General features: G+C 37.7%; 2 protein-coding genes, 1 long non-coding RNA gene and 1 pseudogene across 6 annotated transcripts in view; 3 read left to right on the forward strand and 1 right to left on the reverse strand.

Annotated features, from left to right (window-relative positions):
* The window catches only part of LOC114276432 (wax ester synthase/diacylglycerol acyltransferase 8), a 4,562-nt gene extending 960 nt beyond the window's left edge, over window positions 1-3,602 (forward strand). Inside the window, exons 2-5 of one of the 2 annotated variants that reach the window (XM_082883713.1) lie at window positions 1,161-1,742; window positions 2,143-2,514; window positions 3,004-3,141; window positions 3,227-3,602. In XM_082883713.1, coding sequence (XP_082739839.1) covers window positions 1,161-1,742; window positions 2,143-2,514; window positions 3,004-3,141; window positions 3,227-3,376 — 1,242 coding nt within the window. In that variant the 3' untranslated portion in view covers window positions 3,377-3,602. Of the gene's footprint in view, window positions 1-1,160; window positions 1,743-2,142; window positions 2,515-3,003 lie in introns of both variants that reach the window. The other variant, XM_082883712.1, reaches the window with a different exon arrangement.
* A 27,399-nt stretch (window positions 3,603-31,001) lies between these two features.
* LOC114276427 (dihydroorotase, mitochondrial-like) lies at window positions 31,002-36,599 on the forward strand. 3 transcript variants are annotated; one of them, XM_082883716.1, is made up of 6 exons: window positions 31,002-31,139; window positions 31,648-31,752; window positions 32,620-32,694; window positions 34,162-34,307; window positions 35,494-35,675; window positions 36,559-36,599. In XM_082883716.1, the coding sequence occupies exons 3-5, from the start codon at window positions 32,665-32,667 to the stop codon at window positions 35,573-35,575; spliced, it is 258 nt and encodes an 85-aa protein (XP_082739842.1). In that variant the 5' UTR covers window positions 31,002-31,139; window positions 31,648-31,752; window positions 32,620-32,664; the 3' UTR covers window positions 35,576-35,675; window positions 36,559-36,599. The 3 variants fall into 3 exon arrangements, with proteins under 3 accessions (XP_082739842.1, XP_082739840.1, XP_082739841.1); XM_082883714.1 differs by lacking the exon at window positions 32,620-32,694 and having other exon boundaries at window positions 34,191-34,307; XM_082883715.1 differs by lacking the exons at window positions 32,620-32,694; window positions 36,559-36,599 and adding an exon at window positions 36,348-36,426 and having other exon boundaries at window positions 34,191-34,307.
* Window positions 36,600-45,415: 8,816 nt separating this feature from the next.
* LOC114276438 (G-type lectin S-receptor-like serine/threonine-protein kinase At2g19130) lies at window positions 45,416-58,124 on the forward strand (annotated as a pseudogene).
* Window positions 58,125-69,080: 10,956 nt separating this feature from the next.
* On the reverse strand, window positions 69,081-70,143 carry LOC145797183 (uncharacterized). Its single transcript, XR_014338393.1, has 2 exons — window positions 70,010-70,143; window positions 69,081-69,438 (listed from the first exon to the last, which is right to left on the reverse strand). It is a non-coding gene; the product is annotated as an uncharacterized LOC145797183 (long non-coding RNA).
* Between the last annotated feature and the right edge of the window lie 1,946 nt (window positions 70,144-72,089).

The following is a 72,089-nucleotide window of genomic DNA, read 5'->3' on the forward strand; positions in this document are numbered from 1 at the left end:
ATCTCTCTAACACATCACATCAAACCCAATCCAAACCCAACTCATATAAGCCAATAAGTCAAAAAGTACACTTTTTTAGAACATCCCAAACCAACCCTAAATTTTTACTATTCAACTAATCCTTAAATTATATATATTATATTATCTAAATATACGTCCTTTTTATTACATAATTTTAATTCCTAAAAAATCACAACATCATTTTTATGATTTTCTCGGTGTATATCCAAAAATTTCTGCACACACTTTATTTATTTAGATTATTGGATTGTTTATAGGGAGATTAGATTCTATTTATCGGGCTTATTTATTTATAAACTCAAATCTTCTTCTTCTTCTTTTTTTTTCTTTAACTTATCATCCTAAAAGGTACTGGTACAAAATAAGTATTTTAAGACTTATAAAAAAGAAGAAGGATTCCTTTCAGTCTAAAGTCTGAATTGAAGGGGATGTTGGGCCCGTGGGATTCATCACGGGTTCTTTTCGATAATTCAAACTGTTCATTTTATAAGATATTTTGTGTATTTCATCCACACAAAAAATTAGGTCTCTCCGATAACTGTAACTTATTCAATTTATTATTTTTGTCATAAAAAATATATATGGTTCATTTTTTAAAAACACAATTGTCGTCAATTTTTGTAGTGAAAAACATGGTAAATTGAATAAGCTATAGTTATCGAATCGACCTTATTTTTTTTTGTAAATGAAATACACGAAGTATCCAATAGAATAAACAGTTCGAATCATTGAAATGGGATCCAGATTTTGGACTTCTCCTATTAAAAAATCATACATGACTTATAAATAATTAAGTTCATCACATAGGACTAATCGGTTATTTTATCCATGTTTGTGTATGAAAATTTTAATTTTTACACTAACCTTGTTTGATGTTTGCAAAAAATGTGCCAAACTTTATAGATTACCATAAGATTTTAATTAAGAGAACACTTAATTTCCTTCTAATTGGTATTTTATTAGTTATATGAATGAAAAAAAAATAATGTTTTCATATTTGTTTTACACTAAAATATATATTTACATTGATTCTGGTCTCTACAACCTTACTAAAAGAGACATCAGTGCAATTTACTCCCTTTACTTTTTTTAGTTGGATCTTTCAATTAAAATTGAGGCACTAACTATATGAAGAACAGGTAGAAGACAAGAAAGGAGCAAGAAAATGGAAGAGGGTTGAAGTGAACCTTAAAGACCATGTCAAAGTCCCAGTGTTCCCTAAAGGACTCTCACCTGCCCTATACCAAGACCACTCCAATGACTATTTCTCCAAAATAGCCAAGGACCAACTTCCTCAAAACAGACCCTTATGGGAGATTCACATTATCAAGTACCCTACAACAAATGCATCTGGCCACATCATTTTTAAGCTTCACCATGCACTTGGTGATGGCTATTCTCTAATGGGTGCTCTTCTTTCTTCCACACAAAGAGCTGACAATCCTTCTATTCCCTTAACTTTTCCTTCTCGCCAATCACAGTCCCAACAGAAGGAAAATGGTGAAAAAGTTGGCAATATTTTCCGGCATGTGAGGAGGATTTTCTCTGGAGTTTTTAACACTTTACTGGGTTTTGGAGAGAGCATTGTGAAGAGCGGTTTGGATGATGATAGGACGGCGATCCATTCGGGGACTGAGGGTTTGGAGTTTCAACCAAAGGTCACAACTAAGATGACATTTTCTCTTGATCAACTCAAACAAATTAAGGACAATCTTAATGTGGTAAGTAGTAAGTGGTGTAGTTTCCTCAGGTCTACTACTTACATAATGGAGTCCCAACATGATAAATAACACGTAGTTATTTTGTCGCATTCTTTCAAGTTCATGAGTAGAGTTGTCGGAATACACATTAGACAAAGTAATTAGAAAAAATACAAAATATACCAAAAAAAAAAAAAGAAGATATTTTGTTAATCAAAATGCCTATTAGTGTTAGATTAAAACTCAAAATGCCTTTTAATTAGCTCCATCAACATATTTCTTTTTGTTTGAACATTTTCAATTCCAAGATCAATTTTAATGAAAATTTATACCTTCTATTACAATTGCAATCTAAAGCCTTCTAAATTCATATTGAATATCTTTTTTGTTTTGTTTTTTGGGAATCTTTCGATTGTAACAGACGATAAATGATGTAATTGTGGGTATTATTTACTTGGGAACTCGGATGTACATGAAAGTGGCTGCAGAAAACAATAATGATGAGTTGGGGAATAATAATACAAAGACTACTGGGCTGGTGCTACTCAATACCAGAGCTATAGGCGGTTACAAGTCAGTGAGTGAAATGCTAAAAAAAAATGCTGAGATGCCATGGGGTAACCGTTTTGCATTCTTACATGTCCCAGTGCCACAATTATCAGATGATGAATCCTCAAACCCGCTCAATTATATTCTCAAAACACATAAGATGATCAAGAGAAAACGAAAGTCATCCGCTGTTTATTTCACTGGTTTGCTGTTAGACACTATGAGAAAATTCAGAGGCTTCGAGGTACATTACAACATCAATTTATGATTGTTATGTCATTTTGATTTTAATTCTCATTGTTTTTAAACTTAGAATAAAAAAAGATATGTTGACATGAATCTTTCACAACTGTTAGTGATGTAGAGCATCCAATCCAAATTGTAGCAACTCATCATTTGAGATTAAACTCAATCAGGCTTACTCGTTAAACTCATTAGAAATCTACCATTGATTAATTTGCTATCATATTAGTTAAATTTTGCACAAATATAAAATATGCCTCTTCAATCCAGTCACTTTGTCTGTTCGCTTTTCTATCCATTTAAAGTTAATTTAAAGTGAATTAATGGAGTGTAGCCTTGCAGGCAACGATGGATCTAGGGGGGCGACCACACCTCAAAAAATTTGAAATATATATATATTATACTAAAAAATTTAAAATTATAAAGGTTTGCACCCCCAAACATCTTTTGCACCGTATACTGATAATCGTATATCCGACCCTACTTGCAGGCAACATCCAGGTACATCAAAGGCACATTGGAGAAGTCAAGCATCGCGATCACAAATATGACTGGACCCATTGAAAAATTTTCTATGGCTAATCATCCTGTCAGTGACTTCTACTACATAGTCGGTGGCTGTCCACTGGTATTTTTAATCCTACACTTTCTTTTTTCATTTAGTATTTTTTTGGAACAATACTATGAGATTTTGCATCTGAATGGAATTGCAGAGTCTAGTGGTGACAATGGTGAGCTATATGGGAAAGTTGAATGTTGTCTTTGCAACAGAGAAAGGCCTCATAGATACAGAAAAGTACAAGTCATGCATTGAAAGTGCCTTTCAGATGACATTGAAAGCCACTGACCACTCTGTTTCATAAGCAAATTCTTAGGATCAGTTCTCTGAAAAAAATACCATATCTCATTTGCACTTTTGTTCTTGATTGTAGTATGATTCAACAACACATATATATGTTAAACTATATGTGTGTATGTTATTTCTGTCAATTTATTTTTGAACAGTGAGATATATCTGTACGTGTGTGTAGACAGAATATGAATATGATGAAAATAATGGATGGTGACGTGATGATCATTTTTGTATCATCATTGGCCTTGTTTGGGAAAGGCTATTAATTGGCTTTTTAGGTTAAAATTTACAAAAAGACAAAATAGGTTAAAATAGTTAATAAAACAAAATGTCACATCAAATCCATAATTATTTCATTTTTTTTTTTTACAAACATCGTATCCAACTACAAAAAAATCTAACCATCTTCCTAAACACAAAATTTGTAGCCTACTAAAATAGTCATAAACTAAAATAGTCTACTAAAATAGCCAACTTTCCAAACAAGGTCAATATCTACTCTCGCTACAGTCTTTCTAATCCTCTCCCTCCCTCTCTTGCTGTACACATATATGTATATTTCTGTTACTTTTTGTTTTTGTAATAAATTTTTTATTTGGTTCAATTAGAAAGTTTCATTACATTAATCTTTATGAGGAAAATTAGAAAGGGAAAATTAGTAATACCTTCCATAAAAGATGTTCATATTAGATATAATCCATGTAAAAAAGTCTTTAAAATTGAAGTCCGTCAATTTTGCAGAGTGAGATGCATGTTCTATCATTATATAAATTTTTTTGTCTAACTCCTCCATCCTAGCTCTTTCTCATTCCACCCAACAACCTAGTTGATGCAAACCCTAGCTATTGGAACCACCCAGAACCTTCTAACCCCTGCTCGTGGAGATCCCACCCCACCTTTTCCACTACTGCAAATTTTTGTTAGGTGCAAGTATTACTTGTGTTGGACGGAAGTATATTAGTGACATAGGTGGAAGATGATAGGAAAGGAGTGGGAAAGTGGGCAAGAGAGGGGTTTGAAATGGAAGAGGAGGACGAGAGAGGACGGAGAAGACTTAGCCCTCGTTTGGCATGGGCTATCAAATTAAAATAGTTATAAAAAGACAAAATAAGTTAAAATGTCAATAAGATAAAATATTACATTCAAATTATAATTATTTTATTTTTTCTCTCACAAAAGTCAAAAAATCAAAAAATTCAACTGAAACGAGGCTTTTAGCCATATACTAAAATAGCCAAAAAGTCAAAAAGTAAAAAATCCAACTCACTTCTCAAACGAAGCCTTAGGTAAAGTGGAGGAGTAATTGTCAGCGGTAGTACAAGAATTACAGAAAAAAAGAAGAAGAAAAAGAAGATAATGATGAGGTTATTTTCGTAAATTAAAAGGTAATTTCCATCTTTTTGTATATAATTATGGATGATTCTACTTACATCACTACTTTACCTTTTTACACCCTCCATATGAGTTTTTTTTTCCTTTCTAATTTTATCTATGTGTGAAATTCTCTTTAAGAACAAAACTCTAAAATTAAATATATTTTGTTATCTTCTTACACCCTTTGGTCTTCAATCCCTACTCCTCTTTTTTCTTTCTTAATTTTTCTTTTCTCTTACACATCTCTTTTCAAAAAGTGAGAATCATAGTATTTTGATCATTAAAAAAAACAATGGATGAAGAAACGTTGGTGAAGAACCATCAAAAAAGTGAAAATGGCGAGTTTTTGTATTTATTTGGTAGGTTTTTGTTTTGTTTTTCTAGACTGGTGTTCGACTTTCGTTCGGTGGTTCGAAATCGAACAAAATAAAATAGTCCAGCATCATATTGCTGAACAAAAAATATAAGTCTGGTAACCAACTACTGAATAAAAGATACATTTTCGGTAACCCCAAAACGATTTTTTTTTATATTTTTAATATTTTGTCCTAGAAGGATTATACTTATACTCATTGTAACAACGCAAGTACTGTAGTATTAGTGGACTTTAGTTATGAATTCATTATAGACGAGGTTTGTTAAGTTTTTTTTATGAATACGATTTTTTATTATTTTTAATTTGTATTGAGTTTTATTAATAATTTGACGTATAAATGTATTAATTATCTTTAGATTTTTTTTGAAGTCGTGAAGCATTAATTAAATAGGCTTCTGACATTAGGAAGAAAACTAGATTTGTCGTTGTTATAAAGACATCAAATGCGGGAGGCAATGACAGAAAACCAAAACTTACACTTACTTGTAAAAGAAGTGGTTACTATAGAGACAACAGGAAGATCAAAGGAGAACGATTGAGGTTGACAGGTTCTAAAAAGTCTATTTCTATTAAGGGTGGAAAAATTACCTATAAATTACCAAGACAAATTGTGATAACATGTTTGATTGATAGATGCAAACAATGACAGGTTTTATGGATAATCTATGAATATTCGTACACTTGATATTTTTATGGATAATTTTATGGATACTTTTTAGGTATGATTTTATGGATGCGTGTTTGTTTTATGAATTTTTTTATGGATGCTTCAAGGAAAAAGTAAGGCTCTGTTTGGAATGATTTTCAAACTATGATTCCACCTCTTTATTTGCGTTCGATGTTTGTTTATGGTTTTCAAAGTTAATACCATACTCAGTTTTGAAAACTCTGCCAAAGGCGAGAAAATTTGGGCTAACCGGTCGTCCCACTGGTTGACCGGAAAAGTGCAATTTTTTTTTTCTTTTTTGCAATTGACATGTGTTAATTATTATGTATTCGAATTTTTTTTTTCTGAATTTTTAAATTTTTTTATGTATTTTAATAGAATTTTGAGTTGTATGTTTGGTTATGAGTTGTAAGTTTTTGTATCAAATATCATGTCACATCAAAAAATTCCCATTCAATTCAAAACTATTTTCAAAACTCTTTCACCAAACAAATTTTCCATACTCAAATCATAATTCTACATACTCAAATCATAATTCTAAAACTCACAAACTCAAAATACAACTCTTACTTTCAAATTATAGTTAAAAAGCTCTACCAAATGCAACCTAAATCTTTTAATGTACAGCGACAAGGGTCTAGACAACTCTATTGTAATTTGGCAACATGATACTAGAGTAACCCAATTTGTATAACAATGTATCACTAAACATGCACTTTATAAGTGACCCAAATTAATTTCTTGTTATCATCTAATTGGATGACAACATGATGTTGGGAAAAAAATATTGTCCGATAACAAGGCACTGGAGTAATTCAAATTAATTAGCGTTGTATTACCGAAAAGGCCGACTATAAATTAAAAAATCATTGTTTGGAAGAAAGTGTCTTTGTAAATGTATAGCAACAAAATGCTAGAAAGATCTATTTTTTCTAGCAGCATAACACCGGAATAATGTAAATTATTTAGTACCGTGTTACCAAAATTAGCGGTATAAACAGATAAAATAGTTAATTTATGGTTAGTTTTGGTAATATATTGGGGGTGTAATGATAATTACATTTTTTTTAGTGGTGTAATGAGATGGAGGGTGTAAAGAGGTTAAATAGTGATGTAAATAGAATCACCCTATAATTATTGAGTTAATTACCTGAAAATCCTTTTCACAAATGTTAGGGTAGCTCAGGTCCTATCTAAGATTTTTTGAACCAATAAGTCATATTTAATAAAAATGAGAATATTATCAGTTTTTCCTAAATTTTAAAATTAAGAATATTATCAATTTTACATAATAATGTTTTAGATAATTGTTTCACTAATTGAGGAAAAAAATAAAAAAGAAAAAAAGAAAAAGAAAGAAAGCATGAGATTAAACGTTTTTACCCTCCTACTTATTAGTTTGATTCAATTATCCACTAAAATCGAGAACATCACCAGTTTTTTCATTTTTAAAGTTTTATTTTATTTTTTATTTATTTTTTAATGTTCTATCATCATACTCTTTTATAGATACAAAATTTTCAGTTTTGCACAAAAAAATAATTCAGTTTTTTCATTTTTTCAAAAAAAGAAAAAAAAAAACTAATTTGAAAATTAAAGTTTTAAAAATCAAAATAAATGTCAAATCATCATATTTTTTTTTTATAGATAATCATAAATGATAAACAATTATTATTTAAAGGACAATTCTGATTATTAAAATTTTAATGAGACTTAAATATCTAAAAAATCTTAGTTAAGACTTAGATTATAAGTACATAAATTAAAACTTGTGTGTATATGCCCCAATATTATTTGAGGCGTAATTCCAACCAAAAAAAAAAATTAATTTGTAAATATGAGCTCCAAATACCAATGTTACGTTATTTTCTCACAAAATAAAAAAAAAAATTATGATAAATTACACTGGCAACCTTGGTGTATAACAATAAAATCATACCTCCGTCCTTCTTACTTTCTAAAATGGGCTTAGCTTTTCTTTAGTCTCAGATTTGTAACGCCCTCAAAATAATACATAACTCAATCATACATAAGATCCATATATAATCATAAAGAAATAATACATTTTCACCCATCAGAGTCTTCTTACAAAAGATGTTACATGTTAACAACAAAAGTAGATGCCCTACGGGCTTACAACTTTCCAAGTTAACACTTGGTTACAACAAAAGAGGGTCAGAAGCCCTTTACAATTAAAGCCCTTGGCTTGGAAATAAAAACATATAAACATAAAAGCACAACAACAAAATAGAAACTTCAGCCCGGAGACCTTCCAAGCTAAGACCTTGGAGGTGGCATGTCCCCTGTACCTGAAAATGCCGTCCCAAGTAGGGTGAGCCAAAGCCCAGTAGAGATATGCTAAACCAAATATGAGAAATAACTAAAACATTAGCATTTGATAAATGTTCAACACATGTACATCGATTAATATCATTTCTATAACCCATCAACATTGATATTCATCTTTCAACCTAGTTTCATTTATATTTCCAATTCACTTTATTAACATAACTCATTTATCCGAGTAATTCAAATGAGACTACAACTCATAAAGACAACACTTCAATTCATCGATTGTTCAAAGTGAGACTACAACTCATAAAAATAACAACACTTCAATTCATTGACAATTCAAAATGAGACTACAACTCATATTATCAACACTTCAATCATCAACGTTATTCAAACGTATATAAGATTTCGGGACTTTCACCCTGGACACTCCGGCCAACTTAATCATCAATAGAGTCCATCCTCTATCTCCTCCCAAACAGTAGAGTACATCCTCTATCTCCTCCCACACACTGGAGTACATCCCTTATCTCCTCCAACACAATGGAGTACATCCCCTTTCTCCTCCCAAACAAATATACATGTGCAATGTATTTAAACACGTCATCATATACAATGATAAATTAATGCACATATTCAATGTGTTATTCCAACTTTCGTATTCAATGACATAATTCAATTGATTGGTTTTAATTTACCTAATCATCATGCAGTGTCTACAACAATTAAGACTATCATTCACCGATAGCCCAAAACAGTTATCTCTATACAGATAAATAGTTCTATCAATAGATAATTTATTATATTTTCCATCAGTGAGTGATTCATCAATCAAACTACACCAACTGGTCCCCATTCCATCCAATTTCATGTTTTTCAAAACAATTTCATATTCCTCACAATTACCAAATTAATTATACAAATTAATTATTTAAATTCAATTAGGGCATTTTCCCAAACATTGATCCTAAGACCAAATTTCACCAATTAAATCCACAAATCCCCATTTTCAAGACCTCATATGCACATGGAGCTTAAAAACACAAAACCCCTCTTTTAAATTGCAGCAACCCTCACTTTACTCTAGTCATACTTGCATGTATTTACATGATCTTGTCTTGTTATGTTGCATTGCAAACCTTGATTTGTTTTGCATAAGTGTTGCTTACATGTTTTGTTCCTTGCTTGGTGTGAGTTTAGCCGAGGTCATCTTAAGCCTAGGTTACACCTTTGAACTTCTTACACCTAGGACCATCTTGGAACCACCTTGGTTGACCTCCACCCTCACCCTGACATGTTGGTCGAGATGTCATTATTAAGGCCGAGGTGTTTATCACCAAGGTCGAGATGTGTATTATCTAGGTCGAGATGTTGTACCAAAGTGATCTTGTCCCTGGACTGTTACGACCTAGACCGAGGTGTGGCACATCTAGGCTAAGGTGTGGCACAGCTAGACCAAGTGTTGTCCTCCCTGGCCAAGATCATTGAGACCTTACTTGCCGAAACTTTGTCCTAGCCGAGATCATTACCCGCCGGAGTGCCTTTGTTACCTTGCTTGTCTTACACACTTTGTCATAGCCTTGTCTTTTCACTCAGTCACCTTTTTGAAGAGATCCAACCAGTTGTTGCCACGTGTCCCAGTAGAGGGTTTAGTCAGCCGGCAGAGTTAGAATTATATCATTTGGTGTCATATCTCTTGCATGGTAGAGAGAGAAGCTCTAGGAAGATGAGAGGAAGTTGGAGTGAGAGAGCTAGATCCCAAGCTTGATCTTTAGAGTTCGAGCCGTTCAATCCGTGTTTTGAGGTTAGAAACTTGATTTACTCTTGTTATTCTTGATGTTGATCCGATTGCATTGCATGATCTAGCATGATTCATAAGCCATGCATTGATTTAAAGCTTGCTTTAGAAAGAGAAAATGATGTTCTTATGTTCTTGAGATAAAATCATGTTTTGATCCGAAAGTTTGTAACAAGTTCCATGTTTTTGTGTTTGCTTCCATGAAATCCTCAAGTATGGGTACCTAGGTCCATGTTTTCAAACTCGCCTCATGAAAACTCAGATTTCAAATGAAGAAGTTATGATTTTAGCATTTCATGTTCTTGTTCTTTATGTCCTTCTAGAGGGAAACCCAGATTTTCCCAGACTTCATTTCTTTGAATGTAGTCGTCGGGAACACACCTCGGCCAAGAGGTGTGGGACCTCGGCCTAGACCTGGTTAGTACCCAGCATGTTTTCCGAGATGAAAAGGCAGTGTTGTAACTCCCAGCATGTTTTGCTTTGTTTTGACTTGATTTTGAAAGAAATGCTGAGATCATTTCCTGTCATGTAAAGTTTGTTTTAGGGATGCATTTCATATCCATCTTTGAGCATCTCTTCTTGTCTTCTTGAAGCGCATTCAATCGGATTTATTATGTGCTTGTAGGCCTTGGATCCTTGCTTGTAATTCCTACACCCGAAGAACTATGTGAGTGGTATTTTTAATAAAGTTATGTTATAAAGTTTTGATAAAGCTTTGCTTTGCTTTGCTTTGTTTTGGAAAAAGTATTTGTTGAGCATGAATGAATACCCCTATTCTGTGTGTCAAGCATTAGCCTTGTTTTGGACGACATTCTTGACAAGTCCGTCCGTGCTAGAGGACTTTAACCCTTTGTAGCACAAGTCCGTACGTGCTAGGGGGCTTTAAACCTTTGTAGCACAAGTCCGTACGTGCTAGGGGAGTTTAAACCTTGTAGCACAAGTCCTTACGTGCTAGAGGACTCTAAGTTTTTGTAGCACCTTTGCTTAATGTCATCCCTTGTATTATATTGATGCTAGTAAGCACCCCTCGAAGATTTGAAAGATTTGATAGATGGACTTGGTTCATCCCTTGATTTTGTATAAGTTATGCTGTGTATTGTTTAGAAATAGATCTTGAATATCATTCATGCAAAACCTTTATTACTGGTATCATTCACTGAGTATCCAAGCTCACCCTCTCTTATATATATGTAGGTGATGAGCAAGAAGGCAGCGACACCTAGATGATTGTTTGCAACTTGTTTTGGATTCGCATTTCTTGTAGCATCTTGAAGATCATGCTTCTTGGCTTGTAGTTACTTCTTTTTATGTCGGTTCGAGAAGCCTTTTGATCAAGATGTATTTTGTACCTTACTTTATTATATCCAAGTTGTAAGCTATATTACGATGTATGTCATTTCATTTGATCTATGCACAACTCTTATGGACTATTTAGTTTAAATTTATTGCTTCCGCACATGTAAGCCCCATATGTATACTCGGATTGTGTGTGAATCTTGGCAAGTTGGCCTTGGTAATCTTGGATTACTGGCCATCACGACATCATTCTACTAGGGGCGGAATGGGGTCGTGGCAGATTGGTATCAGAGCACGAGTTCCTTATAGTACGTTATTCACACACTTAAGTCCTAAAGAGCTTAGGATTTCCCTTAGAATGATATTAGGATTTGCATCATATTGCTTGCTACTTGATAAGGTGTGCATAATCTCGGCATAACTATTTGTTACTTGCATACATGTTATTCGTTCATTTGTTTAAAGTCATATTTTGCATACTCCTAGCATCGTGAGAAGGGGTAGACCTCCAGTTGGCCGAGATCATTCTGAAGACAGATTAGACAGACTAGAAAGGTTGGTCGAAGGTTTGGTCCGCAAGTTGAGACAACCTAGGCCACAGGATGCTAGTACTACCTCTACCCAGGCCGAGCAGACAAACGGCCGATATGCAATTTCGCCTCCACCTCCTCTAGTGCCTCAAGTGCCTCCACAGCAAGCCTTATATGGGGACGGCACCATAGCCTTGATCAGGGAATTCAAAAAGATGAAACCGCCAAGGTTCCAAGGGGGTATAGAGCCGATGAAGGCCGAGGCATGGGTTTTGGAAGTGGAGAAGTTATTCGAGATTTTTCCCAACACCGACGCCCAGAAGGTGTCAATAGCAGCATTCACGTTGGATGACGATGCACGAAGATGGTGGATGATGGTCCAAGAAGGCAACCCAGGTTTGACTTGGGCTAGATTTTTGGAGTTATTCTATAACAAGCATTTCCCCCTTAGTGTCCAAGACTGCAAGACCACAGAATTCCAGATTTTGACACAAGGCAACAAGACCGTGGTGGAATACGACCGTGCTTTTACCGAGTTGGCAAGATATGCGCCCCATATGGTCGATAACGAATATAGAAAAGTTAGGAAGTTTGAAAGTGAGCTACGTGGACCGATACAGGATTAAGTTAATATGCTCAACATGCTGACTTACGCCGGAGTGTTAGACAAAGCCATCCTAGCAGAAGCTAACTTGAACCGATATCAAAGTTCAGGAGAGAACCAGAGAAAGAGACAGAACTATGAGAACCGCCGAGCACCGTATAACGCCAAGAAGAAGGCGAACTTGGGCAGTTCTAGCAACTCGAATCAGGAAGGTGATGCTAAGCCGACGTATGCGGATTGTGGGAAGCCACATTTCGGAGTCTGTCGTTGGGCGTCAAGGGCTTGCTTTCAGTGTGGTGAGATGGGTCATCGTGTCAGAGACTGTCCGAAGACAAAGGCTGACGATGGTAAGAAGAATGAGAGTACTTCAGGCTCTACACAGCGAAATAATGTCGGAAGGACACAGGCGAGGCAGGGCAGAGTTTTTGCATTAGTGCCAGGAGACACCCAGAGTGCCGAGACAGTAGTGTCAGGTACCCTTCCCATTTGCTCTCAAGATGCATACATATTAATTGATTCGGGTTCTACGCATTCATTTGTATCTGCTAAATTTTTCGAGAAGTTGAATAAGGAACTAGAACCCCTTGGTTATGTTTTATCTGTGTCTACTCCATCTGGGAGAACTATGACTGTTTCATCCGTTTATAAGGCATGTGTTGTTGTGATTGAGGATGTAGAATTATTTGTTGATTTAATGCCATTGAACATAACCCACTTTGATGTCATATTGGGAATGGATTGGCTAGTAGGGAATCATGCATCCATTAACTGCATCTCCAAAAGTGTCACATTAAAACCCCCAAACCTAGCCGAGGTTACGTTCCAGGGTAAGGGAGTAGTATCCCCACCTTACTTGATCTCATCCATGAAGGCCTATAAATTGATTCAAAAAGGGTGTCAAGGTTATCTGTGTAGTATACTAAGTGAATCGAATGGAAGCGTTGAGTTAGCCGACATCCCAGTTGTTAAGGAATTCCCCGACGTCTTTCCAAGTGACTTGCCTGGCTGTTTAGTCGATAGAGAAATAGAGTTTACTGTTGACGTCGTGTCGGGAACCCAGCCTATCTCCAAAACACCCTATAGAATGGCCCCAGCCGAATTTAGGAAGTTGAAGGTGCAATTACAAGAGTTGTTAGACAAGGGTTTTATTAGGCTGAGCACTTCACCCTGGGGAGCCCCAGTTCTATTTGTTAAGAAAAAGGATGGTACACTTCGCCTTTGTATTGACTACCGAGAACTGAACAAGGTAACCATTAAGAACAAGTACTCATTGCCGAGGATCGATGATTTACTTGATCAACTACAAGGAGCACGAGTCTTTTCAAAAATTGATCTCAGGTCGGGCTACCATCAGCTCAAGGTTAAAGCCGAGGATGTTAAGAAGACTGCTTTTCGGACGAGGTATAGCCACTATGAATTTTTGGTAATGCCCTTCGGAGTAACTAATGCTCCTGCAGCATTCATGGATCTGATGAATAGGGTTTTGAAGCCGTACCTAGACGAGTTTGTGGTTGTTTTCATCGATGATATATTGATATATTCCAGGAGTGAAGTTGAGCATGAGAAGCATCTGAGACTTGCTCTGCAGATTTTGAGGGATAGGAAGTTGTATGCCAAGCTTAGCAAGTGTGAGTTTTGGCTTTCCAGCATTTCATTTTTAGGGCATGTGATTAATGAAGAAGGTATTTCAGTTGATCCTAGCAAGGTTGAAGTCATTGTAAATTGGCCGAGGCCGACTAATGTATCCGAGGTTCGTAGTTTTCTGGGTTTGGCCAGTTATTACAGAAAGTTTGTGAATGACTTTTCGAAGATTGCAATACATTTGACGCAACTAACTCAGAAAGGAGTGGCGTATGAATGGACTGAAGATAGGGAATCAGCCTTCCAGGAGCTAAAGATGAGGTTAGTCACAGCACCAGTTCTTGTATTACCGACAGGTAATGTGGAGTTTCAGATTTATAGTGATGCATCACATAAGGGTTTGGGTTGTGTATTAATGCAAGGGGGTAAAGTCATAGCATATGCATCTCGTCAATTGAAACCCCATGAGAAGAACTATCTCACCCATGATCTAGAGTTAGCAGCCGTAGTATTTGCTTTGAAGATTTGGCGTCATTACTTATATGGAGCTTCTTGCCAAGTTTTCACAGATCACAAGAGTTTGAAGTATTTGTTCACTCAGACAGAACTGAATATGAGGCAGAGAAGATGGCTTGAGTTATTGAAGGATTACGACATGCAGATTCAGTATCACCCAGGTAAGGCAAACTTAGTGGCCAACGCGTTAAGCAGGAAGTTAGTTGGGAATTCAGCTTATTTGTCAATGATTTCAGTGGAGCCGACTATCATTAAGGAAGTGAAGACCAGGCAGATGGAAGACAGATTCTTCAGAAAGGTGATTGATGATATTGTCACCAAGCCGAGGTTAAGGTATACCGTTGAAAATCAGGAACTCAAGTTTGAAAGAAGATTGTGCGTAGCCGACGTCCCAGAGCTAAAAAGGAAGATTTTGCAGGAAGCCCATGGTTCCAGATTTGCAGTACATCCAGGGAACACCAAGATGCATCAAGATGTGAAGCAGACTTTTTGGTGGCCAAACATGAAGAGAGAAATAGCCGAGTTTGTGTCTCAATGCCTATATTGTCAACAAGTGGAAGCAGAGCACCAGAGGCCAGCAGGACTCCTTCAACCTTTGTCGATTCCCGAGTGGAAATGGGAGCACGTCTCCATGGATTTTGTGGTTGCTTTGCCGAGGACACAGAAGGGTATGGATTCAGTTTAGGTTGTAGTCGATAGATTAACTAAGTCAGCACACTTCTTGCCTGTTAAGACTACCTTTAATGCCGATCAACTAGCTTTGTTGTATATGAATGAGATCGTTAGACTTCATGGAGTGTCGATGTTCATTGTGTCAGACCGAAATCCGAAGTTTGTTTCTAGATTTTGGCAGAGTCTACAAGGAGCTTTGGGAACAGAGTTGAGATTTAGTACAGCTTTTCATCCCCAGACCGATGGGCAAACAGAGAGAACAATTCAGATGCTTGAGGATATGCTCAGACTATGTGTATTGGACTTCAAGGGAAGTTGGGAAGTGCATTTGCCGTTGGTGGAATTTGCCTACAACAGTTTTCAAGCTAGTATTGGCATGGCACCGTATGAAGCTCTGTGTGGAAGAAAGTGCAGATCGCCGATATGTTGGACCGAAGTAGGAGACAAAGCTTTAATCGGTCCCGAATTGGTTCAAGTGACAACTGAGAATATTAAACTTATCTGACAAAGAATTAGGACTGCTCAGAGTCGATAGAAGAGTTACGTCGACCAGAGGAGAAGAGAGTTAGAATTTGGAGTTGGGGATCATGTATTCTTGAAGATTTCGCCGACGAAAGAAATTTCAAGATTTGGGAAGAAAGGTAAGTTGGCACCTCGTTACATTGGGCCATTTGAAATACTTGAAAGAGTCAACTCAGTTGCCTACAGACTTGCTTTGCCACCAGAACTAAGCCAAGTCCACAATATGTTTCATGTTTCCATGTTAAGGAAGTATATTCGGGATCCATTGCATGTGATTGATCATTCTGGAATCGTGGTTAATGAAGATTTAGGCTACGAGGAGAAGCCGATGAGAATTATCAATAGACAAGTGAAACAGTTGAGAAACAAGTCGATACCGATGGTGAAGGTTGAATGGAAAGAGCATTATGGAAAGGATGCTACATGGGAAATGGAAGGAGAAATGAAAATCCGACATCCGGAGTTATTTTTGGAGCAAGGTAACTTAAGTTTGGGGGCCAAACTTCTTTAAGGAGGGTAGGATGTAGCAACCCTCAATTTACTCTAGTCATACTTGCATGTATTTACATGATCTTGTCTTGTTATGTTGCATTGCAAACCTTGATTTGTTTCGCATAAGTGTTGCTTACATGTTTTGTTCCTTACTTGGTGTGAGTTTAGCCGAGGTCATCTTAAGCCTAGGTTACACCTTTGAACTCCTTACACCTAGGATCATCTTGGAACCACCTTGGTTGACCTCCACCCTTACCCATGTTGGCCGAGATGTCATTATTAAGGCCGAGGTGTTCATCACCAAGGCCGAGATGTGTATTATCTAGGCCGAGATGTTGTACCAAAGTGATCTTGTCCCTGGACTGGTATGACCTAGACCAAGGTATGGCACATCTAGGCCAAGGTGTGGCACAGCTAGGCTAAGTGTTGTCCTTCCTGGCTGAGATCATTGAGACCTTACTTGCCGAAGCTTTGTCCTAGCCAAGATCATTACCAGCCGGAGTGCCTTTGTTACCTTGCTTGTCTTACACACTTTGTCATAGCCTTGTCTTTTCACTCAGTCACCTTTTTGGGGAGATCCAACTAGCCGTTGCCACGTGTCCCAGCAGAGGGTTTAGTCAGTCGACAGAGTTAGAATTATATCATTTGGTGTCATATCTCTTGCATAGTAGAGAGAGAAGCTCTAGGAAGATGAGAGGAAGTTGGAGTGAGAGAGCTAGATCCCAAGCTTGATATTTAGAGTTCGAGCCATTTAATCCGTGTTTTAAGGTTAGAAACTTGATTTACTCTTGTTATTCTTGATGTTGATCCGATTACATTGCATGATCTAGCATGATTCATATGTCATGCATTGATTTAAAGCTTGCTTTAGAAAGAGAAAATGATGTTCTTATGTTCTTGAGATAAAACCATGTTTTGATCCGAAAGTTTGTAATAAGTTCCATGTTTTTGTGTTTGCTTCCATGAAATCCTCAAGTATGGGTACCTAGGTCCATGTTTTCAAACTCATCTCATGAAAACTCAGATTTCAAATGAGGAAGTTATGATTTTAGCATTTCATGTTCTTGTTCTTCATGTCCTTATAGAGGGAAACCCAGATTTTCCCAAACTTCATTTCTTTGAATGTGGTTGTTGGGAACACACCTCGGCCAAGAGGTGTGGGACCTCGGTCTAGACCTGGTTAGTACCCAGCATGTTTTCCGAGATGAAAAGGCAGTGTTGTAACTCTTAGCATGTTTTGCTTTGTTTTGACTTGATTTTGAAAGAAATGCCGAGATCCTTTCCTGTTATGTAAAGTTTGTTTTAGGGATGCATTTCATATCTATCTTTGAGCATCTCTTCTTGTCTTCTTGAAATGCATTCAGTGGGATTTATTATGTGCTTGTAGGCCTTGGATCCTTGCTTGTAATTCCTAAACCCGAAGAACTATGTGAGTGGTATTTTTAATAAAGTTATGTTATAAAATTTTGATAAAGCTTTGCTTTGCTTTGTTTTGAAAAAAGTATTTGTTGAGCATGAATGAATACCCCTATTCTGTGTGTCAAGCATTAGCCTTGTTTTGGACGACATTCTTGACAAGTCCGTACGTGTTAGGGGACTTTAAACCTTTGTAGCACAAGTCCGTACGTGCCAGGGGACTTTGAGCCTTTGTAGCACAAGTCCGTACGTGCTAGGGGACTTTAAACCTTTGTAGCACAAGTCCGTACGTGCTAGGAGACTTTAAACCTTTGTAGCATAAGTCCGTACGTGCTAGGGGACTTTAAACCTTTGTAGCACAAGTCCTTACGTGCTATAGGACTCTAAGCTTTTGTAGCACCTTTGCTTAATGTCATCACTTGTATTATATTGATGCTAGTAAGCACCCCTCAAAGATTTGAAAGATTTGATAGATGGACTTGGTTCATCCCTTGATTTTGTATAAGTTATGTTGTGTATTGTTTAGAAAGAGATATTGAATATCATTCATGCAAAACCTTTATTACTGGTATCATTCACTGAGTATCCAAGCTCACCCTCTCTTATATATATGTAGGTGATGAGCAAGAAGGCGGCGACGCCTAGATGATTGTTTGCAACTTGTTTTGGATTCGCATTTCTTGTAGTATCTTGAAGATCATGCTTCTTGGCTTGTAGTTACTTCTTTTGTTTATGTCGGCTCGAGAAGCCTTTTGATCAAGATGTATTTTGTACCTTACTTTATTGTATCCAAGTTGTAAGCTATATTACGATGTATGTCATTTCATTTGATCTATGCACAGCTCTTGTGGACTATTTAGTTTAAATTTATTGCTTCCGCACATGTAAGCTCCATATGTATACTCTGATTGTGTGTGAATCCTGGCAAATTGGCCTTGGTAATCTCGGATTACTGGCCATCACGGCATCATTCTACTAGGGGCGGAATGGGGTCGTGACATAAATACTACAAGTCTCAAACCCTAATTTCTGAAATTACCAAATCTCACAATTTATACAAAATGACAAATGTTTATGTTAAAACTCATAAGAAGGAGTAGATTATCCCTACCTCAAATGAAGAGACTCAAAGGAGATGATGAAGAAAACCCAAGATGTTCCAAATCCAAGAATTTTCGGATCAAAATGTAGCCCCCGCAAAGCTCCAACTTTTTTACAAAGAGACTAGGGTAGAGAGACCTAAGAACAAGGTGTATTTGTAGAAAGAAGGAGTGTGTAGAGAGAGTGTGTGTGTTGGATCTAGGGTTTGGATGAAAAGATGATGAAAAAGTGATGTATATCACGTTGCTGCTAACTGATATATTCGAACCTCGCTCAAGCGAAGAAATGGTTGCTCGAGCGACCAGACACAAAAGAACCTCGCTCGAGCGCAAAAAGTGTCGCTCGAGCAAACAATGCGAAGCTTCAGGTCTGCAACCCAGAAGCATGGTCGGGCGCAAGAGTTCTTGCTCGAGCGAAGAAACACAAAACATAGAGCTCGCTCGCTCAAGCGACAAAAGCCTCGCTCGAGCGAAGAATACTAACCTTCAGGTCCAATTTAGACACAGACGCACGCTCGAACGCAAGAGTGCTCGCTCGAGCGAAGAGACACACCACACAAATCTCGCTCGAGCGCAGGAACCCTCGCTCGAGCTAAGAAGCTAAAACCCAAGGCTCGCTCGAGCGCAAGAAGCCTCACTTGAGCGAAGATGCCAAATTCTGGACAGTAACCATTTGTTCCAACTCACAACCAACTTGTACCAAACTCACCCAGCACGTCCCAAAACTCAAATACAAAGGATTTAAAAGACGGAAACAAGATATAGACAACAACAGCCATGATGGAACCCAAGTCTGGAACAAGATAAATGACGGGAAAAATCGGGATCGCTATAACCTCCCTCCTTAAAGAATTTTGTCCCGAAAATTACAAATATAAGTTTCAAAACTGTGATCTTTTCAATTCTCAACATTATTACAATACACCACTTACCAACATGATCCACTACTATAGCGATCCCGGTATTTCCTGTTGTTGTTTAACTGTAATCCGGACTCGGTTCCGTAGATTCGTTGTTGTCTTATCCTCATTTCTATCCCCTACTCTTTTAATTAGAGTTTTGGGTTGTGTTGGGCAAGTTGGGAATAAGTTGGTCGTGTTTTAAAACTTAGAAATTTTGCCCAGGTTTTGGTCTCTCCGCTCGAGCGGCGATTTGACGCTCGAGAGGGATTTTGTTGCTGCCTTTCCGCTCGAGCGGCAGTTTGGACGGTTGAGCGTGAATTTCCTTCTCTCAGCATTTTGGACATCTGCAGAAAATTCTGGGAGAGTGCATCCGGCGCTCGAGCGGATCTTGGGACGCTCGAGCGTAAACCTGTGTCTGACGCTCGAGCGGGGTGTTGTACGCTCGAGCGGACCTGTTTTTATATCAGTCCGTGAAATCACTTTTTTGATCACTTTTTGATTTCCTTTCTCTCTCTTACTTTTTCAAAACCTCCATTGAAGAGCACCTCACTCTAAAACCCTAACTTCTCTCTTAGGATTGATCTAGTAGGAGTTATTTTCTCACCTTGGGCCTTTACAAAAGTTGTGTTGATCGTAGAGGGCTATCTTTTAATCTGAAAATTTCGGGATTTGGAGCATTTCCGTTTCTTCATCTCCTTCGTTGAGCCCCATCATTCGAGGTAGGGATATCCTACTCCTCTTTATGAGCTTTGTCTTTGAATTTTAGCATTTTGATATGTCGGGGGTTGTTGGGTAATTTTGAGAAAGTTTGGGCCTTTGTGTAATTTTACAAAAGTTGGGGTTTTATTTATAATAAACCTGGAAGCATGTTTGGTATAGAGAAATGGAATAAATGTTGAATCATTGATGAAAATGGGACCTAAGGGTTGGGATGGTAATTATGGAAAATGACCTAATTACATTGTTTGATTAATTGAGATAATTAATTGTGAGAAATGAGGAAATGAAATGGAATTGTTGAGATTGGGAATGTATGGGGAAAAAGGGTGTAGTTGAATTATTTATCACTCACCGAATTGAAATGTTGATTGAATATCCATTTGTGCATTTATTTCCTGCTTAGAAATAATTGCTTTGGGCTACCGGTGGAGGGTAGTGTTGATTGTTGTAGACAATGCATGATGATTAGGCAAACTAAAACTAATCAATCGGATGTGTCATAGAGTATGACGGTTGATAGAATACATTAACTTTATGTATTGAGTGATTGTGTATATGACCAATGTGTTTATATGCATTATGTGTAGACGGTTGGTAGAATGCATTAACTTTATGTATTGATTGATTGCGTATGTGATTCTGTGTTTACATGCGTTATATTGTGTATAGAACCTTTGTGTTTATATGCATTGTGTAGAGGAGGAGATGGGGGATGTACTTCGCGGTTTAGGGGAAGATGGGGGATGTACCTCTAAACCGGATAGGATTGGGAGGAGATGGGGGATGAACTCCGTAGATACAGCTCATATGCTTGTCTAGTGAAGTGTAGACACAGCTCATATGCTTGTCTAGTGAAGTGTAGATACAGCTCATATGCTTGTCTAGTGAAGTGTGGATACAGCTAATATGCTTGTCTGTTGATGTGTGATATGCTTATCTATTGGAATGTTGATATAGCTCACATGCTTATCTGTTGTAGTAGTGATATAGCTCATATGCTTATCTATTGAAAAGTCTGTTTGATTTGATATAGCATTAAAATGTATATCATCATCGTTTGTGAAGTATGGAAGTAGTTTATGTGTTATTGATACAACACCAAAATGTGTATCCACCGTGAATTTTGAAAATGTTCTAGTGATGAACTATAATCTCATCAAAATGTTTTGGCCAGAGTACTGAACCCCGTTTTCAAACTCAAAGTTGAATAAGAAATGAAAGGTGAATTGTAACATAGGTTTGGTTGTCATGGAATTGAAATAAGATGTAAATGGAAGTGTAAGTATCGACCACCTATCAGTTGCTAATCTTTTAATCATTGTTCATAGTTGGTTTAGTATATCTCTGCTGGGCTGTGGCTCACCCTATATGAGAACATCATTTTCAGGTACAGGTAGCATGCCGCCTTTACGAACATAGCTTGGGAGGGTAGGGACAAGACATACTTTTGTTGCCTTATTTTCCTTTTGATGTATTACATGTAATTTCAAGCCAAGGGCTTAATGTGTAACCGAGTTAATACTCTCTTTTGTAACCAAGTGATAACTTGGAAAGCTGTAAGCCCGCAGGGCATTTACTTTTGTTGTTAACGTGTAATACTTTTGTAATGAAGTACTCTGATTATTTGAGGGAATGTGGATCTTTTGTATATAAATGTATGTTTATATTGATGGGTTTAATATTATTATTTTGAGGGCGTGACAACTACCGATCATTCCATCTCTTCTCAAGAGAACAATTTATAAATGTAGCTCAATACCTATTATTAACATGCATTCTAGTGAAATTCAGTTAATTTCAATGCGTATATCCCATATCTCCATAACATATTCAATGTTAACAACATAATTACATTTCCACAATACATTCAACATATACAATGTTAAATTAAACTCACATTTTCAAAACATATTCAACAATTTCATTGCTTTCATAATCCAAACATATACAATGTTCTTAGAGTTTATAAACAAAATAAAATTCTTAGCATAAGCTCAAATATCAACAAATAGGTCCGGATATTTCTCCCAAACCTCCAATTCACGTTCCCAAGTTGCTTCCTCAACTCCGTGATGTTTCCAAAATACCTTGACCAAGGGAATCGTCTTGCCTCGCAAGACTTGGTCCCGCTTATCCAAGACCCGCACCGGTCTCCCTTCATACGAAGCATCCTCGTCCACTTCTAAGTCGGTCCAATCCAACACATGTGACAGATCCGACTCATATTTCCGAAGCATACTAACATGAAATATGTCATGCACTCCGGACAACTGTGGAGGCAATGCCAAACGATATGAAACCTCCCCAATCCGCTCAAGGATCTCAAAAGGGCCAATAAACCGAGGGGACAACTTCCCACTCTTCCCAAACCTCATCAAACCCCGTCTAGGTGATATTTTCAGAAAGACGTGATCACCCACCTCAAATGACAAAGGTCTCCTTCAATGGTCAGCATAACTCTTTTGGCGACTCTGGACTGTAACTAGCCTATTACGGATAAGTGCTACTTTCTCCGTCGTTTCCCGAACCAACTCCGGGCCCAACAAAGGTGCATCACCCACCTTGGCCCAACATGCTGGAGATCTACACGGTCGGCCATACAAGGCCTCAAATGGTGCCATACCAATACGCGATTGGAAACTGTTGTTGTAGGCAAACTCCACTAAGGGTAAGTGTCTCTTCCACGACCCTTTAAAGTCAAGGACATAGCCTTGAAACATATCCTCAAGTATCTGAATGGTACGCTCTGACTGTCTGTCAGTCTGAGGATGGTAAGCCATGCTAAAGGTCAACCTAGTGCCCAAGGCACTCTGCAAACTCTGTCACAACCTAGCAGTAAAACGCGGGTCTCTATCTGAGACAATCGACATTGGGACCCCGTGCAACCTCACTATGTCCCGAATATACAAGTCGGCAAGGTGATTTACCGAATCTCTTACGCGCATAGGGATAAAGTGCGCCGACTTAGTCAACCGGTCTACTACCATCCAAATAACATCACTACCCCGTTGAGTTCTCGAAAGACCCATAACAAAATCCATCGTGACATGCTCCTATTTCCACTCGACTATAGACAAGGGTTGTAACAAACCCACTGGCCTTTGATGCTCGGCCTTCACTTGCTGACAAGTAAGACACTTTGACACAAACACTGCCACATCTTTCTTCATACCCCTCTACCAAAACTGGCGACTCAGATCATGATACATCTTTGTGCCTCCCGGATGCACCGCAAGGGGTGAATGGTGAAACTCTCGGAGTACTTCCTCTCGGCAAGACTCCGGCACAAACATGCGGTCTTGGTACATCACACTCAGGTCAGGATACATAGTCAGACCCTTCTCAACCTTCCCACTGGAGATCTTTTCCCAGAGGGATTCTACCTCAAAGTCATCCCTCTGTGCTTCTAACACTCGATTCACAAGCGTAGGTTGTGCAACTACAGAAAACAAGGCCGCAGACTCAATGGACTCGCCCAGATGCAAGTCAAACTCGCTAAGAGCACCGAACATCTCCCATTCCCGGATAGCAATACAAGCTACGTCACCAATGGACTTCCTACTAAGGGCATCAGCCACAACGTTGGCCTTTCCCGGATGATAATGCAATTCAAAGTCATAATCTTCTATGAACTCCATCCACCTCATTTGCCTCAAATTCAAGTCATTCTGTGTAAACAGATACTTCAGACTCTTATGATCTGAGAACACCTCGAATCTCTCACCATATAGGTAGTGCCTCCAAATCTTCAAGGCAAATATCACAGTCGCCAACTCTAGGTCATGTGTAGGATAGTTCTTCTCATGTGTTTTCAATTGACGTGAACCATAGACCACTACTTTCCCTTCTTGCATCAACACACAACTTAAACCCTCTCGTGAGGCATCACAATAGACTGTATAACCCAAACCCTTCTCCGAAATAATCAAGACTGGAGCGGTGGTAAGTCTAACTTTAAGCTCTTGGAACGACTTTTCGCAAGTCTCACTCCACACAAATTTGACCCCTTTCCGCGTCAATCTAGTCAAAGATGAAGCTAGCCTGGAGAAATCTTTCACAAATCAACGGTAATACCCGGTCAATCCCAAAAAACTGCGAATCTCAAAGACACTCTTAGGCTGTGCCCAATCCTGCACTGCCTCTATCTTGGATGAATCAACAGACACCCTTCCCCCGGATATTACATGGCCTAAGAACTTAACTTCTTTTAGCCAGAACTCACACTTCCTAAACTTAGCATACAGCTTATAGGCTCTAAGCAACTCAAGCACCACTCGCAAGTGTTCTTCGTGCTCCTCCTCAGAAGGTGAATAAATCAGAATGTTGTCCACGAAAACGACCACAAAGCGATCTAAGAACTCCCAGAAGATCTGGTTCATTAAGTCCATAAACACAGCCGGTGCATTGGTAAGCCCAAAAGGCATCACCAGAAACTCATAGTGGCTATACCGCGTACGGAATGCCGTCTTCGGGATATCCTCCTCATTGACTCTCAACTGATGGTAACCCCGATCTCAAGTCTATCTTAGAGAAACAATGGGATCCTTTGAACTGATCAAACAGGTCATCTATACAAGGCATAGGGTACTTGTTCTTAACCGTAGCCCGGTTCAACTTTCAGTAGTCACTACAAAGTCTCAAAGCCCCATCTTTCTTTTAAGCAAAGAGGGCCGGAGCTCCTCAAGGCAAAGTACTACGGCGAATAAAACCCTTATCTAATAACTCTTGGAGTTGAATCTTCAACTCACTCAACTCGGCTGGGGCAAAACGATACGGTGCCATAGAAATTGGTGCCGTGCTAGGCACTAAGTCAATAGAGAACTCGACCTTTCAATGGGGTGGTAAACTAACAAGGCCCTCAGGAAAGACGTCCGAGTACTCGCAGACCACTCTTGGCAACTCAGTCCGGGTTTCATCACACTTACTACTCATAAAGCTAGCGAAAAGACAGCTAAGCTCATTCTGCCCTTGCGGATCATATACCGGTGGTAAGACTCTACCAACCCGATCCCCCAAGAAATGAAAACAGTCACCACCAAAGGTACATACAATAACCCTCTGGCGATAGCAATCTATAACAGCCCGGTATGACGATAATCAGTTTATACCCAAATTCACATCAAACCCAGACATAACCATTACTACAAACGAAAATGGAAGCCGACGATCAGCGATCTTTATATCATGACCTCTACACCCTTGTTTCAAAATCAACTCACCCCCAATAGGTAATACTACACAAATAGGAGATGCTAATTGCGCCAACTCCAACCCCAAAATAGATGCAAATGCAGCAGATATAAAGGAATGGGATGTACCCGTATCAATCAACATATTAGCAATCGAGTTGCAAAACAAAAAGGTACCTCTCACAACAGATGAAGCGGGTACAAGGTCCTGCGCTGTAACAACATACACGCGCCTTATAGGTCTCTGATCTACCTGCTCACCTCTCAGAGCATACGACTTCTGCACAGACTGAGCCGAAGAGGCTCCCTAATTGGCCCTCAAGGCCTGAACTGACTGAAGACTCTGTGTCTGCCTCAAACCAGACGCACCAGATGTGCCACTCAACTGGGGGCAAAACCTCTTCAGGTGTCTCGCCTGCCCACACTGATAACAAGTGAGCGGCTGACGTCTGCCTTGACTCTGGCTCTGAGAACGAGCTGAAGAATAAGCTACTCTCTACCTTCCTCCCCTCTGCAGGCAAGCTGAAGACTTGTGGCCCAACTGACCACATTTGTAACAAGGACGTCTCCCTGACCACCTCTCCCAGAACCTAGACTCAGTACTGGAAAGGTAGATCTAGAATGTGCTCTCTAGGACTACTGAGGGTTAGAACCCCTCTGCCTCTTACCGTCCCCCTGACCTTCCTGACTCCTCTTGGAGCCCCTCATCATTTCCTCTTCTGCCTGCATAATGGTCTCAAGATGGGCAGCAGCCTGTACCAGGCGCCCATACTCTGTAATCATGGATTCGGCCACTCGAAACATGAGTCCGGTCCTCAATTTCTTCTCGAACTCCAAACAGCGGCATTCCTCAGTCACCACTAACTCAGGTTTAAACCTGGATAGGCTAGTAAAGGTGGCCTCGAACTCCGCCACTGATGTATTCAGCTGCTTGAGCTGACAGAACTGATCTCTCAACTTCTCCTTAACAGTGGAAGGCAAAAACTTCTCCTGGAAGGCGTCAGCAAAGGCCTCCCAAGTTTTCCCAATACGCCCTCACACAAATTTCCACCACTGACCCGCGTCTCCCTTCAGTTGGAAGGACGCCAAGGTCACTCGCAAACCTCCGTCTTCGATGTCAAGCATCTCAAACGTCTTCGTCATCTGCTCTAGCCACTCGTCAACCTTCAGTGGCTCTTTTGGATCACCCAAAAACTCATTCGGATTCGACCGGAAAAGCTCCCTCTTCAGAAAGGAAGGCCCTACTTCAGCTACATGGGTTGGACTTGATTCTCAGCCCTGAGAATGTCCATAGATTCCCTCAATGCTCCTGCCATCTCGCAAGTTAAGGCACACATGGCCTGCTGACCTGCTGGTTCGGCCATATTGGCTTGACCAACTCCCTCTTCCTGTGTTGAAATTTCATCCGGTATAGACAGCTCCTACCTCCTAGGCCTACCACGCCTACCACCACGTCCTCGTCTTGACATCCTAATAAAGGTAACAAAGACATTAGCACATTCACAAATGTGCCGAAGTTATTTCACTCGCGTCCTAATATATTGGACAACTGCAATTCATTCCACATAAGCACATAATCACATAAGCACTTATGAATTTCATTTCCGAATAATGACCGTCCCATGGCGTTACTAGAGTTCCAGTTAGAAACGGCAGTGATCAAGTGCCTTTCCAACAGGACTCCCAAAAACCCATAGACCCGATCAACATCCTAAAAACCAAATTCTATACCCATATAGTTACATAAGCATGTTATCAAATAAACACATAACATCATACATAAGTCTCTAATAAGCGAGACAAACCCATTGTGGTACTAACCACTTCCCACGTACCCAAAGTATTCAAGCCCGATACGCTCTGATACCAAGTTGTAACACCCTCAAAATAATACATAACTCAATCATACATAAGATCCATAATCATAAAGAAATAAAACATTTTCACCCATCAAAGTCTTCTTACAAAAGATGTTACATGTTAACAACAAAAATAGATGCCCTACAGGCTTATAACTTTCCAAGTTAACACTTGGTTACAACAAAAGAGGGTCAGAAGCTCTTTACAATTAAAGCCCTCGACTTGGAAATAAAAACATATAAACATAAAAGCAAAACAACAAAACAGAGACTTCAGCCCCGAGACCTCCCAAGCTAAGACCTTGGAGGTGGCATGTCCCCTGTACCTGAAAATGGTGTCCCAAGTAAGGTGAGCTAAAGCCCAGTAGAGATATGCTAAACCAAATATGAGAAATAACTAAAACATTAGCATTTGATAAATGTTCAACACATGTACATCGATTAACATCATTTCTATAACCCATCAACATTGATATTCATCTTTCAACCTGGTTTCATTTCTATTTCCAATTCACTTTATTAACATGGCTCATTTATCCGAGTAATTCAAATGAGACTACAACTCATAAATATAACACTTCAATTCATCGATTGTTCAAAGTGAGACTATAACTCATAAAAATAACAACACTTCAATTCATCGACAATTCAAAATGAAACTACAACTCATACTATCAACACTTCAATCATCAACGTTATTCAAACGTATATAAGATTTTGAGACTTTCACCCTGGATACTCCGGCCAATTTAATTATCAATGGAGTCCATCCTCTATCTCCTCCCAAACAGTGGAGTACATCCCCTATCTCCTCCCACACAATGGAGTACATCCCCTTTCTCCACCCAAACAAATATACATACGTAATGTATTTAAACACGTCGTCATATACAATGATCAATTAATGCACATATTCAATGTGTTATTCCAACTATCATATTCAATGACATAATTCAATTGATTGGTTTCAATTTACCTAATAATCATGTAGTATCTATAACAATCAAGACTATCCTTCACCGATAGCCCAAAACAGTTATCTCTAAACAGATAAATAGTTCTATCAAGAAATAATTTATTACATTTTTTATTGGTGGGTGATTCATCAATCTAGCTACACCAACTAGTCCCCAGCCCATCCAATTTCATGTTTTTCAAATCAATTTCATATTCCTCACAATTACCAAATTAATTATACAAATTAATTATTTAAATTCAATTAGGGCATTTTCCCAAACATTGATCATAAGACCAAATTTCACCAATTAAATCCACAAATCCCCATTTTCAAGACCTCATATGCACATGGAGCTTAAAAACATAAAACTCCTCTTTTAAATACTATAAGTCTCAAACCCTAATTTATGAAATTACCAAATCTCACCATTTATACAAAATGACAAATGTTTATATTAAAACTCATAAGAAGGAGTAGATTATCCCTATCTCAAATGAAGAGACTCAAAGGAGATGATGAAGAAAACCCAAGATGCTCCAAATCCAAGAATTTTCGGATCAAAATGTAGCCCCGCAAAGCTCCAACTTTCTTACAAAGAGACTAGGGTAGAGAGACCCAAGAACAAGGTGTATTTGTAGAGAGAAGGAGTGTGTAGAGAGAGAGAGAGAGTGTGTCGGATCTAGGGTTTGGATGAAAAGATGATGAAAAAGTGATATATATCACGCTGCTGCCAACTGATATATTCGAACCTCGCTCGAGCGAAGAAGTGGTAGCTCGAGCGACCAGACACAAAAGAACCTTGCTCGAGCACAAGAAGCGTCGTTCGAGCGAACAATGCGAAGCTTCAGGTCTGCAACCCAGAAGCACGCTCGAGTGTAAGAGTTCTCACTCGAGCGAAGAAACACAAAACATAGAGCTCGCTCGCTCGAGCGACAAAAGCCTCGCTCGAGCGAAGAATACCAACCTTCAAGTCCAATCTAGACACAGATGCATGATCGAATGCAAGAGTGCTCGCTCGAGCGAAGAGACACACCACACAAATCTCGCTCGAGCGCAAGAACCCTCGCTCGAGCTAAGAAGCTAAAACCCAAGGCTTGCTCGAGCGCAAGAAGCTAAAACCCAAGGCTCGCCCGAGAGCAAGATGCCTCGCTCGAGCGAAGATGCCAAATTTTGGACAACAACCATTTGTTCCAACTCACAACCAACCTGTACCAACTCACCCAACACGACCCAAAACTCAAACACAAAGGATTTAAAGGACGGAAACAAGATATAGACAACAACAACCATGACGGAACCCAAGTCCGGAACAAAAAAAATGACGGGGAAAACCAAGATCGCTATAAGATCGGACGGGAGGGTGCTGTTGAGTCTGTGGGAACCCACCAGAGATCCCGTTTTAATAATTCGAACCGTTCAATATGTAGAAATCATCGAGTACTATGTTTGTAAAATATCATGTTGATCGGATATCGTTAACTACGTGATCAAATCAGTTTTGTATAAAAACAAAATGGACAGTGAAAAAATAAACAGTTGACAGAAAATTGATTCGATGAGTTAGCTATCGATATCCGATCAACTTGATTTTTTACAAGCATATAGTACTCGACAATTTGTGCACATTGAACGGTTTAGATTATCAAAACGGAACTCGTGGTGGGCCCCACAGGCCCAACAACACCCTCATATTTGATCTGAGACTGAAGAGAAGCCACTGCCTTCTAAAATAACACTGACATCCCAGGACATGCAAGACCGTTTTGGTCTGTTTTGGGAAGTTTCTATTTTAATTTAAAAGTAAAAAGATTATTATAAAAAGATTATTTTTATTTTTGGATTAAGTTTTTTTTATATTCACATCTCAACATGAGAGAATTTGAGGGAGTTATGGAGTCTACCACACATCTTGTTTCGATGATTCAAATTGTTACTTTTTAAGATTCGTTAAGTAGAATACTCATGTAAAAAATTAAGATGATCGAATATCGGTAGCTATATGTTTGAATCGTATATGTTTCATTTTTTAAAGCAAGATGATTCAAATATATAGCTACTAATATCATATCATCTTGATTTTTTACATAAATATTCTATTTAACGAGTCTAAAAAAGTGAACGGTTCGGATCACCAAAATTGATTCCAAAATGGATATACCAAACCCAAACGCTATCTCAAGTTGAGAAGCCAAACCCTTTATTTTATACATATCTTTTTGTAAAAATTTAAAAGGTACTAAAAAATCCAATTCCCAAAACAATCCTTGCATTGTGTTTGGTTTAAGGATTTAGGAAGAGATTTGAAAAGGAAAAGAAAAAAGTGAGTAAAATTCATCTATTTTCACACACATACGCACACACATATATATTTTCAAATCTCTTTCCAAATTCATGAACCAAAGACAGTCCAATGTCATAATAAAATACTTATAATATCCTTACTTGGTTTACCTTATTTCACCGCCAAAATAGCTTACCTCTTCCTACTAGAGGTGGTCATTCGTTAGTTTGAGTCGGGTTCGGATTGAGTCGACATTACATAATAAAGAATTTTGTATTTGTTCAAGTTCGACCCGGTCCAGCCCTTACATTGGGCCTCTATTTCTATCTAAATTTGACCTAAAAAATAATTATAAATCTCAAATTTACCCATCGAGCTATATGTTAAAAAAATAAAATTTAAAACATTTTATAATTACATTCAAATAATTACATTCAATCATATTATATTTCTCAAATAAATATACTGATATAATTATAAATCGAAAGAATTCAACCAAATATCACCACAAATGTGAGTGAGAGTGAGAGAGGAACTCTCGCTGAGGAGTCGCCGCCTTGCTCCGCCGCCGCCGACGAGGAGTGGTTGCATTCGGATTCAAGAAGCTGTTATTGAAAAGATTCAACAGGTTCATACTCCAAGCTTGTATCAATTTCAGTAGCTCCTAAAATTACAGAGATTTCAAACTTGTATTCGACCATCTCTCTCAATTTCAGAGATTTGGGATGGGTTACTCTAAAATTAATTGCTTTCTGTTGTCTGTTCTGTTTTGGTCTGAAATCAAACCAGAACAAATTGGGTCATCAATTTGCTATTGCTCGAACTCTTTTGAATTTAGCGTTGTTTTTCATGTTGATGTGAATTATGTGCAATTACAAGGACTGAATGAGAATTGTTCGCTGCCACACTTGCCGGCCACAACACTGTTTTAACTCTCTCTTTCACTCCTTCATCTCTCTGCTTCACAACACACCCTAGAGTTCAAATCACCATATCTCTACACAGCCCGATGACCAAAACACCAAACCCCTTTAACAAATCTAAATTCCTATAAATGTATGTATATATGTTTTTTATATCGTTATTCAATAGGTTTTTTTTCCCCTTCTAATTTTGGGGTTTCTTTGATATTACAGTGAATGGTTATGGGTTATGGTGGGTTAAGGTTTTGGAATTATGGAGGCATATTTGAGGTTGCTGGTGATTGTCCATCCAGTTAGCCTGTTCAGAGCATTTGAAAGGTCCATTTTTGTTGTTGTTGTTGTTGTTGTTGGTCTTGTAGTTTTTCTCTTTTGTATCTTAATGACTGACATTTGATATGTGTGAGTTGCATTGTTTATATTCCTGGGAGCTCAAGCTAGGCTTGTTTATACAATCAAATTGAGACAAGCAAAGCTCGAGTTGCCCAACTGCTTGTGGTATTTTTACAATAGAAAGAAATATATGCTAGACATAGAGATTGAAAAAGAAACACTAAACACGTTTGAAAAATAGCAACTATCCCATGAACAACATACTGTTACTTTGAATAAGTCAAAGACCAACTTTGGACTTACAAAAAATAAATATAGACATGTTTGAATTCGATTCCCAACACTGCTAACTAAGCTGAGCTTAGCCATAATTCTCTGTTGAGCTTGAGCACAACTAATTTTCATTGTGCACGACTACTCAACTTGGCTTGACTCAATGACAGCCCAACCACGTGATCCTACATGATGCATAAGATCAGGCCACGTGAGCCTAGAACCCCCAATATAGCAAAAATGCATAACATTAACAGTTAGGGTCCATTACATAAGTAGGGTTGGCTAGCCTAACATGTACTCGTGAACTTGCCAAAATCCAGATTGCACCCACTTAGAACCCACCCAAAGAATATTTGAGAAAACTCCAAGTCATTCTCTTATTGAAACTATTTATGTGATTTTGTTTCATGCAACTGACATGAGATTGGGTTAATTATATTGCCAACCATTCAAATCATAGTTTATAGATAGGAACAAGTAATGTTTGGTATTTGTAAGACACCCAAAATGGGATTATTTTTGAAATATATAATTTGGGCACTTGATTTTTCTGATCATATGCTTATTTACTTTCAACAGAGAAGACAATCATATTCATCAAAAGCCTTAGGTGCAACATAGAGAATGATAAAGACTTTGGCATTGCCTTACAAAGTATGTACTTTTCTTTTAGTTAACCACAACTTTAATGCAAAATTGGTGATTCGTTTTTGTTTTTGTTTTTTTTTTGTTGTGCATGTGTGCGTGTGCGTGTGCGTGTGTGTAAAAACTACTCAGCAAATTTGAAAGTGGAATCTGGGTGGTTATTTCATCTATTCGCCAATGCAAAACAGAGAGCTCCTGCTGCATATGCATAGTATGCAATATGTATAAACTATGTTAGATGGTAATATTACAGTAGCATATTGATGTAAGAAGCATGGACGCTTCTAAGAATGTGTCATGTCGTGTCGGGCTATGCTTTGTCGAACACCGACATGACACAACACTCATCAGATATTTCTTGACACCTGGTGTACGCACATGATCAACTATTGTTTAAAATTTTCTAGAACACTTGGGGAACATATGTGTATCGTTTAGATACAAATAAAACACATTAGAAGTTTGATTACAACAATTTGGAATTCAATGATAAAGAAAAACAATGCACACGTATACCTATTCTCTTCTTTTAGACTTCATAAATTAGTCTTACATTGCATTTTGTTGTTATTTTTTAATTAAATATTCATATACATGATATACAATAATTTCTTATCCTTATGGATGACATATAATAAATATATAAAAGTATACGTGTCCCATGCGTTGTGTCCCTACATTTTTTGAAATTTTTTTGTGTCGGTGTGTCCTTGTCCATGCTTCTTATATATTGACTTCCATGAAGGACCACCTATGATTAATTAGTCCCACTACAATTAACTTTGTCGTGGATTTTGCATGAAGAATATGTTGAAGAATTTGATTTTGCTGCTTGGTTACATTAATGGACTGTTAATCTGATAAAAAACCCTGTACTACGAGCCTGCTCATATATCAAATGCTTTTGTATCAAATATTAGTGGCATGTTTTCCCAACCATAATTTAATGTCCTCAGCCATTGTGTAAACTCAGTATGCCTGTAAAAAGAATCAGTAACAAATTCTTTCATCATATTCCCTAGTTTTTGGAATTGTTTGTCATTGGTAACTGTCCAGCAATTATGGGACCTGATCATGAACAAGATTGTTCTTGTTTCTCCTTAAAATAGGGAAATGACACATAATAAAGATGCTGATTGGTTCTGGACTTTCTTGTGTTGAAGTAGGATAAATTTTAGTTGAGTTATGTGTCTGCTTGCATCTTCCATGTCAAAATATGAAATGAAAGTGAAGCATACAAAGTGGTTGTCTTACAATTGTTGTGTTAGAATCACAACGTACATAACTTTGCAAATCATATTCTAGTGTTAAACATCAACAATTGACACTACATTTTTTGATATTAAACAAGAGTGTACGTATGATATTCAAGATGAGGACAGGGATTGTTATGGTCTTCATTTTGTTGCACTTTCCTTCAACATTAGTCTTCTAAAAAATTCTATCTAACCGATTGTGACATTCATTATGTTATAGGCATCAACTTTACCTTTTGCAAATGTTAGGGGGCTTAATCAGTTAAAAACCAAAGGAGCCAAGATGGAGCTTTCTATGACGCAACCAGATGATTGGCATCTTCACCTCTGTGATGGTGACCTTCTTGAAGGTGTTAGCTCTCACAGGTAATTTTGTGGGAGAAAAATTGTAATATTTGTTTTGCATACATTCATTTAGTTAGGGGAATTTTTGTAATTCTGATACTGATTCAAAGTATCATTAGTTTATTTTTCTTTATGAAGTTAGTTTAGTTGTGAACTATGAAGCACCGGTACTCCTAAAATGTTGCCGTACAAGTACCGGGTACGTACCTGGTACGGGTACGCGTACCGGTACGGCTGCACGCGTACCGGGTACGGCCAAAAGGGGTCTGGTACGTCTGGTACATTTGGGTACGGCATGGGTGCGGAGGGGGTACGCCATGGGTACGTTCCGGGGCAAAAAATACTCAAAAACTACATGTATACATACATAGAGAGAGGGAGAGAGAGATAACCTCGTGCTTTAAACATACCATAAACACATCTATAGAGGGAATCGAGAGAGAGACAGAGGAGATGGAAGAGATCGAACCTGATAGTGTAGAGAGGCGTCGCCTTTGTGTGCTAGGGCAATGAAGGATTCTAGGGTTTTCTCTTCGATCGATCGATCAATCGTCTCTCTCTTTGACCGATCTTCTGCTCACTGTTGATCGATCGTCTTCGTCTCTCTCCTTTCTCTCTCTCTCCGTCTCTCGATCGCCTCTGTTCTCTTGTTCTCTCTCTTCGTCTCTCGATCGCCTTTGCTCTCTCGCCTCTGCTCCTCTTCGTCTCTGTCTCTTTGATCCGTATTGAGGCGTCAAAACCTCCTCTTCGTCTCTCTCTCTCTCTTTGACTCTTCTTAGATATATAATATAATATATAATAATATAAGATATATAATATAATATATAATATAAGATATATAATATAATAATATATAAATAATATAAGATATATAATATAAGATATATAACATAATTGGTGATTCATATAATATATAATAATATAATAAATTTTTATATATAATGTAATTGATCATGTATAATATATAATATAATTGATCATATATAATATATATAATAAATTTTATAAATTATAATTTTTATCATATATAATAAAAATATATATATTTATTGGCGTACCGCAGCCGTACCCGTATCATACTTTTTTGAATTTTGACGTATCGACGTACCCGCACTCGTATCCGTACCGTACTCGTACCCGTACCTGTGCTTCATAGGTTGTGAAGGGTTATAATTTGTATTTTATCTGCTATTCATTATGCCTACAGTGCATTTCATTTTGGAAGGGGAATAGTTGTGCCAAATTTAAAACCTCCCATCAAGACAACAGCTGCAGCGGTGGCTTACTGAGAATCCATCTTGAAAGCATTACCTGCCAATAGTGACTTCATACCTCTGATGACCCTTTACTTGACAGATACCACAACTCCTGAGGAGAACAAACTTGCTAGTGAGTATTACCAACAACTTGCATTCTGATAGTCTTTTAGGTTCTTAACATTCTGAAGATTATTAGATTTTACTTGAGTCACATATTTAATTCAATATGTACTTATTGAAGCTTAACAGAAGTTATCAATTGCACTTCTCTGTAACTCATTTTTTCCTTGTTGCTTCAGTGTTTTTGTTCAGAACACAGTTTTTAGTCAGGAACTTTGTTCTATGCTTCCTAGTAAACTGTTATGTTTCTTTTGCTATTTGGGATTGACTTTCTCTTCCTCTAGGGAAATCAATTGTGGCTACAAGTGGCAGGCGATGTTATGTATTATCAGCATAGCTACCATTGATTTGCATAATTAACTTAATAAATTTGATAATTAACATAATAGATTTAAAGGAAATCTTCAACATTTAAGAGGTCAGGCTAGTGAGATGTTTTGATTAATATTGAAAGGCATGTTCAATATGTGGATTAATTTTTTATTTTTTATTTTTTATTTTATTTTTTTAATTTTTCAGTTCGATCTTTTGATTTCCAATGTCGCCAAATTTTATAATGGTGGGGCTGTTCTGTTTTTTTTTTTTTTTAAATTATTAATTGATGTTACCTGTAGATTGGTATTTTGGCAAATAACTTGTGCTTGGAAATTTGGATCTTCATTGAACAAAATTTCTGCTACAGGTTAACTTCATGGCTTCAAAATAACCAAGCAATATCTCACTGTATCTGAAGTTTAATATGTTCATTTAGTTTGTGACATGTAGGTTGGCTAGTCCTTGTCATTCTTGAAAACTACTTGGTCAATTTATCAAGAGAGATAAAATTTGGTTTTTTCTTTTTTCACTTATTTCTTTATGCTTGGTTGAAATGAACACGGTGATTGCTGTAACAGGAGAAAGTGGGGTTGTATATGCTGTAAAGCTGTATCCTGCTTGTTAAAATCCACCCACTCTCCACCTACTTCACCCACTTAAACCTACTCCACTAAACCTAACCCACTACACCACTACCACCTCACCTACTCCACTAAACCTAACCCACTACACCACTACCACCTCACCTACTCCACTAAACCTAACCCACTACACCACTACCACCTCCACTTCACCTACTCCTTACCTACTACACACTCACCCTCTTCTATATATAGGAATCATGAATCATTGTAATAGACATCAATATATCAATCAATAATAATACATACAATTTATTCTCTCTCTTTCTCTATACATTATTTCTTACATGGTATCAGAGCTGGTTTAAAACCTAGTATTTTCGCTTCCCCGGCGGGCGGCAACCTCACCTTAGCCGCCCGCCGGACCTCAACCTATTCCGCTGATAAAATCAACAAAGATTTGTGCAACTGTAGTCATGTGTGAGGCTGATGGAGAAGAATTCTTCACCTCATATGACGAGACAGTCTGGAACTGGAAACACTGCAACATTCTGCTCTGGAATTCTGCAGCAGCTAGATTATAGCTTGGTTGAGTGCCAAGCTTTGGTTCTTCCACCCACTCTTGAACTTGCCCAACAAAGTGTGAAGGTTCATGCTTGTGTTGGAGGGACTAGTGTGCGCGAAGATCAGCGCATTCTCTCCAGTGGGGTTCATGTTGTTGTTGGTACTCCTGGTCGTGTGTTTGACATGTTGCGGAGACAATCACTTCGCTCTGTTTACATCAAAATGTTTGTCTTGGATGAAGCTGATGAAATGCTGTCACGAGGTTTTTTAAAAATCAGATCTATGATATTTTCCAGTTGCTGCCACCCAAAATCCAGGTTGGGGTGTTCTCTGCCACAATGCCACCAGAGGCTCTTGAAATCACCAGGAAATTCATGAATAAGCCTGGAAAGAGAAAAAGCTCATGCTAGGATTTGCGAAGTGATTCGCTGCAGGAATTTTGGCTTTGGATGAAACCCTTACCATACTCCACTCATTCTCTCCAACTGTTCTAACTTTTTATTTTTATTATTATTATTATTATATCAAATAATCAATGCACTCATGTTCCCCACTAACAGTGTCCACTTTTGACCCAAACCATTTTCAATCCATCATTTCTCCTTCACCTTTTGCACCCCACTCACCGACTCTCTCTCCACTTTATCACATGGGTTTGTCCCTCTCTCTCCTCCATTTGATTTCAAAAATCACTTATTTTTATTTATTTTTTCCAAGTCACTTTTCCTCTTTTTTAAATACCCCACTTTATTTTGAAACAATCGCACTGATGTTTTTCATATAATCCATTTATAAATATTTTTTATCTATTTTTTTTCTCCCTTGTTTTCTTTCATTTTATTTTTATTTTTTCAACAAAACACTCCCAAAACAAAACAAAAACAACATTTTACAAACTTGTCATTTCTTCATGCCGGGGATCAACCCCGATCAGCATTTTACATTCTAAAAAAAAAAATAATAATAAAAATAAAAATAAAAAAACACAAAACAAAACAAAACACAACCAACACAAATCGGAACAGTGGGATTTTTCTTCTCGCCTATTCCGCCGGTCTTTTCTTCTTGCCACCGTCTTGGGCGGCCCTTGCCGGTGTTGCCTCCGTGTTTCCCACTCCACTGGGCATGATCACTACTCCCTGCTCCTCCACTGCAGCATATGGCGGCCCTCCAAATCGGAACATAAAACTGGCCTTCCGTTTCAGCTCCTTGTTTTCCGCCTTTAGCACACTTATCTCTGCTCGCGCATCCTTATACATGCGTTGGAGCAGAGCCAGTTGGGCGTTTAACTGCTGCACCTCATTTGTCCTACTCTGCAGCCGGTTCGACAAATTTGTAACCGCAGTCATGGTTTCCACACATGACTTCAAGGTATACTGATTAGCCTCCACATCCGACTGCACCGCCATTTTTTGCTCCACCGACCGCATCGGAAAGTTCAACGGAGCAAAACCAGAGGTGTTTGGTTGAGGTTCACTGGCCACCGCACCAGTTATTTCTCTTGTGGACTCGTTCAGTTCTAGAAAGAGCGTGAGCAGACCACGGGAAGAGGAGGCCATGTTCTGGGTAGCTGGACGGGAAGAAGAGGCCATGTTGCTGAGTGTTTCAGAGACGGGTTGGTTACAGAGTATTACAGAGTTTCTTTCTCAGCAAAGGAAGAGTTGTTTTCAGAGGATTTTCGAAGTTTTTTTGTCTGCCTCAGCCTCAGCATCAACCTTGGTTAAATAGCGAGGCAGCCACGCGTATCGCGCGCCACTTGACGCCAGACGACAAACGGGCGCGCCAGTCAAGGCACTCACGTGCCTCGCCATCATGTCCGGCACATCTTTTTATGACTTGGGCTCGCCTTTTGATGGCACGTCTTTTTATGGATTGGGCACGCCTTTTGATGGCACGCCTTTTTATGGATTGGGCACGCCTTTTGATGGCACGCCTTTTGAAAGATTGGGCACACCTTTTGAGGGTGCGACTTTTTAGGGGTCCGACAAGACTCTGTAAACTGTCCCGACATTTGATTCCGGTTAGCTTTTCCAAGGGTCCGACAAGACTCTGTAAACTGTCCCGACATTGATTCCGGTTAGCTCCTTTATGGGTCCGACAAGACTCTGTAAACTGTCCCGACATTGATTCCGGTTAGCTCCTTCATGGGTCCGACAAGACTCTGTAAACTGTCCCGACATTGATTTCGGTTAGTTTCTACAAGGGTCCAGCAAGACCCCGTAAACTGTCCTGCTACAACGGTCCGACATGACCCCATAAACTGTCTTCTACAACGGTCTGACACGACCACACAGTGTCTGCTACAACGGTCCGACATGACCCCGTAAACTGTCTGCTACAACGGTCCGACATGACCCCATAAACTGTCTTCTACATCGGTCTGACACCGCCATCCAGTGTCCTCTACACCGTTATGACACCACCATACAGTGTCCTCTACATGGTTATGACACCCCCATACAGTGTCCTCTACAACGTTATGACACCACCATCCAGTGTCTTCACCAATGGTCTGACACGACCATACAGTGTCTCTTATCCTCTTTTATTTTTATGTATTTTCTTGTTTTGTTACTCTCTCCAAACTCAAGTTGGTTAGTTCCTATCCCCCTTGAGTTTGCGGGGGGCTGTTAAAATCCACCCACTCTCCACCTACTTCACCCACTTAAACCTACTCCACTAAACCTAACCCACTACACCACTACCACCTCACCTACTCCACTAAACCTAACCCACTACACCACTACCACCTCACCTACTCCACTAAACCTAACCCACTACACCACTACCACCTCCACTTCACCTACTCCTTACCTACTACACACTCACCCTCTTTTATATATAGGAATCATGAATCATTGTAATAGACATCAATATATCAATCAATAATAATACATACAATTTATTCTCTCTCTTTCTCTATACATTATTTCTTACACTGCTGGTGCTACAACAAATTCTCAAGATGGTGTAACAGATTTATTTGGGAAATGTCTACCTGTTCTTGAGGAAATGGTTAAGCATAATATGCCTCTTCTGGTAATTTCACTAATTTTAATCAGCTAGTAAACATCTACTTGTTCGATTAGAGTTGTGAAAAACTATTACGCTTTGTGTGTGTGTGTGTTTTTTTTTTTGGGTGGGGGGGGGGGGCATTTCTCCACTAATCATGTTTGTAATATCGTTTGTAGGTTGTTATTAAGAACAAAAATTTGAACATAAAGACAGTTTAAATTAACTTCTTAGGATCAATTGCATTGTTCATCGGTGAATGTTGGGCATTTCTCCACTAATCATGTTTGCAATATCGTTTGTAGGTTGTTATTAAGAACAAAAATTTGAACATAAAGACATTTTAAATTAACTTCTTAGGATCAATTGCATTGTTCATCGGTGAATGTTAGGCTTATCCATCAAGAAAATAACATTGCTTCATGTGATGCTGATATTTTGAAACACCATTTAGGGATTTCTACCTTAAAGCAGGTTACTCCAATGCATATTGTGTTCTCCTGTCAGGACATCCTTAGACAACATTGAAAGAACTCTAAACAAATATATGTATATATATATATACATATTGGTAAGACAAATGGAAACAAAGGAAGAATCAAAACCAACTACTTTGTAGGTTATTATGCGACCCACAAATACCATGAGTCCTTTGTGGACTGCAATGGCAGATTCACAGAGGTTTTCCTAGTTTGCTTTTGGCTTCAAGAGTGATAGTGTCGCTCTATAGGGACATATCCACTCTCATATTCTCCTGTTGGGTCCCAGCACCTTAAAACAAATCTCATAACTACAAAGACTCAATATGATTGTTGCAAAAGTACTTGATGCATTCACCGATTGATATCCTTGGGTCCAATCCACTTTAGTTTGTGTTTTTATTCTTAGCTTTTATAAGAACGTAAGATGAGTATATGCGTGATGCTTATCCATCAAACATCGGATTGAAAGTGTCAGGCAAACCTATGATTTTGGGCAAAACTGACCTTGTACTATTTCCAAACCCTGGTTGAGTCTAAACAAGTTTATCAAAAAAAGAAATGAGTTCCTTCTGGTCGTCAATAGGCATATCTGCTTCTACGGCATAATTGCAGAAGGCCAAATGACACTTCATTAGAGAAACTTTACAGGCTGTAAGATGTGAGCTGCTTCATAAGAGGATATCTTGTTTATTTTTCGAAGACACAGCCTCAATTCAACTCAACAAGCATAGTTGTCAAATCGAGATTCGTATCGTGAATCGAAATGGCCTTGTACCGAATCGCGAATCGAATCGAATCGTGAATCGTAAAGATTCAGTCACTTTTTTTAAAATTATTTAAAAATATATATCTACACATTTAGATGTTAAATATATCTTATGAATATAAAATATTTAGACTTAAATCAATGAAAATGTTATTTTGAATAATAATCACGTAGTTTAATAGGTAAGAAGTTAACAAAGGTTCTTATGTAAGATCACCATATTACATTTTTTCTTTTTTAGATATTTCTTATCAACCATTCTTAATAAAGATGTAATATCACCATCTTGCCTTTTTTCTTTTTTAGATATTTCTTATCAGCCATTCTTAATAAAGAGAGTAACCAAATAGACAAATTATCAATTTTCAAAGTAACAATAATTAACAATAATGTTGATATTTGGACAATAAGCATGTATACTTTTCTAAGTAACAGTGAGCAAATAATAAGAAGGAATTATTTAGAATCTTTTATTTTAAAGCCTAAAACATTTTAAGGAGTATAACTAACCTCACACATGTAATATTCAATTTAATAAAATAGTAATAGATAATTTATAGTGTAACTTTAAGGGAAAATTGGCCTAGGGTCCCTCTCTCACTTTTCGTAATGGAAGAGATCCACAAAATTATTTTATTATGTCTAAAGTCCCTCAATTCCTACACCCATATATTACAGAGAAATTCCCACCTCTCTCTCTCTCCCCCAATCTACTATGATAGTCATGTAGTCATGCTAGGTTGTGTTTAGCCAGCCCAAATAGTTTGGATTAAGGCTTGTTGACTCTGTTATCAGAATCTTACGATTCACGATTCGATTCACGATTCGATTCGCAATTTTTGCAAAATCGATACGAATCTATTGGTGAATCTATTTTGGAAGTGAATCTCTAGTGAATCGCACGATTCACAATCGATTCACGATTCGATTCACTTTTTACGATTCATGCAACTTTTGAAATTACTGTGTCCGACATATTTTTGACTCTTTTTTTCTTCATCTTTTTAGTGAAAATGGCATAATACAACTTTTAATAGCGTTTAATACCAAAATAACCAGCATATATACATGATTTATTGTTATTTTAGCGATCATGGAGTTTTCAATAGGATCCAATCACATTCAATCAGACCCAACATATTTTTAACCTTTCTTCTCATTTTTTTTTTCTTTTAAAAAATCATAATTTATGTTATAAAGATGTTTAAGATTAAAGTTAGGGGTATTTTTTTTAAGGTCCTTGATATTATGATTTTATAGTATAAAGGATATCAAATATTTTCATGATGCCTAAGGTCCCTCAACATCAATTCAGAGAAATTTCAGTCCCAGAGAAAATTGGTCCAGAGAAAATTCACATCACAGAGAAAATTGGTTCAGAAAAATTCTGGAAAGAATTTCTCTGGACCAACCCAGAGAAAATTTAGTTCAAAAACCAGAGAATTTCTCTGGCTTCAACTCAGAGAAAATTCAGTTAAAAAACCAGAAAATTTCTCTGGTTTCAACTTCAAATGAAAAAAAAAAATTCAATTCACAATTTGGAACCTGGAATGCTTAATTTGGAACACAGAGAATTTCTCTGGACCAGCATTGCTATTGTTTATGGTGATCCCAACACAACTACAATTGTTCCAGCACTTTTCCATACAATCGCTAATGCTAAAGCCCGAATTATCATCACGGTCACTGGATTCGGCCGAGTTGGAAGTGAAAACTCAGAGCAATAACGAGATAAAAAGGACTTTTAATTGACTGCTTTGCCTCTTGTAGAACACAGAGATGCTGAAGGTTTTGAACTCCAGGTTTATCTTCTTGTTCGACATCTTCATCAACCTCTATATCAGTAACTAAACAGCACAAATGATGCACATTACCAAGAAACAACAACAATACCAAAAGCACACATGTACAAGAACACATCATTTGTGTAGTTGACAGATAATACAAGCTGTAGAAGGGCAAATTGAATCAGTTAGATCGAATTTTCTCTGGACTTCACAGAGAAATTCTAGTTTACAGAGATTTTCTCTGGTCCAATTTTCTCTGGACTTCACGGTTCACAGAGAATTTCTCTGGTCGAATTTTCTCTGGACTTCACAGAGAAATTCTGGTTCACAATAAGTTGATGGCTATCCACCAGAAGCAGAATCTTCCATCCATGTATGATGTGATAAAGGAACTTTTTCTCTGTCCATAAAAAATACAGAAGAGCATCCAGAATCTTCCATCCATGCAGAATCTTCTATCCATGTTTGTCCACCAGGGCTTCAAAAGAGCATCCTGCAAAATAAGATCATTGCTCGCTTGTGCTTCTACATCTTGCTTCTCAGTCTTTTCAATTTTAGGAACTCAAGCATCTGTTTCAAACATAGAAGAAGTCGAAATTTTTTCCTCCCCAAAACTCTTAGTCTCCCCGGGCTCTGAAATAGCTACATCTCCTACAACCAGGCATTCCATTCCTTGTTCTTTTGCATCTTGCTTCCCAGATTGATCATCACACTTGTTCATTGTAAGGTGCAAATCTAAAGCATCAGGGACAAAAGTTTTCTCACAAGGCACATCATCCAATGGGTTAGCCTTGAGAGGAACATCTGAAGTGTCCTCCACATTAGCCCCCACTAACAAGCCTTCTTTGACTAGATATATTGGATTTGCCACATTTTCAGAAGAACCAGTATTGATCTTGGTTTCAGGTTCAGCAGCCTCAAACTTTGAAGCAACAACCTTCTGCAAAATAGGATCATTGCTCTCTGGTGCCTCTGCATCAACTTCCTTCGAAGTCTTTTCAGTTTCAGAATCAACAACTGGAGCTGCTGTTTCCAACGTTGACAAAGTTGAAATCTTTTTCTCTTCCAAACTGTCAGTATCCCCAGGCTCTGAAACAACTATATCATCTAGCTCAGAAGCTTTCAGTTCTTGTTCTTCAGCATCTTCCTTCACCAATTGATCCTCACACTTGTCAGTTGTAACATCCAAAACTGAAACTTCCATTTCCAAAACAAAAGCATCAGGAGCATATGGATTCAGCATTGACAGTAACAGCTGAAGTGCCCTGAACATCAGTCTGCACTATCGAATTTTTTTCGACTAGATCTCTTGAATCCTCCATATTTACGAATGAACCAGTATTGAGATTGGTTCCAACTTCACAAACCTCAGGCTTCGAAACAACATCTTGCAGAATAGGATCATTTATCTCTTGTGTTTCTGCAGAAACGTCCTTCTCAGTCTTTTGGATTTCAGGATCAACAACTGCAGCTACTGTTCCCAATGTTGAAACAAAATTTCTCTCCTTTACACTAGCCACCAGACTCTGAAACAAATGCTTCCTCTAGAACATGAATTTTCATCTCTTGTGCTTTTGCATCTATTTTCTCAGTCTGATTGCCAATCTTACCTGAGGATATGGCAGCACTGCCAATCTTACCCCATTCTATTACCATAAAAAATACAAAGAATCAATGTACATAGAGATAGAGAGACCCTGTTTCAGTACTCTCTCCCTCTTCAAAACCCTTATTTATCTGGGTTGGTCCAGAGAAATTCTCTGGTTTGGTCCATAGGAGAAATTTGAACAACCAAATATATATACCTATCAAAACATATAATCATATTCTACATCAGTTTATACACACAAAAACTTAAGAATCAAATTCAATTTGATTCTTAAGTTTCTAGTCCTGCTAAAAGGTTTTCATCAAGAAAAATGCTATTTTAGCTATGGTATATGCAGAACACCTTGCTAGGAGGTAGAGGAGCTCTTGGCAAATGGGGAGGCACCAATTCTACAATCCAGCCTTGCTCTCCTCCCACCATTCCAATTTCTTGTTGCTGCAAAAAATTGAATTATAACAATCTCATTTTACAATATCCCAAATCCAAAAAAATATAATAACATAGCATAAGAGGAATTTGTGACATATTCAAAAGCCACATGCATGTGTAGTGTATGTGTGAGTATATATCATTACCCTTTATTTCTTAGATTAGAAAAAATAGTAGTATTTCTTTAAAAAGTGATATTACAAAAATGGATCAAAAACTGAATCAAATAGACTGTAAAAGCTTGACGGAAGTGTAAGGAAAATAGGGGATGATGAATTAAAATGAAATTAAGGGGGTTGAAGAACTTGAAACCCTAGAATGAGAAAGTGTATGAAAGAGGAGGGGGAAGAGGATTTGAGGGAGGGTGGGGGGAAGAGGGAGAGAAAAGGTCACCATGAGAGGCTTGTAAAAGGTTAGGTAACTTCGTCGCTTGGGAAGAAAAGAATGGTCGTACATGAGCATAGAGCAGAGCCAGTAAACCTATTGAACCTATGGCGCACGATAGCAACTTCCTCAGTACTCCCAACGTCCTCCACCTCCGCTTATGCATCTCCTCCCTCTCTCTTTCTCTATGCTGAGAAACTATACCCAAAACATCTATGCTGCTTTGCGTCTGTAATTCGAATCCTCAAACGATCGTTTGTCCCAGCTGCCATTGATGTAGGAGAGAGAGAGAGAGAGAGAGAGAGAGTGAGAGAGAGTGAGAAGAGAGACCAAACTTAGTGGAGGTGAAGTGATGAGATCGGGGGAGAGAGAGAGAGGTGGGAATTTCTCTGTAATATATGGGTGTAGGAATTGAGGGACTTTAGACATAATAAAATAATTTTGTGGATCTCTTCCATTACGAAAAGTGGGAGAGGGACCCTAGGCCAATTTTCCCTAATATTTTTTACGGAATACGATAGCACACAAGCTATATTAATTGGTGGTATTGATTCACTTTAAGGAGACAAATATTCAGATATAATTTATAAAAAAAATACAGCCAATTGTTTTGGATTTTTATTTTTAATTAAAACACAAAATACAATTAATTTTAGCAAAAAATGGATTTTGAGTTTTTAATTTTATCAATTTAAACTCTAATATTTTGATTTGCTTTTAATTTAAATCATTTGTCCATTTTTGTTAAGTAAAATCAACAAAAAAAGAGTATTTTAGTTATTATATTCAATGTAAGTATACATAAAATGTCTAAAATATTATTTTTTATTGAATTTAATGATTAAAATATTATTTTTTCTGGATAAATAGTTTAAATTGAAAATAAATAAAAATTTTGGGGTTTAAAATGACAAAATTAAAAACTCAAGTTTTTTTTTTTGTTTTTTTGTAATTTTTCCATTAAATTAAGTAAATCATAAGGACAAATAGCTTGTGTGAAGGCATGTGTGATATTCATCTGTTGCAGTTTGAAATGAAGTGAACTAATGTAAATCATTCAAGAAGGTAATTATTGAAATTAATAGTTTATGGGAACTTTCCGATTTGTGCGGGTAATTTTCCAAGCATTCATGCATCTATCTATTCTTCTTTATAGATTTAAAAAAAGAAAAAAAAAACAATATCAGAATCGAGCAAGGATCCTCTAGAGTGATTTTTCCCTAAAGTTTCCTAAAGTACTATATTGCGTGGTTGAGATTTACTGGCAAGTCACATCAATTTTTCTGATGTGACTTACCAGTAAATCTCAACCACACAATATAGCACTCTAGGAAACTTTAGGAAAATTTCACTCTAGAGGATCTTTGGTGATCAGAATCTCCCTATGCAGCCTAAAAATACTTCAAATTCACGCCGAATTAATGCAAAAGGTGATTGAGGGAGGAATAGTAATATTTTCACTATGTTGAATTTATTAAAAAACAATAATAATTAATTTCGAAAAAAAAAAAAGTTTGAATTCTGTTTTTCTCCAAAATAGACAAGTACAGAATGTTTTCAACAATTGAATTTGCAGAGGATGAAACATCTTCAAGTTCGAGTTCTTTTTTGTCCTGTCATGCAGCTTAGACACAATCAGCACTGTGAGAAGATTTTTCTGCTTTTCAAATAACACAAACATCTTCTCGCAAGCCAAAGTTGAAACGATTTGATTTTTGTGTCATGAAATACTAATCAACAAGTTTAAAATATATATATATATATATATATATAAATTGTTATTACTTTTCTTCTGGGACATTGTTCCAACTCTTTTTTAAGGCCACAAGATCGTATTACTCTTGAGGGTGTTTGAAATCGAACTTTTTAGTGTAAGAACTGTGTGGCTTGTTTTGGTTTATCCTCACCAAGCCCACTGGAGATTACTTCGTAAAGAGCACAACCAACTTAATTTTTATGCTCCTGTTCTTTTAATACATTAATCACATCCAATTCTTTGGTGCAACTCTGTGCAAAAATGAGTCTCGTATGCAAAATTCAATGGCTCTTTCTTTGTGTTGTGCCCTTATTCATTCTATCTTGAATAATGCTATATGCACCAATTAGTATATTAACTAGTGTACCAATTGATGATGTGGTATAATTTAAGAGGTTTTTGAGATTTGTAATGTGATTAATGAGTGGGTTCAATAATAATGTTATAACTAGTACTGGTACACTAGTTAGTATACTAATTGGTGTATATAGCACCACCGTTCTATCTTTCAATACCCATTACTCAAAAGGATCAGATGGTACCAATACCATCTATGCTGGACAGTCTCTCTCTGGGAACCAAACAATAACCTCCTAAGGTGGATCTTTGGAGCTTGGCTTCTTCACTCCAGGCAACTCTCAAATCCATAATTGAAACTCTTGAAAGATGGAAATTTAGTCCTACTAGACCAGTCAAAGACTCAAATTTGGTTGACAAATTTGATTTCAAAATCGGCTAACTCAACCGTAACCATGCTCCTTGACAATGGAAATTTTGTCATCAGAGATACATTGGATTCCTCTAATGTAATATGGCAGAGTTTCGACTACCCAACTGACACGTATCTTCCCGGTGGGAAAATTGGATACAATAAACTCAAAAATGAGAAACAAGCTCTAACCTCTTGGAAAAATTCAGAAAATCCATCACCAAGTCTGTTCTCTTTGGAGGTGGAGCCAAATACAAGTCATATATTGCTTTGGAATGTGTCTAAGCCGTATTGGACTAGTGGGGTATGGAGTGGGAAAGATTTTAGCTTTGTTCCTGAGATACAATTGGACCATTACATAAAAAATATCACATATGTTAACAATACAAATGAGAGCTATTTTACATATGATGCCGGTGACCCTACTGCTCTCACTAGATTTGTGCTCGATGTGAATGGACAATTCAAAAAATTTGTTTGAAGGGCTTCCTACAGTGGATTTCGAAATGGATCATACCACAACAATGCACGGTCTATGCTTTTTGTGGTGCATTTAGTAGTTGTAACCAAAATGTACCGATTTGCACTTGCATTGAAGGATTTGAACCAAGGATTAAAGCAAATTGGGAATTGGGGGATCACTCAGGTGGGTGTGTGAGGAAAATTCCTCTACAGTGTGAAAACAGAGAAAATGACAAATTTTCTGTGGTGCCAAACACCTATTTTCTTGAGAATTCAGAGTCTTGGGAATATTGATGAATGTGAACTAGCTTGCTTGAGAAATTGTTCATGCAGTGCTTATGCTTATCATAATAGGTGTTTGATTTGGGGAGGTGGTTTGTTTAACCTACGACAACTCTCATCAGATGATAAAAGTGGAAGAGATCTTCATGTTAGAGTAGTAACATCCAAGCTGGTTGGAACCGAATTTAAGGCTAAGGCGAAGAGAAACACTTATTTGATTGTTTTTGGAGCAATTTGTGGCTTCTTCTGTTTCTTTGGTAGTGTCTTGGTATTCCTCTGGAGGAAAAGACAGAGAGACACTGTTGGTACTTTGGAGAAAGTTGATGATTTTTTGGCGGTGTTCAAGTATTGTGACATACGAATTGCAACGAAAAACTTCTTAGAAAATCTTGGAGAAGGTGGTTTGGGTACAATTTTCAAAGGAACACTGCCCAATTCAATCGCAGTAGCTGTAAAAAGGCTAAAAAATTTGAAGCAAGGAGAGAAGCAGTTTCGCGCAGAAGTGAGCACCATTGGGATGATCCAACACATCAACCTTGTTTGCCTTCGGGGTTTCTGCATACAAGGTACAAAAAGATTTCTAGTTTATAATTACATGTCAAATGGTTCTTGTAGAGAAGTGGTTTGGAAATACTCTATGGATCCTGTAGGACGCTCTTGATCCTCAGATAATCACCTGAAAAGGAATGAACACTCCGGTCGGGGGTACTGGAATTAGCACTCCGACGGATAAGTCAGTCTATACTCTCTTGGTTGCTTATAAATTAAGTTTCTTAGGTCTATTCTCACGTACTTCTCTTTGGCTGATAATCCTCTATTTATATTTTTCTTTTGGGCCTCAAGGTCGGGCCCACTTAGTCCATTGCACGTTTATTTATTCGGCCTTTGTTCAACTGATTCTACGGTCGATTAATATATTCGGCTTTGGGATCGTCCAGGATGGTATCGTATACAATATTTTTCCTAACTATCCTCAGATCATTATTCGGCTTTCTTGTATGCACATCGACATTATCCGGCTCCCACAATTGCCCCCCAAACATCCTATTAATACCAGTTAGTCGGCATGTTTGGTTTCAAACTTGAAAAGTCAAAGAAAGAAAAATGGTGATTAGCCTTATTCCAATGCATATGTCAGAACACACGCTTTTTAGGCATCATTACATCTTCCCGCCGCTTCGTACGCTTCGTTCATTTAATACGATTTGGAACTATGTTGTCCCTTCAAATGTATATTTTTTGAATACTCAAAACTTCTGGTCTGCCTTTCAGTGTACCTCCATTTCGCGACCTCTGCAACTTCCTCCGGTTTCTCATTGTCTTCTCTGCTTCTTGTAAGTTCTATTCTCTTTCATTTCGAATCCCATTTCCTTGTTTGTGTTTAGTTTTGCATACTTCTTAGACTGGCTAGGATGACAAAACATTTGAAAGACCTCCTTTCTGCGAATCGAATTTTTGGTTTTCGACGCCATTTTTCCATCCCCGACGATGTCCATCTGTCACTCGTAGCAGACAACACCATTGATATGGAGAGGACTGATGAAAGTACAATCATCTTTCCTCTGCTATCAATTGCTGAGGGCGGAGTCCGTTTCCCCCTTCACCCATTTTTAAGGGTCGTTCTTCGCCATTGGGGTCTAATCCATTCCCAACGTAATGTAATTTTTTTTTGCATCACAATAGGGGTTATAGAGTTGAACCGATGCCTTAGGATCAACCTTGGTGTACCTGCTATTGGGCATTGCTATGCCTTGGCCAAATCTTCTGGCCGGCACACCGACCATCACTTAGTGACTATGAGTGTGTTGACGATGTGATGGTCGTTGTCCGAGGCAACTGGGAATTCGGCGAGGGAGAAGATCGCCTAGATCCCGTGCCTAGACGAAAAGGCGAACCAGGTGGCTGTATAGTTCCTTGTTTTTTTTTTTTTTTTTTATATATATATATTTACTTAGCCTTCCTTCTATGTACTTATCGTTTTATTTGTGCATGCAACGATTTGAAGAAAGTTCTGGTTTCGGCTGACGACGTCGCACTTGCAAAAATTAACATCGCACTCCGGTTCTTTAGCCATCCAAACCTTCAGAAACAAGGGAGGGCGGCTCACATTCTGCTGAGATACGAGCTGACTTACACAACGTTTTCAGCGGCCGACAATATTCCGATTCCGAGGGGCGAAGAGCAGCTTATGGCCCTTATCTTCCCTAACTTCAAAAACCTAAGGCAGATTGATTTGGAAGCCTCCGATTCGGAGCAGGTGGAAGAACAAGTAGCCGAAGAGGCTGCCGAGGAGCCGAACCAGTCGGAAGCCGAGGTAGACGAGGCTCTAAACATGGCCTTTGAGGAAGCCAGCCTCAATTCATCCAATCCTCCGTCCACCTCATGCCGAGGGGACGTCTCTTTTGAAGACATTTTTACAGACTTAGGAGACCTTCCCGGTGCGTATCCTGAGAACATAGCTGGGGAGTCGCTCATGCAGTAGCTGGCTAGGAGGAAAAATGCTGTAAGGATGGCTGCCCGAAAGAGAGCTGAGACCATCTGATCGGAAACTCCACCCATTACCGTCACTGAGCCTTCCCTGCCTGTTATTGTGGAAGAAACGACTCAGGTAAGGAATGAGGCCGAGCGCGAAGCCGAGATGGAGCAAGAATGGGGGGATCATGAGGCCTAGCAAAGGGGGAAAAATTGCCCCGCAGAGCGCGAAACCGTCACTGGAGAGGACCAAGTTGATAAACGGCCGCGCATTGAGGAGTGGAACTTGGTTGTTCCGTTCACCGTTCAACCAAAGATAAAGAATGTGCCGATTGCTTCTGATGCATCGGCTTTGAAGAACCTAGCTGTGGCCTTGAGTATGGCCTCCTCAATTTCCTTGCTGGTTGATAGAGCCACATTTCGGGCGGAGCCAGATTTATTGTCAATTGCATTAGCCGCTCAATCAGCCTTATTGGTACATTACTTGCCTTATCTGCAGTCTTTCGCCTAAATATATATATATATATATATTTATTTTTTTTGTTTTTATAACTCTAATTCCTTGCTCTGTAGATGGTGGGCAGGATAACCGAAATCGGCCGCTGTCAACATGACGCAATTGAACAGATCAGCTTGCTGAAAGCCAAAATTGAAAATAAAAGGAGCAGGGTCGTGGAAGCCTTTCAAAGAGCTGATTCCGAGGCAGCGAAAGCAGCAGAGGAACGTGTGAGAGCCGACTCTGAGGCCAAGAACGCGAAGAATGCTGAACAACTAAGGCTAGCCGTCGAAGAGAGGGCGAATGCGAGTGAAGACGTGTTCAAGTTAGCCAATGAGGTGATTGCCAAGCTGGAAGCCGATTTGGAAGAGTCGAAGAAGGCAAAGGAAATAGCCGACTTCGAGGTTTCCAAAACGTTCCAAGCTGGGAAAGACGCCGCCTTGGCAAACTACGTGGAGGAAGTGCCCAAGTTTGAGAATCGGGGTTCAAACACGGCTGGCTCAAAGCCTTCACTGCGACTAACGTGACATTGGCGCAGCCGATTCCATACGAGCAGGTGGACGTTGAGCCGCTGGAGTCTGACCCTGAAGATTGATTAGAGTGATATTCTGAGTTTTGTTAGGCATCTTAGATGCATAATTTTTGTAGGTTTTTGTTAGTAGGTTCTCATTTCTTTACTTCGATTGGAAATTGAAATATAAGGTAATTTTTATGTGTAAAATGACTACTATCTGTACTCAAGTACTCAATTTATTAATGAAAATTTCCTATGCTTTTCTGTTTACTGCATATACTATTTGTTTTCAATTTATTAATGAAAATTTCCCATGTGTGTTTGATGCATGTGTAACTTAAACATCCGATAAAATAACTGTGTAAATCGGCGCAAGGCCTTGACATCTGGCCGATTATCTTATTGAATCTATTTAGCCAATTATATTAATGAATTTTCCCTTGCCCCAGCTAATGAACTGGAACGCCGAATACTGTTGGTTCATGGAGTGGCTGGGGCACATGAACTTATCGGCGCAAAGTCTGGACATTTGGCCGATTAGATTAATGAATTTGCCCTTGCCCTAGCTAGTGAATGAACTGGAACGTCGAATGTTGTTGGTTCATGGAGTGGCTGGGGCACATGAACTTATCGGCGCAAAGCCTGGACATTTGGCCGATTAGATTAATGAATTTGCCTTTGCCCCAGCTAATGAATGAACTGGAACGCCGAATGGTGTTGGTTCGTGGAGTGACTGGGTCACATGATCTTAACGATTCTGGCACAAGGTTGTGAAATTTAGCATTGATGAAGTCGCTTCGGGGGCGCTGCACCCGTAATGAATAAATGGAGTGGGGGCAGCGTGCGTGGAGGGGCCATTTTTGCGTTAAAATCCAATAAATTAGGGGAAGAAAATAGCAGTGTGGAAGACTGTAGATGGCCAGAAGATTATTCTTCAACAGTAGAGGAGAAGGTAGGACATTGGCGGAGTTAGACACAAGGATGAATCGCGGTGGCGAGCGCACGCGCTTGGGGAGTAGGACGTCGAGGGAGCATAAAAAATGCCAGTCCCCGTGTTGTCGAAGTAGGTCACCCAGAAAAGAAAAACAGCAACGTGGTAACTCCCCTCGACCACGCTCGAGAGGGGAAACCAGTGCGACGCCGCGTCTGTTAAGTTTTTCGATTTTTGTGGGGAACAAATTGATGACGGAAGTGGATTCGATTCTTCGTGACCCAAATGTGGCAGTCGAGTTTGCTCGACAGATTTTCTTACCAGAAGTTCAGCAGTCGATGGTTGGTTGACCTGATTTCGAAGTGTTTCGGGAGGGCATTCATGGAACGGTAAAAGGGCTATACACCGCCTATGAAATCGGCATGCGTTTACGTGACACACGGCGGGAGATAGAGTAGAAGGATGAACGCATTCGAAATTTAGAAGCTCGTGCAGAGAAAGCTGAACGTGAATTAGGAAAGGTCAAAACTGCCGAGTCTCCGTCGGCCGGTCAGACTAATCCGATAGTAGAGGAAAGGGTGACCTAACGGCTTATAAGTCATACGATTGCCGATCGAGAGACGACAAGCATGTTCGCAATAGAGGCTACAAGGACCAGGGCTTACGAACAAGACTTCCATGATGACTGAAAAATTGGGATAGAGAAGACTAAGGAAAAACTCGCCGAGGAGGTATGTCGATGCGAGAATTGTGGGTTCAAGCACGGGTGGGTCTAAGCCCTCCAGGCCGTGGAGGCTCTCCGGGCAGCAGACGTTGATTCAGCGTCGCCGTTATATTAGAGTCACCATTTTTCCTTTGCGGTTTACGAAGTCGAGAAAAGTGACGACGAAGGTGGTGCCAGATAAAACTGAACTTATTGTATTGTTTTAACGCAAATTGGATGCGAATTATGTATTCTCGATCAATTTAATGGAACGTATTATTTTAAATGTTTGCATGTTGTTTCTGTCATCTACCATTTTACGTCAATTGTGTTTACGCTTGTGAATCATAATATAAACGAAAGGAGTGCCGAATTCGGAGGCGTTTTGCCTCGGCCAATCGTGATTTCTACGAAGGGCGCTCCGAATTCGGAGGATTATTCGGCCCAAACGTGATATCCACGAAGGGCGCTCCAAATTCGGAGGCCTATTCAGCCCAAACGTGTCTTGCACGGATGGGGCTCCAAATTCAGAGACTTTTATTTTGGCCAATCGTGATATCCACGACGGGCGCTCCGAATCCGGAGGCTTATTCGGCCCAAACGTGCCATTCATGGATGGGGCTCCGAATTCGGAGGCTTTTATCTTGGCCAATTATGATATCCGCGAAGGGCGCTCCAAATCCGGAGGCTTACTCGGCCCAAGCGTGACTTGCATGGATGAGGCTTCGAATTCGGAGACTTTTATTTTGTCCAATCGTGATATCCACGGAGGGCGCTCTGAATCCGGAGGCTTATTGGGCCCAAGCGTGACTTGCACGAATGGGACTTCGAATTCGGAGACTTTTATTTTGGCTAATCGTGATATCCATGAAGGGCGCTCCGAATTCGGAGGCTTATTCGGCCCAAACGTGTCATTCATGGATGGGGCTCTAAATTCAAAGGCTTTTATCTTGGCCAATCGTGATATCCATGAAAGGTGCTCCGAATTCGGAGGCTTATTTGGCCCAAGCGTGACTTGTACGGATGGGACTTCGAATTCAGAGACTTTTATTTTGGCCAATTGTGATATTCACAAAGGGCGCTCCGAATTCGGAGGCTTATTCAGCCCAAACGTGTCATTCACGGATGGGACTCCAAATTTGGAGGCTTTTATCTTGGCTAATCGTGATATCCACGAAGGGCACTCCGAATCCGGAGGCTTATTCGGCCCAAACGTGTCTTGCACGGATGGGCTTCGAATTCGAAGACTTTTATTTTGGCCAATCGTGATATCAACGAAGGGTGCTCCGAATTCGGAGGCTTATTCGGCCCAAACGTGTCATTCATGGATGGGGCTCTGAATTCGGAGGCTTTTATCTTAGCCAATCGTCATATCCATGAAAGGTGCTCCGAATTCGGAGGCTTTGGATTTACCGAACTAAATTTCATATAGTAGGAAATAAGAAGCCTTGCAATGTAAAAGTGAAAGTTGTACACGGCGAACATTCAAAACAAGTTATCATGCTCCACAAGTCGGGTTAATGATAAAATTTACGCAAATGCGTGGAATTCCAAGGACGCGGCAGACTTCTCCTAGACATGTCTTTGAGCTGATATGTCCCTGTGTCGGCGATTGACTCAACCTAATAGGGGCCGTCCCAATTGGGACCTAGCTTTCCTTTGGCGGGGCTCCTAGTAGCGAGAAGAACTTTCTTCAGGACCAATTCTCCGGGTATATAATGTCGCAGCTGCACACGTTGATTATATGATTTAGCGAGCTGCTGCTGATACTGTGCCATAGACGCGAGGGCACGGTCTCGGCGTTCTTCGATCAGAGTCAGATCCAAAGCTAACATCATGTCATTATGGCCCAAGTCAAAGACCTTTGTTTTTAGAGTGGGTAAGCCAATCTCTAGAGGGATAATTGCCTAGGTTCCAAAATAAAGGGCGAACGGTGTTTCCCCAGTGGACCCCCTTGGTGTGGTGCGATGAGCCCACAACACACTAGGGAGCTCTTCGACCCACCTGCCTTTAGCTTTCTCCGACCGTTTCTTGATACCGTCTAAAATGGCTTTGTTGGAGGTTTCAGCTTGACTATTGCTCTGTGGATAAGCCGGGGTGGAGAAATAGAGCCGAATACCATACGTGCTTTACAATTCTCGGTGGATGCTGCAATCAAACTGGGTGCCGTTGTCTGAAATAAGTGCTCTTGGAATGCCGAATCGTGTTATGATATTTCTTCATACAAAACGCTTAACATCAGTATCTTGAATGTGTGTTAGTGTCTCCGCTTCAACCCATTTTGTGAAGTAATCTGTCACGATAATCAAGAATTGCTTGTTGCCCGGGGCCCGAGGTAATGGTCCAACGATATCAAGTCCCCATTGAGCGAACTGCCAAGGACTGGTGATAGAGATTAACTCTTCAGCAGGCAAATGGGTTAAAGGGGAAAACTTCTAGCACTGCTCACATTTCTTGACGTAACATTCGGCATCAGCTCTCATGGTCGGCCAATAGTACCCCTGTGTCACAACTCGATGAGCCAAAGAGCGCCCGCCAGAATGGGCACTACAACTACCTTCATGTATTTCAGTCAAGAGTTCCTCGACTTTATTTGGATAAACGCATTCTAGGTATGGACTAGAAAGAGATTTTTTGTAAAGCTTTCCTTGCGGATCTAAGTAATATCGCAGAGCTTTGTTTTGCAGTTTGTGTGTTTCTTTCTTGCCCGTCGGGAGCTGCTCGGAAGATAGGAATGCCGTGATGGGGTCCATCCAACTTGGACCTGATTCTATGATATTGATCTGGATTGACTCCGAAGGGCCAATGCTCGGCTTAGGGATGAATCCTACTTCAATTGTCCATTTAATTTCTGAGTTGATGGCGGAGGCTAGGCAAGCCAGGGCGTCTGCATGTGTGTTCTGATCCCAAGTTATTTGATTCAATTCATGATGGTCGAATTTTTCCAGCAAGGAACTCGCCATTTTCATGTAGGCTGCCATACGGTCATTTTTGATTACGTATTCCCCCTTCAATTGATTGATGACTAGTTTTGAGTCGTAGAAGATAAGCAGATGCCGAGCACCAAGGAGAAGTGCATTCCGTAAGCCGGATAACAGTGCTTCGTATTCGGCCTCATTGTTCGATGCTTTAAAGCCCAGTTTGATAGCGTGCTCGATTATTGCCCCGTCGGGAGTGCCGGAATTAGCACTCCAACGGATAAGTCAGTGTATACTCTTTTGGTTGCTTGTAAATTAAGTTTCTTAGGTCTGTTCTCGCGTACCTCTCTTTGGCTGATATTCCTCTATTTATATTTTTCTTTTGGGCCTCAGGGTCGGGCCCACTTAACCCATTGCACATTTATTTATTCGGCCTTTGTTCAATTGATTCTACGGCCGATTAATATATTCGGCTTTGGGATCGTCCAGGACGGTGCCGTATACAATATTTATTCTGACTATCTTCAGACCGTTATTCAGCTTTCTTGAATGTGCATCGACATTATCTGGCTCCCACAGTTCTCTAGAGTCTCACTTGTTTAAAAAAGACAACATTAATACTGGAAAAAAAGGTACAACATCTCAGTTGGGACTGCTAGAGGATTGACTTACCTCCATGAGAAATGCAGAGATTGCATCATACATTGTGATATTAAGCTCGAAAACATTTTACTGGATGCTGAATACAACCCAAAAGTGGCTGATTTCGGGCTTGCTAAGCTTGTTAAACGAGAGATTAGTCAGGTTTTGACAACAATGAGAGGAACACGAGGCTATCTTGCACCAGAATGGATATCAGGTGAAGCAATCACGCCAAAAGCCGATGTTTTTAGCTATGGAATGCTGTTATTTGAGATTATATCAGGAAGGAGAAATAATGACATAGTAGATTATGAAATGGATCGGTACTTTCCATTTTTAGTGGCAATGAAAATGAAGGAAAGCGAGGAATTAGTCTTGAGCTTGTTGGATTGGAAGGCAATGGTGATGTTGAAGAGGTGATTAGAGCTTGCAAAGTTGCTGCTTGGTGCATTCAAGATGATAAGAAGGATAGACCATGTATGGGACATGTAGTCCAAATTCTAGAAGGAATTTTAGAGGTGGATATGCCTCCAATTCCACGGTTTCTCCAAGGATTGGCAGATGATCCATTGGAACCACGCTCTTTCTTGGAGGACGGTTCAACCCTGCTTTCTTGAGTTTATAATAGAGTGCTAGGTATGACTATTTTTGGGTAGTGAACAAAGGCAAACCCTTTTTTTGTGTTCCTTTTTTGTATTGTTGAATTTCAATAAACTAGTGTTTTCTGAAAGATGAACAAAAAACTGAAAATAAATATAAATGTTGTTTCTAAAACCTTATTTAATTAAGTTTACATGACCAAAAGTGCTGAAATTTTGTTAATCTAAGTTAAAAGGAATTGGTATCAAGAAACATATATAACATTGAATTAGTATAATGGAATATAGTCACACACTTATTAGTTGTACAATACAACCACCAACTCAAAAGAAAAATACCAAACTAGGTACAGAGACAGACTACGTTTTTTTGCCTCTGTTAGTGAATGAATAACGAATAACATTGTACATGTGATTGAAGATTGGAAGTAATATGTCTATGTAAACAAGGCCCATATAATAACACGAGGAATCCACATAGCCTCCCAAAAATGGTTTCACAAATGCATTCTCAAGAATATATGCTTGGCAATATGCCCTGGTACACAAGCCCGTTGCATAGAACAATGATGTGGTAGTTATAAGATACTTCAATGGTAACGAAATGAGAAATTCACTGTTACCAAATCGTAACAATTGAATCGAAAGTTGAGTTCCCAAAGCCAGTAAAATACGTATGAGTCCGGATCTTCTGCCATACTTTCTTGCCGTGGTCGAAAACAACGTCGTTTTCGATCATTTTTTTTTAATTCAAAAAATTCATTTCCTTGTTTCCCCCATTTTCTCTTTCTCTGTATCGTCTTTCCCCCCTTTTCTCTTTCTCTGTATCGTCTTCTTCGCTTTGCACCATCTACCTGAGGCGACTAAACCCTAGCAGAGAAAGAGAGGCATTGTGAGAGGCGACTGAAAAGTCAGAGTGAGGAACTGCAAGAGAACTAACGCGAGCTAAGAGAGGAAGTGAGAGACGAAAGAGATGGCAGAGATGGAGGAGCAGCGCGATAGCGAGCAAAGGATCATGGGCGACGGTGAGTCCGGCGGCGATGCGATGGCGGGAATGCGACATTGCGGTGACAACGAGGTCTATTTCATCATCTTGCTGTTATATATATATATATATATATTATATGTATATATGTATAGATTTGTTTCAGATTTTAACCCATTTCAGATTGATTCATAGATGGTTGTTATCTTGCTGCTATATATATATATATATATGATATATATGTATAGATTTGTTTCAGAAGATCCTGTTAATTCAAATTAACCCATTTCAGATTTTAATCTGTTGCCTAGGTGTAATCTGTTAATTGAAATTAACCCATTTCAGATTTACTCTGTTGTGTCCTGAATTTGGCCTGTTTGAGTTCTGAAAATGAATGGGAGTCCTGAACTTTCAGGACTGAAAATGAATGGGAATGTGAGTCCTGAACTTTGAGGATTAAAAATGAATGGTTGAGTCTTGAGTTCTGAAAATGAATGGTTGAGTCCTGAATTTTGTCTGTTTCAGTTCTGAAAATGAATAGGAGTCCTGAATTTGGTGTCTTTGAGTTCTGAAAATGAATGGTTGAAAATGAATGGGACTGCCCTGTTTGATCTGAATTGATTAACTCTGTTGCCTAGGTGCAATCTGTTAATTCAAATTAACCCATTTCAGATTTTAATCTGTTGCCTAGGTGTAATCTGTTAATTCAAATTTAGATTTTAATGTATTTGATTCAGATTAATTCAAATTCGATTCAGATTTTAATTCAAATTGATTCAAATTTGATTCAGATTAACCCATTTTAATTCAAATTTGATTTTAATATATTTGATTCAGATTTTTTTCTGTTAATTCAAATTCATATTTTTTTTCTGTTAATTCAAATTTAGATTTTTGAAATCAATTAATTCAATTTTTTTTCATATGAAATGGGTTCACTAACTGAAATGGGTTCAGTCACTGAAGTAGGTAAAGTTTATGTTATATATATATAAGTCAGATTTTTTCATATGAAATTTTATGTTCTATATATATAGTTAATCACATTGATCTATTTTAACATTCATACATTTAGTTTTCATTTCATATAATTTGTCTCCATTATATGGTTTATATATATGAATTGCAGGTAATGAAAGAAAGCAATATTGTTGATGATTGTGGTTGGAAGCCGAAAGTGGGAATGCCATTTGACTCTGAACAAGCCGCATATGACTTTTACAATACGTATGGGGGAAAGGTGGGCTTTAGTATTAGGAAGGCCTATGCAAACAAGAACAAACATACGAAGGAGATAACATCACGTACATTTGTATGTTACAAAAGAGGGAAGTCGGGGTATTGACAAACGAGATCCACTTGTCAAAAATCCAAGACAAGAGGTAAGATGTGGTTTTGGTGCTCGATTTAGTATCAAGTTAGATAGAATTTCAGGAAAATATATTGCTTGTGATTTTGTTGAACATCATAATCATGATCTTGTGCCTCAAGATTGCATTCATATGTTGCCATCCCAAAGAAAAATATCTACCACCCAAGCAATTGAAGTAGAATTAGCTTCACAATCTGGAATTCCTCTTAGGTCGGTTTATGAACTATTTGGTAGGGAATCTGGTGGAAGAGCATCATTTGGTTTCACCAAATTGGACCAAAAAAATTACCTAAGATCGAAGAGACAAAAAGATTTGGAATATGGGAAAGCGGGTAGTGTGTTGCATTACTTTCGTAAGAAAACTGTGGAAAATTCATCTTTTTTTTTTATGCAGTCCAATTAGATTGTGATTAGCAGATAAGTAATATATTTTGGGCTGATGCTCAAATGATCATGGACTATGCTCAGTTTGGTGATGTAGTGACATTTGACACTACTTACAAACTAAATAACGAGCATAGACCTTTTGGATCATTTGTTGGATTTAATCATCATTGAGAAACAATTATATTCGGTGCAGCATTGATGTATGATGAGACTGCTGAATCTTTTACATGGTTGTTTCAAATTTTTTTGGAGGCAATGTCAAACAAAGCTCCGAAAACTATTTTCATGGATCAAGATGCTGCGATGGCTAAGGACATTCCAATTGTCATGCCCGATACAAACCATCGTCTTTGTACGTGGCATTTGATGCAAAATGCTGTACAAGTGTTGAAAACTTTGCAGTCCAACTCTCGCAAACGTCACATAGTCCTGCTGACAGTCATGTACATGGACATCCCTGAGAAGTTTATTTTATCTTCATTTGTTTTGGACAGATGTATTTTATGTTGGACAAATTTATAATGATTTGGATAGATTTGGACAGTTTTCTTTTATTTTGGATAGATTTGGTCTTATGTATGTTGGACAGATTTGGTGTTATGTATGTTGGACAGATTTGGTCTTATGTATGTTGGACAGATTTGGAATGATATGGACATCCTATGGATAGATTTCTTTTATTTTGGACAGATTTGGTCTCATGAATGTTGGACAGATTTGGTTGTGTTATTTTGTGTTGCACAGGTTTATAATGTTGTGGACAGATATGGAAATAATCAATCTGGACAGATTTCTTTTATTTTGGACAGATTTGGTCTCATGAATGTTAGACAGATTTGGTTGTGTTATTTTGTGTTGCATAGGTTTATAATATTGTGGACAGATATAGAAATAATCTAGACGGATTTCTTTTATTTTGGACAGATTTGGTCTAATGAATGTTGGACAGATTTGGTTTTGTTATTTTGTGTTGCACAGGTTTATAATGTTGTGGATAAATGTGGAATAATCTGGATAGATTTCTTTTATTTTGGACAGTTTTCTGCACAGACTTGAATTTTTGACAGATTTGGATAGATTTCATTTGTGTTGGACAGATTTGGTTATGTTTTAGACAACTTTGGTTGTGTTATGTTGTGGACAAATTCAATACCTGTGCAATAGATTTCATTTCTTTTATAATATAATGAATGAACAAATATAAAATGAGGACAGATTTGGACAGATTATGTTGTGGACAGATTTCATTTCTTTTGGACAGATTTTACAGGTGAAGAACAAGTATGACCTGACCAACAATAACAATATAAAATAATGAAATCTGTCCACAACATTATAAAATAATGAAATCGTCAAGCATAGGTAATTTCAGGTAATGTCATTGGCAGAAACAAAAAAGAAGCGCATCACATTCGTCAAACATAGGTAATTCCATTAAGCTTTAAATATCAACATTCATAGTTTAAGGTTTACAACATTCAAAACCCAAATACATCCACCAAAAAAATAAAAAAACAAAAAACTAAAAAACTAACTAAAAGGTTACATTCACTTCATTAGTGCTATTAGCATGGTAAAACCAATCAACACTATGGTTGTGAACATATACAGTTTCATCGCTTCTTGGTTTGCCTCAACTTGTTCCAATCTATTTATAATTTCATTGAGTTTGTTAACATTATAATCATAGCCTCTCTTATCTTCATTCTTCATATGACTAGCTTTACTTTTCCTTTGGATATTTTATGCATTCCCAGTCAAAGCCGCTCCCCACCCAAAGTACTCGCACATCCTATCTGTACACTTGAAATACAGCCTCCCTGGATTTTTCTCTGATTCCGATATGAACACTGCAGCTTTTTTTCCACAATTGCATCTTCTATTTTGCAAATATCCAGCATCAATGTTTGAACCCATTGACATGATCCTAGTAAGAGCATTTTATGATACAATCAATCCATTACAACTTAAGACAACATTCAAACAAAGATGTAAAATAAAACACTAATCAATGATACAATAACCATTTGTCTAATAAACATTGTCATTTTCATGTTCATGTTCATTCTTAATGTCATTTTCATGTTCATGTTCATTCCTAGTTCATATACATAGTTCATGTTCATTCCTAGTTCATACACATAGTTCATGTTCAAACCAGTAAAATAGCACACTGTTGTTTATATGCATTGTCATTATTCATGAACACACTGTTGTTTATAGCACATTGTTGTTCATATGCATTGTAAAATAGCACACTGTTGTTTATAGCACACTGTTGTTCAAACAATTCAAATCAAACAGGGCAGTCCAAATTCAGATCAAACAGGGTAGTCCCATTCATTTTCAGAACTCAAACAGACCAAATTCAGGACTCAACCATTCATTTTCAGAACTCAAGACTCAACCATTCATTTTCAGTCCTCAAACAAACCAAATTCAAGACTCCCATTCATTTTCAGAACTCAAACAGACCAAATTCAGGACTCAACCATCCAAATTCAGTCCAAAAGTGTCAAAAATTGAATTCCTCAATCATTCTGTTGCCATATAAAAGGAAAAAAAATCTGAATCATTCTGTGTCAAAAGTTTCAAATAAAAGGAAAAAAAAATTCATTTTTAATAGTAATGTGGAACCCAGATTAAGGAACCCAGATTAAGGAAGGCCAGATTAACACAATCATTCTCTGGAACCCAGATTAAGGAAAATTGGACAAATGTTTCTTCATACTGTGGAACCCCCTTCAGGCCCAGATTAATGTCATTATTCCAATAAATTGGGAATAAAACAAACATTGAACAGATTAAGTAGTTCAAAAATTGGGAAAAAATTGAACTAGTTCATATACATAGTTCATGTTCAAAAATTGGGAATAAATTCGGAATAAGACCAAATCAACAGATTAACACAAACAAAAATTGGGGAAAAATTGAATAGAAATAACACCAAATCTGTTTCAACAACAAATCCATCAAACTCAACATAAATCAGAAGCATCTATTGGCAACAAAATCATATAAAAAAAAGTAAAAAAACACGAAGGGACGAAGGGAGAAAATGAGAATGAAGAGATCCGGACCTTGTCGCTGTCGGCTGCCGCTTCCCCTCGCCTCACCACTGCCTCTCCTCTCCTCGCTGTAGTCGCCTCTATTCTTTATTCGTCTCACTAGGGTTCAACACCAAACAACAAAGGCTGAAGCAACATATAAACAACAAAGGCTCAAGAAAAAAAAAGAATTAAAAAAAAAAAATGGTCCAAAACGACAGAAGATCCGGACTCAAATACGTATAGGCTTCCTCCTACGTACAACAGGATCAAGCGTAGATCACTCTCTCCGGAGCTTGCTTGTGTGAAGAAAAAAAAAGACAAGCCATTAGTTTGGTCAAAACCAGCGGGAATAATTGAAAGTGCTGCGTAGTTGACAGTGCCAATGAGAGTGGTAATAAGCATCATCGAGCCATCATGTCTTTGGCTGATTTCTCGGTTTCTTTTCTCACTACGCCATGGTTTTCCTCGAATACTTTTATTGTTGTCTTTCCGTTGTTGTTTGGATGATGTAGAAGATGGGGATGAGAGTCATTCTCTATATGCTGTGAAGAAATTGAAGAGAGAGTTAAAAGTAAATAATAGCTACTACTATTATCATTACAGTTCCTCTGGAGTTTATGTCCGGTTCTTTAATTGTTGTTGATGCACTTAAAATTTCTCTAATTATTCAATGCATGTCTACGACTATAAGTATTGTAGGTTAAGAGGTTTGTTTGTGCACTTTTTAAAAGTTAATAATGAAAAAGAAAGAATGAAAGAGAAAAAAATAAAAAAATAAAAGCACCTATTTTTTTTATTTTTTTATTTTTTCCTTCTTGATGGTAGGCTGGTGCACTTCACAAGATAGGCTTTAACGGTCCAGACATGTATGGGCTTCCAAGAAACACATCGAAAGTCAAATTGATCAAAAGTCTATGAAACGTGCTAGCATCATTCTGCTATGCATCTGGTAAGATTACTTCAATGTGTGTTGGTGAAATATTTAAGTGGCTTAGCAATAAAGATTTGAGAATAAAATTTAAGGTTTGAGTCTCCCTAAAGTGTCAGAATCATTCTCTTATATATCTGGTGAGATTATTCTAATATGTGCTGCTGAAACATTCAAGTAGCAATAAAGATTTAAAAATAAAATTTAAAGTTTGAGTCATCCTAAGGGATTACTAGAGATTTGTCTGATCATTAACTTTAAATCCTAAGATTAGGCAAGTCAAAGTGCACACAAATTAACCTGAACACTCAATTATCTTGGTGATATATTAGATAGTTAAAATTACTTAAAATTCCAATAATAAGATCTCATAAGTCAAATTCATCCAAATTACATTTTTGGCTTTGCAAATAAGATATTTGCTTTTGTCTTGATGAGGTTGACTACAAGAGTCCAAATTGGAATGCAGACCACTCATTGATTTTCCATTGGTCCCCCTGCAATTATAATTCTCCAGAAGAAGATTTCTTGCTTTCATGCTGGTGCTATGAACTGTGTTAAAGATAATCCTCCACTGGAAAACTTAAAACTTCAATGTAAACTACTCTCTTCAGATATTTCCCAATTAAACAAATCACATATAGAAATATTTGTCTACTGGCATGAGGTGTGTTACATATACCAATTGATATATCAATTAGTATATTACTAATATATACTATGGCATTATTACTTTAATACTATGATCCCGCCTATTTTACAAACAACAAAAATTCAAAGTCTTTGAAACTAAGTCATATTATCCGTTAGTACACTAATTAGTATACTAATTGGTACATATAGCATTATTCACCGGCATGCATAATGTTAAAAAAAAAAAAAAAATCAACTCGATTGATTAATGGGTTGGGTTTCTTTGAAATTCAAGTATGAAATTGGCCATCATGTTCAGACAAGTGGGGTCGCCATTGGTCCTATTTTGATAATTTGAACTGTTTATTTTATAAGACTTTTTATATATATAACCCATGAAAAAAATTAGATCGATCCAATAATTATAATTTTTTCATTTCATTGTGTGTCTGGAAGAAATGAATTATCTATTTTAAAAACATATTTTCATTCATTTTTTGGGGAGAAATACAATAAAATGAAAATGTTGTGATAATTGGATCGACTTAATTTTTTTTTATGAATGATATACATAAAAGATCTTATAAGATGAATAGTTTGGATTTATTGAAACGAGACTCCTAGTAAATTTTACAAGCCTAAATATGATGATCAAATTCATTTTTAAATTTGAGAGAAGTCCAATCCTTAATTAAAATGAATTTATATCAATAGTTTAAAGTTGTAATTGCTCAAATTGATAGTTCACCAGGGCAGTGCCACAAATATAATAAATTTGAGTAGACAAAGTAAGTTTTTTCCTTTCGTATATATATTTTTTTCTTTTTAATTTTTTTTTATCAACAAATTTCAGATCTAAATATAGCGTCAGTTATAGGAAATCCAAACCAAAACCTATTGGAATTTCCAATCTGTCCAGGTAATTTTCCACATATTCATTCATGAATCTATTATTCTTTAGACCATTTTCCACTGCAAGAATTCGCATTTTTGGCGACCAATTTTAGCAACTAAAATTAATTTAGTCACCAAAAACCATACTTTTGGCGACTAAACTTGGTATTAGTCGCGATTGGTTCAAAAATTAGCTACTAACTTTTTTTAGTCACTGTAAAGTGCTTATTGGCGACTAAAAAATAAATTAGTCGCTAAAAACTTACGCAATAGGCGACTAATAAACATTTTAGTCGCTGTTAGTTGTGTTTATTGCCTACTAAATTTTTTTAGTCACTGTAAAGTACCTATTGGCGACTAGAAAATAAATTAGTCGCTAAAAACTTAGGTATTAAGCGACTAACAAACATTTTAGTCGGTGTTAGTTATATTTTTGGCTACTAAAGTTTTTTAGTCGCAGTAAACTCATTTTCGCGCATAAAATGTTGGTATTTACTTTTGGCGACAAATCTTTTGTCGGTAAAAACTTATATTCAACGACGAAATTTTTTTTTAGTCGTCCTACAAAACCAACAAAATTTTGGTAGGAAGATTAAAATACTACCGTGTATTATCAAAGGAAACACCCCTCTTGCTCTCACTCTCGTCCACAGCCCATCGATCATCTCCTCTCATCGACAGCCCATCGATCATCTCCTCTAATCCACAGCCCATCGATCATGTCCTCTCATCGACTAACCATCGGCCACCGTTGCGCAGAGCCCCTGAACCAGCAGAGGTACACCGTCTGACACCCATTCAATTTGATTCAGGTTTCTCTCGTTCTCTCTCTCTTCGTCTCTCTTCCTTCTTCTATTTCCCTGTTTCAATTTGATTTATGAGTTTCATTTATGGGAAACGAGTTAAATGGTTTATGATTTGCCTATGATTATTTGGGGTTTTTTTTTTTTCGTTTTTTTTTTATTTGATGCAGAGGCTTTCAATATTGAACCCGTAGGTATATCGAGTTTGATTTTTGTTCTACATTTAGGGTTTTTTTTGGGTTTATTTTTATTCGTATCCGACTCTGATGTCGGAGAACAAGCTGCTGCGTTGCATGCTAGCCTTTCAGGCACCGTTTGGTCGGCTGCCATTGATGAAAGCCATGCCTCTGAGATTGCCACGGAGCACACTGTCGCTCTGCAGAATTCACCATTTCAATTTGAGAACAGAGTGAATGAAATTTGGTTGATGTTTGAAGACCTGTTCATTATTCAAAAAAAAAATGTTAAAATCTCTAAAATTAGATTAGGTAAGAGAGACAAGAGGAGGGACTTAGAGAAAGAACACAAAATTATGTGTTTCCAAATGCTCCTTATTTGCTATGTTTGAAAATATTAGAAAAGGGAACAACTTGAAATGTTAAAAATGTCCAAACTTTACTTTTTCTTTTTCCTTTTCCTGAAGAAAATCAATGTAAAGAATAAAAGCTTGTAATTTAATGTTCTTCGAATCTTGTCTTTGCTTGTAGCTTAATTAAGTGAGTGCAAGAATGAGTAATCAGAAATATGTTTTGTGGGTCTTTCTCTTTTTTAATATTTGCTATCCTTTGCTTGAGCTCCTAAACTGCCAGTTATCGTATTGTGTGTATATGTATATAGTTCGTAATTGGTTTCTTCATCATCGAATTCTACAAAAGTAAATTCAGTGAAATTTTTGAATTTATCATATAAGAAATTAACTTAGGGCTAATTGGAGTAAAATGGTAAATGATGCCTTAAGGGCATTTTGTTAATTTGTGCCTGGGAGAAAATTTGGTAATTTAGGTCTTGATGGCATCTTACACTACAGGAAATGACACTTTTGGCGACCAAAATATTGGTCGCCAAAAGCCCTACTTTTGGTCGCCGAAACAAATTAGCGACTAATTTTTTTGGTCGCCAAAAGTCGTCGCCTATGCTCTGTCGGCGATAGTATTGGCGACTAAACTATTTTTGGTCGCTGAAAGTGAATGTTTTGGCTACTAAAGTCTGGTTAGTCAGCAAAGGTTATCTTTTGGCGACTAAAATATTAGTCGCCAAAACTGAACATTTGGCTACTAAAGTCTGGTTAGTTGGCAAAGGTTATCTTTTGGTGACTAAAATATTAGTCGCCAAAACTGAACATTTGGCTACTAAAGTCTGGTTAGTCGGGAAAGGCGATATTTGGCGACTAAATATTTAGTCGCCAAAAGTGTTCAAATAAAATTAATTTGATTTTTAGCTACTAAAAATTTTAGTCGTAGATAAGTTTTAATCCCAACATTACTACATTTAGGGACTAAAGAATTTAGTAGCCAAAAAAATTATTTTTCATTAAATTTTATTTTTTGCTACTAACCATTTGGTCGCCGAAAGTCTTCATTTATTTTTTGCTACTAAACTATTTAGTCGCCTAAAGTCTTATATAGTTTTGGCTACTAAATTTTTAGTCACCAAAAATCTTTGGATTCTTTCTAGCTACCAAATATTTAGTGGCTAAAAACATTGATTTCCTTTTTGACTACCAATTGGTTAGTCACTAACAAATTCACTTTTTCTTTTTTGGCTGCTAAACATTTACTTGCCAAAAACTTTATTTAGCGTTTTTTTATTATAATTTATTTATTCACAACCTGTATTTATTTCGTGCAACCTGCACCCTGTATATAAACAAAATAATACATATTTCTATTTCGTTTCAACCATACAAAAATTTGGTGTTTTAACATCAAATTCTATACAAATCAAATATAATCCAACCCAAAACAATAATTCCATACAAACATATAATCATACAAAATAGATATCCTTTGTACACAAAATTCTACATCAAATGTCAGCAAGCATAAAAGAAAATCCATGAAGTATCAACAAGTAGCAATCTGTAGAGAGCTTCTGGCTCCGCGCTTCAAGGTACTTGTTGACACTGACAACGAACTCTATATTCCAAAACAGATCCAGAAGCTGTTGTGAGAAACAAAGAGGAGGTTTTTTCATTGAATTCATCTTGGGAAACTGATGTGATAGAAGACAAGTGATGATATTCTAGGCTTCCATGGACTATCCATTTCCACTTTCTTTGGTGTAGCCTTCTCTCTACCAAATTACCACCCTACATATATTATATGATGATCACTATAAGTATCCAATTTTCATCAAGAGAACACATAAACATCAAAGATATGAAAAAAATAAAAAAGAAAAGAAAAAAAAGAAAAAGTTTCTACCAGTGCACAAGGCAAATACAACATGGTCTAGAAGAGATAGTATATAGACAGTCTTTCCCTTTATTTTTTTTAATTTTTATTTTTATTTCGTGGAGAGACTGATCCCCATGACTCAAACCATGCACAACGCTAGAAACATGTAGCACTTGTAATAGCTACAAGGCAGACACAACATGGTCTAGAAGAGATAATAAGTAGACAATCTTTCCCATTATTATTTATTTTTTTTGGGGTGACTGATTTTCATGACTCAAACCGTGCACAAAGCTAGAAATAGATACCACTTGCCATCGCTCCAAGTCATGACCTTTAAAGACCAAATATAATATGAAGAACTTTCTTAGGTTTAAGGGGACTTGTGTAAATATTTAATGTATCCCTCACTAGATTCCGTTTTAACAGAAGTATCATGAACTGGGTCGCCCTTTTAGTAAGTGATTGGAAAGTGGTGATTACCTTAGTCAAAAGAAATAGGGATACAGAATGAGATCCACCAAAGCCATGTAAAGCACACCCTTTTGATGGCATGAGAGAAGTATCTTCTGTTGTTGTTCCTTCTCTCCATATGTGCTTCTTCCATGATGGCTTTGAGCTTCTGTCATATTCATAAAGATCCCCAATTGAACTGCAACAAAATAGTTTCATGCTTGGATTGTACGGTGCTGTCACCATAAATTATTACATTTTAAAAATATTCATTACATTTTAATAATATTAATTTTTATTACAACCCTACAGAAATTACCATTACCTAAAGGAACACTTTACCATTATTAAACAATCGGCTACCAAAATATTTAGTAGCCAAAAGTAGGTCTTTGGCGACTAAAAAGTAATTTAGTCGGTGAAAATATGTTTTTGGCGACCAAAATTTTGGTCGCCAAAGATCAAAAATAATTTTTTTATTTTCATTCAGCTACCAAACAATTTAGTAGCCAAAAGTAGGTCTTTGGCGACTAAAAAATAATTTAGTCGGTGAAAATATGTTTTTGGCGACCAAAGTTTTGGTCACCAAAGATCAAAAATAATTTTTTTATTTTCATTCGGCTACCAAAATATTTAGTAGCCAAAAGTAGGTCTTTGGCGACTAAAAAGTAATTTAGTCGGTGAAAATATGTTTTTGGCGACCAAAGTTTTGGTCGCCAAAGATCAAAAATAAATTTTTTATTTTCATTCGCCTACCAAACTATTTAGTAGCCAAAAGTAGGTCTTTGCCGACCAAAAATTCTTTTAGTCGCCAATTGTGATATGTTTAGCTACTAAAAAATTTTGTAGTCGCCAATTGTAATATTTTTAGCTACTAAATTTTTTTTAGTCGCCAATAATCAACATTCCCCTACTAAAAAAAATTAGTAGCTAAAAAGTTGACTTTTGCCGACTAATATTATTTTTGGTAGCCAATTCCGTGACTTTTGGCGACTAAATTGTTTTTGGTAGCTAAAAATGGTCGGCAAAAATGCATTTTCTTGTAGTGTTAGTACTTTGTACCCTAAGAGCATTTAGATCAATTATGCCTTCGGGACATAATTGTAATTTGACCATTAAAGGTGTTTCGGTAATTTGGGTCCTTTAGAATATATTACTTGTTAAACCCCATATTTCATAAGATCCGAATCATGAGAAATAATAATAAATAATAAGGGAAAGTACAATAATAACATAATCAAAAGGATTCTGTGATATGCGTATATCGATATCATTCAATACATGAGATTATCCAATTATATACATCATATATTCAACATTTAAATTTGATAAAAATATTTACTTTTTGTTGCTTCAACAGTTCATCAAATTCAGAATTTCTCAAATCTTTCATCAAATTGAGGAGGATGGAAGTGTCTTTCATCAATCACTATTCATTGTCGTTGGATTTTCACTACCGAATGTCTCCTAGATGACCACCTCAAGTAAAAAATTTACACTGGTCGATCGACCAGCCAAACATCCGCCCGGTCATCTGCCAGGTCAACCGGGTGTTTGATGAAGCTCCATTGAAGCACTTGATATCAAAGGAATGTTTTACTCAAATTTGATGAAAATAAAAAAAGGTGAACCATTAAAGATGCCCTTATAGGAAAAAATGCAGTATCAGAAAACATAATCTAATATCTAAAGGAGGGGGGAATAGTCTAATATCTTCACTATCTAATTTCATTTTTAATTTGTGTTTATTTCTTAAATTTATAAATAGAAAAAAAAAAGAAACAACAAATTAACTGAGGAACTTCTTTTTTTTTTTTTTTCTTTTTTGATCTTTTCTTTTTCTTATCCATCGACAAATCTTTCTATAAATCTAAGATCCAAACACAGTCCTCTAGAATTTCAATTTGACAGCATGTTTAGTCGTGCTTTCAAATCTATTTCAATTTTTTATTTTTTATTTTTTATTTTTTACAAAGTCTAGTTTGGTGAAATATATATATATATATATATAAAACTCATATATATTCATATGATTTTTCTCTATTCTGGGGTGAAAGCAAATTTTGAAAATCTACAATAACACTTTTAGTTTTTCGTTTTATCAAATTAA

This window comes from Camellia sinensis, chromosome 8 (assembly GCF_055761805.1).
Source record: "Camellia sinensis isolate YWXY chromosome 8, ASM5576180v1, whole genome shotgun sequence".
NCBI classification, from domain to species: Eukaryota; Viridiplantae; Streptophyta; class Magnoliopsida; order Ericales; family Theaceae; genus Camellia; species Camellia sinensis.

Excerpts from the sequence above, each read along its gene's own strand:
- LOC114276427 (XM_082883714.1), top strand. The coding sequence starts at position 31,688 with ATGGAGGCATATTTGAGGTTGCTGGTGATTGTCCATCCAGTTAGCCTG. Across the intron at positions 31,753-34,190 it reads CTGTTCAGAGCATTTGAAAG|GGGGCTTAATCAGTTAAAAA; the intron begins GTCCATTTTTGT and ends TGCAAATGTTAG. Across the intron at positions 34,308-35,493 it reads GAAGGTGTTAGCTCTCACAG|TGCATTTCATTTTGGAAGGG; the intron begins GTAATTTTGTGG and ends TTATGCCTACAG.